This window comes from Melospiza georgiana, chromosome 2 (assembly GCF_028018845.1).
Source record: "Melospiza georgiana isolate bMelGeo1 chromosome 2, bMelGeo1.pri, whole genome shotgun sequence".
In the NCBI taxonomy this organism is placed as follows: Eukaryota; Metazoa; Chordata; class Aves; order Passeriformes; family Passerellidae; genus Melospiza; species Melospiza georgiana.
In genome coordinates, this window is record NC_080431.1 from 28,063,223 (window position 1) to 28,135,311 (window position 72,089).

Below are 72,089 nucleotides of genomic sequence, written 5' to 3' on the forward strand. Positions count from 1 at the left end.
TCTTCATTTCCTCTGGTTTACTTAAAGCAAGGATACGAAGAGTTAGAGGTCACAGTTTACTCACCACTTCTACAAAACACCGCTCGTAACCTTTTGCTTCTAAACAAACAGAAGCAGCAGCATCACGAAATTGAGGTAGACCTATTTTACACGTCTCTGTTGCTGGAAGCATTTATCAGGCTCCGTGTTTACATTGCCTCACGACCGGCTACACACCACACATTTGTTTAAAAGTTTAATAATTAAGTACTTTCCTCCCCTTGCTGGTGAAGTTCTCCTTTGATGCCCCTTGGTGTGCATAGATACCTAAGCTCCCACTTGAGTGCTAAGTTTCCGTCCCGGGAATCAGATCCTTTTCCACCAAATTGCGTCGCCGGATCTGCAATTCCTTCCTCATTGCAAATTAAATTTAATTAAGCAGTTTACTTAAAACGTATTCGATGTTTTGTGTGAAAAGCAAACTGATTTCCTTGTTTTCTTGAGTGGTAGATTTCATTAGAGAACTACCGAACACAATTAACTCAAAATCTATGGGGCTTCGAGCGCGCTTCCAATTTCTTTCCTCTGTGTTGCGAGCGGGAGGAGCGGGCTCTGCCAGGCTGAAACACCCGTTTAGTTCAAAAGGGGTCGAAAGAGAACGCTGGGTTCCAAAATTTATCCGGGAAATAAATTACAGTGCCAGTTATTTTCCTTATAAGAGCTTCTTGGCGTTCGTCTAAAAGTCGGACGAGTACCATCACGAAGCCGAATTTTAAGCGAATACACATATTTCTTCAGTAATAAAATTATGCAAAATTGGCTCTTTACTAGGGTTTTTGGTAGGATGTTCTTTGCATGCCTCGACTAATAGGTAGGGAAATGGCAGAAAAGAGCGCGGCAATTTACTGGGGTTTAACTTTTAATCCTTTCTGCAGATACTATTTTGGCAAGCAATCCCTACTGGAAGAAATTCGGTAACCCCCTCGATTTCACAGGAGCGACTATGCCATTTACACCACCCCTGTTTAGCCTCGGTACAGCTCTTGTCGCAGACCCCTCGCGTGGGCCGCCTCCCCAGCCCGGTACCACCTCCCGGGGCAGCGGTACCGCCGCCCCGCTTGGCTTTTGCCGGTGGCTTTTGCCGGTGGAACGGCGTGGGCGCCGGAGCGGGCAGGAGGCGGGCGGGGGAGCGGCGGCGGGGACAGCCGCGGGGCAGCGCTCCCCCGGCGGAGGGCAGCGCCGGCCGCTAGTGGGCGCTGTGGCCCCGTGCAAGCGCCGCGGCAGCCGCGGCGTGTCGGGCTCCGAGCGCGGCGTCGGGAGCGCCCGCGACCCCCCGGCGCCCTCCGCGCTTCCCGGGGGACCTGCGAGGCCGCGGGGAAAGCATCTCCAGCGCTGCCCGCAGGTAGCTCCCTCTGGCCAGAAAGTAATGATAGAATGAAATAAAAGGGCAAGGTGCCGTGTCATTGGGATACGTGGCGTCTGGGAACGAACTGTGTCCGAACCCCTTCCCCACGAAAATCTAGAGGGGAAGAAAGAGTCTCTGAGCAATCGCCAGAGAAAGGCGAGGGAATCCGCGGCCGGCCCCGGAGCCCCGCACTGCCCGCCGTTCTGCATCCCTCTGGAGGGTTCCGCATGTCCGACTCTTCTTTAATTCAGACGGCCCGTGACTAATTGCCGCGCAACCAGATAAACTTCGAAAACTCACAGAAGCCGTGGGAAGGGCCGGTGGGAAGCTAGCGCGGAAGCACCCCCAGGCCTCCATCCCAGCAAGGAACCCGCAGAAAGTTGTGCGCGGAGCTCCGCGCCGGTGGAAACACGGCCCGGCCCTTTCCCGCGCCGCGCCGCGGAGGTGGCCGCTGCCGCGCAGCGCCTGCAGCCGCGCTCCCCCGGGGGGCTGCGCTCGCAGCGGTGGGCAGGGTGAGAGGGAGCCCCGCGCCTCCCGGCCCTGCCGCTGATCCCGCTCTTTGAACGGCAGCGTACTTGGGAAACAGTTTTAGCGAAGGCTGGGGTTTAGTGCTTATTTCTTTTATTTTCTCCTGATTTCGCTCCATCTGGGCCTGCCGCGCCCCCCGCACAGCCCCGCTGTGAGTCAGAGCGAGCGGACTCTCCCCGCACGGCGGGCAGCGGCCGCCCGCAGCGCGGCGGGGCCGGGGGGTGTTACCTGCCGGCCCGCTCGGCCGGGCCCGGCGCGGCCCCGCCCGCCGCTCGGCGGTAAGTGACAGGCGCGGCGCCCAACCAGCGCGGCGGCCCGCCGGCGGCCCTATGAGCGGCGGCGGCGGGGCAGCGGGGCCGCGCTTATATGGCTACGGCAGCGCGCTGCCGCTGGCCGCGCTCCTGCGCCGGGGACTCGCAGCGTCGGCATCGGAGGTTGGAAGCGCTGCGCTGGGAACGACAGTGGCTGGCGCCGCTTCTCTTCCCTCGCTCCATTCCTTCTCCTCCGCGGTGGGTTGCGCTCGGCGCAAGTCCCGCGCCCGTCGTTCCTCTTGCTCAGTCAGCCGCCGCGGCGCGCACTGCAGGTCGCGCAACGGGAGAGGGACGATTTGACGCTGCGACCCCCCACCCCCCCGTTTTGGTTTATTTTATTTTTTATTTTTGTAATCATTATTGTCCGTCCCTGTTTCTTTCCTTGCTCCGCTCCGTGGTCTCTGCCGGCGACAAGGACAGCAGTGCCCCTCGGGGAAGCCGGAGCCCTGCGGATGCGCCTCCCCGGGACTGGGGGAGCTGACTCGGAGTGGATTTATTGACTCGCGGTTGCTTCCGAGCTGCCCGAAACAGCCCGAGCTGGTGCCCGTGCGGATTGCAAACTGCGGGGAGCAGTGAGAGACATACAGGAGGAGCCGCCCGCCGAAGCTGTGTCCTTTTCCCCCCGACCCTTTTATTTCTACCGCCACCCTTTATTTTACCTCTTTTTAATTTATTTTTTGTTTTACTCCTTTTCACGCGGGCCTTAGACACTGTGAACGCGTATGGCGCCCTGGATCCAAATGGGAGTTGGCAGTTTGAGTGGCATCTTCCAAGGCAGCCGGGAGACCCCCACTAAGAGGAAGGACTAAGGCGTTTGCTTTTTTTTTATTTTTTTTCTATTGCTGTTACTTCGGAGGTAGCTTGGATCTGACCTCACAGGAGATATTCCTACATGCGAGTGGCATACATGACTCAGTAGATCTGCTTGCAGTTCTCGCCAAGTGCATCGTCGACCCTCACTGATTTTTTTAAAATTTTTTAAATAATTCTTTTTTTCCTATCAATCATCCCGGCTGTTGGGATACCGGGCACCCACCCTGCTGTTGCTGCTCAGGTGCGTGGGAAGGCGCACGGCGGAGTTGGCGAGGCTCCGGGGAGGGACTCTGTGCCGCCTGCGACCATGGCAGCGCGGAGGCGAGATGCCTCCGCCTGGAAGTACTGCTGGGGAGCCGTGATGGTTTTATGCAGAACTGCACTGGCGCGGTCCATCGTTTTAGACCCCATATATTGGAATTCCTCTAACCCCAAGTAAGTTTCCATCCCGCTCCCGCCCGCCGTCTCCCCGGGGACCGGCGCTGTCCTCCGTGCGCGGGGGAGGGACGGGACGGTGCCGCAGGTCGGCCGCCGGCAGACACGGGGACGGGCGGAGTGCGCTGGCGGTGAGCGGCGGCGGCGGGGGCTCCGGCCTGGCCGGCAGCGGGAGCCGGCTCTTCCCGGGGCCGGTGGCTCGTGTGACGGCGGAGCGGCCCCGTCGCCCCCTGCCCCTGGCGGGAGGGAGGAGGGAGGACCGGGGAGTGGTGCGGCGGTAGCAGGATAAAATCTGCGGGCAAAGTCCGGGCTCGCCCGGGCTGGAACAGCGGAGGAGCCGGGCTGCGCTGAGTTGCCAGGAAAGGGTGATACTCTCCAACTTCTCCGTCTGCAGATGCAAACTCATCCCATTGACTCCAGCGAAGTTACATCTGCTTTTAACAGGGCTAAATTTGGTTGTGGAGTTGATGGTATCAAGGCACATGTCAGTGAGTAATGAACTAAGCATTACCCATCACACAACCATATAGTGTCATTCTTCATTAACAAACCCAAGCGAAAATGCACATGCGTTCCCAGGACCTCACTTTTAAAAGAGATGCGTTATCTTAAAAAAAAACCTTCTTTACTTAAACTCACAAAATTATTGCTGTTAGAAAGAGGAACTTTTTGAAAAGTGGGCTGTTCTAAAGAAAAGTCTCAGGCAGTGATGTAAAGCTACTTCTCTTTTGTCTCCTTGGATTTTTGACGTAGAAAATGGAAGTTGGCTTTGTTCACTTGTGAGAGCCTCTGAACTTTTGTGATTCGAATCACTAGTTTAGAGAACAAAAATCACGATAGGAAGAAGTAGGACTCTAATGAGTTAAGGGAATTTTAAAGCAGAAATGGGTTAAAATATTTTTTTTATATGCATGCTCTATCTTCAGTTATTTATGTTTAAAATTAAATCATATGCAATGTGTTAATTGAATTTAGCGTTTCCCATTAACTCCAGTAAGTACGTGTCTTGTTTTCCCGGGGGAGTTTGTAGAGGAAATGTTAGGTGGTGATGAGACAAGTATGAATGGAGTGTTTCCTGGATCAGGGATTAATCCTGCACAGGTGGCAGGATCTCTAGGACTTTGGTGAAGTTTCAAAGTTTGAATTAGGAGTAGCATCTCAAGTTTACCAAGTTACCTTGCCTTATAGTCATCATCTGCTGTGGCTTTCACTAAATGAAAAAATCACTATAGACTTCTGCCTGTATTATTTTTTTAATACTTGCTCTGTTTCTCTTTACCGAGAAGTTTCCTAATCTTTCTTAGAGGAAAAAAAAAAAAAATAAACTGGCAGGAGCGCGCTGGACTGCTCAATTCACAGTCTTTATTTGTAATATTGATTGACAAATACTTATTTTGTATATGCATCAGGTGGGAAGCCTGTTAAAATTTACCTCCAGTCACTGGCTCAGCGCTTGCATGATGTTGCACAGCTGAAGCCTTTCTTTGGCTTAAGAAAGGCACGGCGTCACTGGGGAGGATGAAGCGGCCGGGCCGGTTATAAAGCGGGCTTTATAAGGCTGTTTAGGCTCTCGAAAGGCAAAGGCTGAGAGCCGGGGTTGCATTGCAGGAGTGGGCCTGCTGTGCTGGTGGAAAACAGCCTTGGCTCGGCCTAGGAGGAAGGGGAATGCTTTTGCATGGCAGGCCTCGCTGGGTTTGTGCCTACAGAGGTCACTCTTCCAAAGCAGAAGAGCCGGCTGCTCGGGGCTCTCCGCTGCCAGCCCCAACCTGCTTTCGCTTCTTTTTTAACTTACCTTGATGGCTTTTATTAGCCATCAGTGAAACGAAAGCATCCGAGCAGCTGAATTCAGCCCATCTCACGGAGCCTGGGGATATGCTTCTTTTGTCAAACACGATTTGTGTTTCCATTTAGTTAATTCTAAACTGTTTGATTACAAAAAAGGTTTGAATGTTGTTAATGGTAGATCTAATGATAATATCTAATTACTTTTTCAACTTAAATGCACGCTTAAAAATAGGTTGTGTTGCTGATGTAATTGAATTTTCTTGAGTGATTCATTGAGGCTTAATCACCACAGTGAAGAAGTACACTATTAAAATTAGTCTTTTCAATTGCTGGGGCTAGTGATTTATAGGCCTCTTGGAGGCCTGGAGTTAGAGGAGGCTTGCAAATGCATTCCTGACACTGCTGCTGGTGAGGCAGCTCTACCTCTCCCAGCAGAATTTCTTACTAATTCTTCTCACACTTGTTTGCCTGAAGGATCCCGAATAATTTCTCCTTAGAGAAGGTTGTCCTCACTCTGGATTCAAGCTGATTGTTAGCTTGGGAAGTGAAGCTGTTGAATAGATCTTGGCATGGTATAATAATAAAGCTCCTTTCTAGATTTGAAATAATAACTGTCTTTGATGCTGGTTAATTTATTCAGGGAAGCTGTGCATTTAACTCTATTGAATGTCTCAAGGCAAAAATCTGCTGAACAGGTAGGCAGTTAAAATGGGAGAAGTTGCTAGGTTAATATAAAGTATGAAATAATGAATTTTAGGTTAAGGTGAGCATGTAAACTGAAAGGGAGCGTTTTGCACTGAAGTCTAGGGGTTATAATTTCTAGCAGGTGGCTGGAATGGAGAGCATGCAGTAGCTGTTGGAACACAGATCTCCCCTCCCTGGTCCCCCCTTATCTTTTTAGAAATCTGCTTTATTGCCTTGACCAAATAATGAGATTGAAGTGACCTCCATAAAATAATTATACCTGTGATTATATTGCTTCGTTGTTTTGGATGGTCTTGGCATACTTTAAAGACTTATCTGAAGAACTTTTAGATCATCTGATCCTGAAAACACAGAGGAAAAATAACTATAGGTTTAACTCCTGTTGACACCTTTTAGTGGGAGAATTTCTGCCTGTGATGTTTCTGCCAAGACAAGAAATGTATGCAGATAGCATGGATTACCTCAGTTTCGCCTCACAAGGGCTCTGCACTGCCTTTCACATGCAGGACCAGAATAATGTTATGGGGTGCCTTTCAGTGAAGCAGTAGAGAAATCTCATTCAAAAAAGCATCACTTATGTCTAATCGTCACTCTTTCCCTGTGTGCTATGGGCCAGCGATCAAGGCGGGTCTCCTTAGTGACATGTGGAAGGTTATCCTCATAAGTGGTGCCTTTGACACTGATTAAGTTCGATTATATAGCTGTTTTTCTCTCCCTCTGATAACCAGTTATATATGGGATATTTCACAGCTTGCCTCTGAATGAATGCTAACATGTCAGAAACTGATAAAATAAACTACAATTGATGACCCTGCTAAATGTTCTATTCAGTAGTGTATAGACTAGTCTGCTTCTCATTGTATCTGAAATTCTTATTTTTGTAGGTAAACAAATGCACATTCACTACCGATTGAATAGCCCCTTGAACTATGCTCTGCAGTTTGCATTTGGGTTAATCTTGTCGGTTTTAATACAGAGGGAAAAAAAGGAGAAAGCACCAGGGGTGGAATTGTTAGTGCTTTCACATCCACATTCCTCACATTTTGTCAGGATGATAAACTGTAGGTAATGGACAGCCCTTGTTTCACAGGACAGGCAAGCCAGCCAGAGCACAAAGAGCTTGCTAAAACGATATCACACAACATGTTTGGGAGGCTCTCAGTTAGACAGGAATTTATTTGGGAGTCCTGTGCTATGAGACTACACTTTCTAACCTATGCAATTACAGCTTCAAGCTGAAGAAACAGGAGTGGAAGGTTAAAATTGTTTAAACACATGCTCCTAAATTGTACCCAAAACAGAGCTGTTGACACTTGGCGTGCTAATAGATGGAGCAAGTGGTGGCTCCCAGTCAGTCCATTTGATAGTTCTGGCATTTGTAGCCAGGTCTCTGAAGCACAGGTGAATTAGCAAAATGATTTCAGAATAAACTGAAGGCCGATTTCTTGAGCTGGTTATTTTCCCCAGCCTTTCATAGGTAGAATATAATTGCTATATTATTTATAGTAATTATGTTAAAGCATGTTATCTGTAAGCTGTGCTACGTTATTTCACTTGGTTTAATGAAGTAATTGCCTTTAGAAAGGCTGTGACTAAAAGTCATGCTAAAATCACTTAAGTTCTCCCTCTTCCCACACATGAGAATGCCTTCCTCTGGGTTTTTTTTTCCTTCTCTTTTTTTTTTTTTTTTTTTTTTTTTTTTTTTTTTCCCCTTCCCTCTTACGTGTTTTATTGTAAGGAGATCACATTGCTTGAGGTGTGACACTCTGGATCCTCTCAAATTCGGCCAAGGTTGCTGGCCTGGGAAATGAGGAGCTGAGGTGGCTGCTCTGGCACGCTGGCATAGACAAGGCCTTTCAGCCTGCGCAGCAGCCACAGGCAGGCCTCCTTTGGGGACCTTTTTTCCTTTATGATCTGGTCTTCATGCATCGTGCAAACCTGCAGTACTTGAAATTGCTTGTTGCAAATGAGAAGAAAGTGTTCTTCTGAGAAAAAAAAATAGTGATTAAAATGTTATTTATGTGTGCCTAATGTCTGTCTGCCTTGGCTTCTGACATAAAGAAACCTGTTTTTCTGGTCATTTATCATACATCTACATGGATTTGCTTATGAGATCATTCTTTGTGAGGCGTTGTGGAAACTTACATAGGAATGTTAAACTGCTTGAAATATTTTGATTAAAATACCGAGTGACACAGTACGTGGACTTTTAACTAACACACTGTCTTGAAGAAGGGGAAGTTTTTGTGGGGGGGTTGGGAAGGGAGCAGCAAGGGAGAAGAGTTTGTGGAGGAGTTGCATGAAAAAGCAGAGGAAGGGAGGATGGCAAATGGACAGTGTTAGTAGGGCTTGGAAAAATCTCCTGTGGCTTCATTGTCTCCTTAAAGCCAGAGAGCACAAAGACAAATGCAGTTCAGCCTTTCTCCCATGATGGAAAATGTAAACCGTTGACACAGCTCCCATGTTTAACTTGTTTAATTCTCATTTTAAATTCAGTACTATACCAGCCGTGTGAACTCTGAAGATTTCTTTAGTAATCCATTTTGTAGTTCCGAATCAAAAACAAAGTGAAAAGGTCTGACACAATTTGCTTTTATTTTTAGGCAAATCAACCCTGGTCATAGTTAATAAGGGGATTACAACCCAGACTAGGTCTTTACAGATGTAATGTAAATCAAGGGCAGAGTATAAAGAAACTGATCCCTTTTGATTGAAGTATGGTAAAAAGGCATAGAGAAACTAGCAGCAGTAATCTGATTGTATGGCAATAAAACCACCATTTTCTGTCTTTCAGATAAAAATAATGTGGTAAATCCATGCAGTTCATAAGATGTAAAGGCAGATAAAGGGTGATGCCATGGCAACATATAGATTAGCTTGATGTTAGAAATGACACATCTCTGAAAGGGGTGTTATAAACTAAGGGCCTTGCTCCGGGCTGTAAGGTATTATGTGAAAACCGCACAAAACTTGGGGGCCGGGATTAGGAACTATGAAAGGCCTACTTGTGGCTTGGGGTGGTTGGAGCAGTGAAGAAAAGCTGCTCAGTTCTTGCTCATTGGTGGTGTATAATATGGTAAAGATAGATTTCATTTACTGCTTTTTGCCGAGATGGGGGCCGATTAAAGCTTGAGGTGGCTGCAGTTGTGAGGTGTGGAAGATTCTTATTTTTAACTCCTGCCCTAGCAGCAGCCTTTCTGAAGAATTGGCTGCACTTGGGATTTGTTGTCTTAATCTATTTGGGCTTCGGGCAGGAGCATACTGGCAAGGCACACAGAACAGAGGGGAGAGCTGGTATTGGGGTTATCTGGAAGGAAAACAGAGAGCTTTTTATTTCAGCTGTGTTTCTGTTTGTGGTCTCCATCTCACACTCCATGGGAGCAGCAAAGATAAACATACTGCATTGTCTGTGCCTAGGCCAGGTGATACTTTAGCATCTCTTGTGTTTCCTATCCTGCAAAAATATAAAAGAAAAAAAAAACCCTGAAAAACCAAAAACCGAACAACCACAAACAAACCAGCATCCATTCCTATTTACCAGTCAAGCTGTAGATAACCAAATGTTTCTGGCTCTGTCTCTAGGTGGTGTTTATTTCCGAAAGGCTGGCTGAAATCTAGAAATGAATGAGATAAGCATCTGCCTCCCCCCCCTTCCCCTCCTCCCCAGCCAACTTACAATCACTGGGATGAGTAGTTTGCTGTCAGCCCCTTGAGTTTAGCCGGCAGACAATATAGCTATTGTTTAATCATTTATTTTAAGTGATCTGCAGCTGTAAAGGTAGTGATATACCTCTCCTAGTGCAGCTATTTGGATGTGGTTTTTCTTGCTTTTTCTCTTAAAGAGCCTTTAAATAGTTAATACTTGCTTTTCTACCCAACTGACAACCCTCAACGCCCACAACTTAAAGTCAGCATTACATTGCAAATCAGGGGTACGATTCAAATGAGAAATATCTACTTTATTGCCGTTCATTTGTCTGCGAAGAGGGGAGAAGAAAGCACTCTGCATTTGTTAAGCGCAGTCTAGACACAAGGGGAAAAAACACCGAAGCCTACAATAACAGTTGTGTCTTTCTTTACTGGGAAGGAGCCTGGGATGAGCTCGGCAAAATGGAATTCATGCTGTTTGTTTGGCAGTGGCTTGGACACTTTTAAAGTGGATTTGGTTTGGGGTTTTTTTTTTCTTTGTTTGATTATTCCAGGGTTTTTTTATATGAAGATGTTAATTACATGCTTGACTTTATCATTCTTACCCTATCCAATAGTATGCTGGAAATCTTCACGATTCTGACTGAAAAGGGGACTCCAGACCCCAAACTGTCAAGCTGCTGATGTGATTTAACAAATGAAAAATTAACAAGTGCATATAGGGAGCTGAACGGATTGGCAGAATTCACAGGACCTGAAGTGCTCAGATGGGTTTCCTGTGTTGAAACTTAACCTTCACAAATCTATAGCAAAAGATCCAATTCATTTGCTGAAATTCTCCACAGCACAGGGGCAACCTCATCTAATTTACAGGCCGGTCACATTCAAGCACCTTGCATTCTGCATTTGACAATGATTGCTAATGGGCCATTCAACTAAAGTATTTGCTTGTTAACAGGGAACAGAGCATGATAAATGTCCAGCAAGCTTGCAGCCTCCTTCAGCTTTTCAAATGCAGACTGGTGCATATTTATGGCAGGCAAATGACAAAGGGGGAAGCTGAATTACTCTGGCCTTATGCTTTCTGTTCGAACAAGGGTTAAAGTAATTAAAGAAATAATGCAAAAACCGATGTCCTTTGTTTGCCCACCATTATCCAAAGTTTAGCTTTCGAACCTGCCTGTCATGTCACATTTCAGAAATGTCCCAGATAAGGCAGGACAGGTTTGGCAGGGCACAGAGAGAGATGGAGAATCATCTACGAAGAGCATCCTGGACAGTGGACCCCAGCTCTCCCTGCATCCAGAGTCTTTCCCCTCCAGGTCCCCCTCACCTTAAGGAGTTTTCACTGATAGAAGCTCGAAGGTGTATTTAAAACAGAGATTTTTTTCAGTTTTCACTCCTGTTCCCTAAACGGGGGGAAAAAAACCCCAACACTGAAGCGTGGACAGGCTTTGAGAAAACACGTACATTGAGCTCAGTATGTTTCTGGAAGCCAGGTATGAAAACAAAATGGCAGAACAAAAACCAGTTTTGCATTGCTCCTCCACCCCCAGATAGACTTAAGACCCAAAAAAGATAAAACATGCGCACAGAAATCTCCTAAACTTGAAGTGTCTTCAGTGTAATTTTGAATTATCTGCGTTGGGTTTTTTTTTTTTTTTTATCATTTTTGTCCCTGTAAATTCAGGTTTTATCTTAGCATATCTAGTGGTCGTTCAACTTCATGAAAATGCCTCCAGTGACTTCAGTGAGTACTGCAAGTCCTGCAAGCCTGAAAGGGTTTCACATTATAATTATTTTTCATTATAGGCAAAATTTAAACTTTCTTGTTATGAAAAAATTCTTTAATTTTACTCCAGGAAAGAGAATGTACAGATGATTTTTTTTTCTGTTAGCTGTGATGCAGAGAACTTTCCTTTGATGTGATTATATACATTGTCAAAGACAGCAAATAAGGGCAGGACCTCTATCTTTTTTGGCAATCCTGGTCAGCCAACACCCAGTGTTTATTGAGGTATCAGCATGATAATTATAATGCAGCTGATTTAAACTTTGATGTAATAGTCTATGCTTTCTTCTGGTTTTAAACATAAGTTCCAAGCCAAAAAAGATAAAGATTGGTAGAGGATTGTGTTGCTAGGTGAATCGTTCCTGATGTATGACATATACATAAGATGGGTTTCCTACCTGTAGTGTTCTTTTAAAAATGTCTCATGGGTGATGACTAAAATAGAATTTACAAAACTTTGTTTGGTAGGATCAGAGCTTTGTATGCTTTAAAGAAAAGTCAAGTTTTACATGTGTCAACGGAAAACAAGAAATTATTTGGCTTGTTTTACACAGCAGGATAGGTTAGATAGTGAAATTATGTTAGGCTGAAAAATTTGTGATGCTGCAAATTGCTTCTCACTGTTTTCTTAGCTTCTGTTTGAATAGGGCTTTCATTTATATACCCAAACCAGAGAACAGCAATGGGGAAGGTGAATGCTGCACTGTAAAGAGAAGTGTGTTTTAAAGCTAAAAAGAGTGACTTGAAATTTTATTTTCATTATTATTATTATTGTTAGTTAAAACCCACTCTCACTTGAATGCTGTTTTATTTTGGATTGGGAGTTCTGCCAGACTCCAGCCTGTCAGAGCTAAGAAGACTCAAATCGAGTCCAGGCCTATTTCTGCAGCAAACGGGAATCCTGGCTCCTTGCCTGCAGATTCATTCAGGAAGACCCATCTGGCTTTTGATGTTCTCCAAGTTTGAAGCAGTTTGTTTAAGGAACCTATGCAGTGAGCACTGGTGGAAGCACACATAACTGCGCTTCTTCTGACTCCTCGTCAGCGGTGCATCGTTTCACAGTTTCATTTTTGCTTGGTGCTTGCCATCTGCTTACCTACTGCCTGAGCAGCAGTTGGTTTCTATACCTGACTAGATGAAAGTGTAAATTTGGAGTTGGGAACATCTTGACTCCTTTTGAGGATTTGCAGTCCCATAGCATTCTCTGTCCACACTTCAGTTGCTTTCCTCATGTTTAATTAATTTCAGTTTAGTTCAAAAGCTGGCAGCTTAATCACTGCACAGCACTTTACCTTCAGGTTTTTGGGGGGTTTCTTTTTCCAGGGTGTTTTTCTGAGCTGAACAGATTAGCTGAACAGGGAAAGTCACACTGGCATACAGATTACTTCACTGCTTGAAAAAAAGAATTAAAAAGGTGTAATCATTCTTTGTATCAGACAGTTTTCAGGCACCTTTCAAAGAAAACCAAAAGCCACATATTAGATTTGTAGCGTATTGTAGTCTTCCATTCTGTGGATCAGTGTGTGACAGACACCAAGGCAAGCAGGACTGCACTGTGCTCCTACAGCCTGACTTGGGAAGCTGTCCTTATTCAGAAAAGCTCATGACGAGCATGTGCTGAATGCTTAATATTTTTGCTGAAGCAGGACGAATTAAGCATGAGCTGTCTTGAACCAAGGCCAGTGTAAGAGGTTTTTTGGGGTTGGACAAATACAGATCTCTCCAAAGCTTTGTTGCCTTTATTAAAATCAGAAAGTGATGTCAGAAGCTACATCCCTGTCTGCATTTGGAAAGAGATATATAGCTTGCCAGTAGTCAGTGTGTCCCTTGTGCCAGCTGGGAGGTCAAGCACGTCTATCGGCTGTGCCTCTGGAGTGTGGCTGCGCAGGTAGCCCTGCTTCAACTGAGTTTTCTGCACACTTTTTATCTCACTGTTTGGTGTAATGCCAAACTGATCACTGAGAGAGACCTGAGAGTCCAGGTTTCCCCCTGCACGAGAGGGGTGCACTGGCTGAGCCTCCCTGCAGTAGAGGCAGGGCAGTGGGCTAAAACTGAGTGGCTGGATCTCCTGTTAGCCCCAGCTTTCTGCTGAACCCCTCCAGTGGACTCTTCTATCTGGGGCAGGATTGTCAGTTGTGTCAAATGCACAATTTTGATGTTTACAGAATTTTTTAAAGTACTCTGTTGTCAGTTTGTTGTCAATTTTTTAAAGTACTCTGAGCCTTCATTTCAGAGGCTCAGATGTAGTGGGCCAAAATCTTATTTCTTTGTAGGTCAGATATTACTAGTGCCTTGAAGGTGGCTGTGGCCACCTGGTTTTATTCTGCTTCTGCACGTCAGTCAAACCTTGGAAAAATTGGTACTTGATGTAGGAACATAGGATCTTTGTGCTTGCAAGTGAATCTTTGGTTTAATGTAAGAAGCAAGTGCAGACTGATTATAGGTCTCCCATTTGGATTTATGCTCAAGGCCATTTTCTCCTTGGCATAAAAATGATTTGCCAAAAAAGGATTGTTTGTTACACAATTCTGCTACTGATTTGGCATAACTTTTCCTGAAAGTTGTGAGTTAACAATTTGTTCTACTTCCAGTGTTTACTTATTCAGGCAAATGGTATGCAATAATACATTTTTTAACAACTGCAAAGTAGATGAAATTCTGTCTTTGAATTGGAGATACAATCACCGATTATTAATGTCTCATCAACTAACAAGACAGTCCCCGCCCTCTTTTATAGACTTTGCTTGGAGCATGTCTTGAAACAAGACTGTACAGGTGTGAGCAAACTGTAGTTAAGAGAAGGAAGACTGCAAACTTTGGTTGGCATCCTTATATTGTGGCTGACATAAAAAGTTTGTTTTTCTAACAGGAATGGTAGAGAAGAGCACAGAATAGCACAGCAATAGAACAATCTGGTTTGCACTTTTCAAAAAGTAGTTCTTTGGCAAATGCCAGCTGCTCTCTGTTAGCTTTCTAAAAGCAAAGGCTTTAGTGACTTGTGTAAGAAACACACATGGTTTGGTTTGACTTTCTGTTCCATGCTAACTACTGCTCTGTGTCATTTCCATAAAGTGCCATCTCTTGGGTTTGGCACACCCTGCCCCTGTGAGCACAAGTCAAGTTGAGCAGTGGTTTTGTGTTGAGCTGAATTCATGGCACAGATTTTTTTTATTATTTCTTTTTTGTTGTTGTTGGTTTTGGGTTTTTTCCCCCCAAAATTCAAACCATATAAATCCCTGATTATCTTTGCCATTAGAGCAAAGAGCTACTTTAATATTCCCAGTAGCATATTTTGAACAACAATTCTTTAATTAAAACAACATTGGTCTCTTCCTGTGTTTCATGGCTAGCAAATGAGAGAAAACACCAGTGTTAATATCAAAGGGAGTCAGTTTTCATTACAGTAATGGTTCAATTGTGCAATGCTGTAGGCACTGAAATTTAATATTATTGTGACTTGTATTGTAATTGTAGGATGACAGAGGAAAATGGATTAAGTTTAAATGTAAGTGTACACAGCAGCACATGGACTTTTTCAATTGGAAGCCGAGGGTTGGTGCAGGATGGGCCCCCCTCTGGCTTTGTCATAATGAATTAGTATTTTGTAAATAACTGGCCACTAGACTATAGATTTATTACCTTTTGCAGATCTGTGTGGACACACACAGACATACATCGATTCTGTAGTGACTGTAATTGCAGTGCAGAGTTGCAGAACGGGTTTATGCCTTTAGGCTTGCAGGGTATTTGAATGTCTAGGCTTCTTGTCTTCACCTTTCATGGAAATATTCTTGCCTGCCAGTTTGTGAAGTTTTGTTCTGAAGGATACACCCATCCTTTTAGTTCAGGCATTGCTAACATATGCATGGCCTCAGAGTCGAAAGCCCTTTGTCATCCTGATGAATAAACCGAATTCAAGTTGCAGATGATCTTTGCTTTAGAAAATTATGCTAGAGACAACAAGTGTTAATGAGCAATATCCCCCTCTTTTCCAGTCACCCATAAACATTCAGATTGCAATGGAAGACAGCAATTTAAACCATCCATTACTGATCTCTTCCTGCAAGATTAAGGACAACGAAAGCTAAATGTTTCATTTGTTTGCAGTGTAGGCAAGTGGAAGATGTCCCTAAAGCAATGCCTGAGAGTGTATTAGTGACTAAACATGATGCCCTGTAGTTTTAGCCCATATCTTCACACTCTTCCTCAGATGTATGCTCACACTGAAACCTGTTCTAATGTTAAAGTGCAAAAGGGGGCAGTAAAGTGCTATCAAAAAAAATGTTTATTTTTATGGGTACTTTTGTGGCAAAAGTTGCATTTCTCAATAGGCTTATAATTGCCATATTAAAGTAATGATCACAAGAATATCTTCTGTTTGAAAGGCTTACAGACGTTGCCAAAGTGTATCATCAAGTCTTGTGGAAGTAGTGTTTGTCCTGTGTATTTCCATATACTTCTGTCCTTAAACAGAGCCCTGAAACATGCTACCTATTTGGAAAGAATCAAAGGCAGGAAACTTTCTTCAGATATATTTAGGACCTAGCTATATGAAGCACTTCTGAAAGAATTCCAGCTTTGCTAATCATCTCTGATTCTCATGTTGTGCATTACTTAGTGCCACGTTTCTGGAGAAAGCAAAATGAAAAGAATGCTGAGGCTAGGGGTTTCTGCTTGAAGTACTGAAGTGTGTAGTGGTGGCATGGGTCAAGAGTTGGGCTCTCATCCAGACCCGCATGCATCATTTGTCAAGAGGTAACTAGAAAGAGCAACTAATTACAATGCACCTACTGAGTGTTTTTTCTTTCAGAAATTTCTCAGAGTAAGCCATTTATACAGACTGGCTGCTGCTTTCCACTGCAGCCACTTGCAGTTTTTTAACTCTACACAGAAAGCACATTTCTAATGAAATGAAATGAAACAAGAAGGAGCATGTGCCTGTGTGTTTCCGTGCTTTTGTATGAGAGCAAGTGAGCAATGATTCCATTTGCTGAAGCTGACTAAGTCCAGCACTGTTGTGAGGTTCATATTTCTGTAAATGCTGATGAAATGTTAATATAATACACTTTAAAATAGAACATTGGTCATACTCAACCTTTTTTTTTTTTTTGCTCCTTACTTAAAAGACTGTCATGAAGCACATTAGTGGTTCTTTTGTGGTAACAGGAATTGATTTAGTAAATGGATCAGAATTCTCTGGTGCTTTAAGTACTTTAAGCAGAGCAGTAATGGCTTTCTGCATTAATACAAAAAGTTAATTGCTATTAATAGTCCCTTATGTGGAGGTCATATATGAAAACTGAATATAAAATCTATATATTTTTTTAAATCCATAGATTTAGTAAAGGATTGGATTGCGTGTCTTTGCAACATTTCAGGCCTTGCCCTTGTGGCAAATGTTCTGAGCCAGGTTTCACATTCTTGTGCAAAAAACCCATTGCACAGGAAAAGACAAATAAGTGTTTGCTCTCGTAAGTTTTTTAAGGCAAGGAAAACATGACTGACTTTTACATGGGGAACCACAAGTATTTATTTTTGCACTCTGGATTTAGTAGGGATGGAGGGGTAAAACACTAGCTGGTTTGAATGTTTTACTTATGTATGTGGATTTTTTTGCTTTTTTTCCTGTGTGTGAGAGCCAAAGCAGCAAGGGAAAGGGCAACTTTCCAGCAAAGCTGAGCCACCTCTGGCGCGCGGAGATGGCATCCCTTTGGAGCAGATACGCTGCCTAACAGCAAAACCCTTCTGGCAGCTGCTCACCAGGTGGCTGAAGGCAGGATGGAGGGCTGGGGAAAGGGGGCTCTTGGTGCCCCGTGTTTGTGGTCACTCCAAGATGCCATGATCCCAGCCTGAGATGACATGATTCCCTGGAGAGGGACTGCACAGTGACCTGCCTCTGCTGCAGCCCAGGGCTGGGGTAGCCGTGAAGGGGAGTCTGCGGCCTTTGCTTTGGCTTGCTTACTTTGTATGAAGAACGAGATCACATCTGTAACCTCACACATCACAGCTTCTAAGGAAGCAGATTTTCTCCTTGAGTGTCTCCAATAAGATGTGCTGGGTTGCAGGTGACCTTCCACATACGTGAAGGGTGAAAGGGGTACGTTTTTGCAAAATATCACCTCGTGGCTGCAGGGTTTGTGCTCTCTCAAGTGCAAGGCACCTTTAGACTTGGGATGATTCTAAGCTGAGTGGAATGAAAAAGTGTCTGTATTTCTGCAAGAGCGCTAGTCATAAGAGTTATTTGTTGAAGGAAGCTTGTGACAGATCCAGGAGACCAGCTAGGGCATTTTCTGATGTGTTTGAAGATGAATGGTGTCTGTGGGTATCTCTGTACAGTAGAAGCTCTGTGCCTTTAGAACTGTGATGTGATGGTACAATTTGACTGTCAAATCCAGCAGGTCCATGCAAAAGAATATTTCCTTTGGAGAGAAGCATATGCACTCTAAGCCCATCCTTGGTTTACACGTATTAGAAATCCCTTGTATTTTAAATGCTTTCCTCTAGTGTTTTGCTATAGGTAGTGCAATGAATGGATAAATGAAAATTTAAATTTAAATGAAAATTTAAATTAAAATTTCATACATGTTCCTTATTCCTTGTCCACTAAAAATTTTGATAAAATATAATAATGCTACAGAATCATTCTTGTGTTAGCTATTAAGATTTCACTTGCAAACATACTGCATCGTTTTGACCTACTGAAGTAAATGGAAGTCCTGAAACTGATGTAAGAATAGGTCCAGAAAAAGGCACCAAGACCAGTGCCCATTTGCATGGCTATTTGTGGCACATGAAATGGTGGCACCACTGACATGTTGTGTCCAGCGTTGTGATTAAAACAATATAAAACCTTTACCATTCCCTTTTTCAGCGCACTGCAAGCATTTGGCCCAGGTAGTCTGAAAGGAGATGGGCTCTTTTAGAGGTGAGGAAGAGTGAGGAGAATAAGGTACCCCAAATCCACGAATGGAGATCAGCTATGGTTTCAGGGAACTGTTTCAAAGCAGTTATGAGTTTGCTGTGGGTTTATTTCAGGGGAGCCTGAACATAGGTTTTTCCCTTACAGTAGAAGTGAGAAATACAGGACTTGCTGCTTTACCAACTCATGTTATAATATTTCTTAATTTGGCTTTGTATAATGTGGTACTTGCCATTAAAGATCTTAAGGGATGAGCGTGAATATATTTGTTTATTTATTTGTTTGAATTCCTTTTAGTTGCTAGCCTGCAAGTCCCATTAACGCCAGCAGCTATTCCTTACATAAATTGTTTCATTAACTGTGTGGAAAAATGTTACATATAAATAAAGGTTAGCAGATTAAACTTCTTCAATTTTATTTAAATTCAAAAACATCCCTGTTTAGCATGTTGTGTAAAACTTTCCTGTAGTATTAAAATGATTTAATAAGACTGCACTGGTAAAGAAAAGTAGCTTCCAAAACTCACTTAAAAGAATTCTAATAATACGAAATGCTATGCATTTTTTGCTCTCAAAGTTTCATTTACTAGTCTGTGTATAAAGCCAGTCTGTCATCTTGCTGTGTCACACTAGGGTATTTTTTCTTGCAAAGATTTTGCAGAAGCGTAGTGCCTTTTTTCCTCATAAAATTATGTACCCATTTTAAGGCAGACTCCACATTAATCTTTTTTTGATGAAGCTTGTTTTTCTGTCTGTCCACAGCAGTTACTGATCATGTTCTCATTGAATTCATGTTCACTTAATCTATTTAAAGTCGAGAGAGATGAGTCCTATAAAATCACTGCTTCTGCACAAAAAGCATTTACAGCCAGGTGTATACCTTATATGCACGTGCATATTTTTGTACATGGTATTGAATATGACAAAAACTAACATGAAAGTTTTGTGTAGAGCTTTTGCAGAGAGCTCTGATCTTTGTTTTCGGATTTTATGCAATGCAGTGTTTATGGGAAACAGGAAATTGTTTTTCTGCTACTTCACTGAAATCACTAGCCTTTTCCTGAAAATTCTCTTTGCTTGCATCAAGCTGGTAAGACTTTTGCCTTGCTTAAATATCTCTCCGGTGGACTAAGTGATATTTGAAATATGAATGTTGTTGTTTTCTCAAAAGTCAGATGATTAATACATATACTAATTAAAAAACATTCTTTAGACAGTAAGGACTTGATGTGGAATGTAATTCTGTATTCTGTTTCAGTTTGCAGTTTTATAAGTAACGGACTAACATACTGTGTTATTAGTATTCATGATATTTCCTTAATAAACTTTTCAATGAATAACTTTAGAGTCAGGCTCATAGTTAAAACTTCATAAAGTTAAGTGGGTAGGATTCCCCAACAGTAGGTTTCAGGCTGCATTTTAAGAAGCGTCTTGATTGTTCACATTTTTAGGATTATTTTTGTGACATTAATTTAAAGCTAACTGCCTACACCAATTAGTTCGGGTAAGTTATTAAAGCACAGAAATTTGGCACTGCCTCTCCAGTTAAATATACAAGCCTTGCATCAAGTACTAACATGCTTTCTAAAATCATATTTATTTTATAATTACTAGAATATAGTTAAAGCTAAGTGTGCATGTATATATTTATAGTATATGTGCATATATGTATGTGTCTAGTTTCACAAGTTGGAAAAACCCGACAAAATATAGGATTACATCACTCAATACTAATTAACAAAATCTCTTAAGAATTTATTTCTCTAAGAATTTTTTCTGCAGGTAATTTTACAATTTCAGAATTTTCTGAAATTTTCTTATACTAAGAAATGATAGAATATTCTCAATGAATGAGTGTGGGCAGGTTAAGTTCTACTTTTTTTTGAGAGAGAGTTTCCTATTATGAGGTTAGGCAAGTTTGAGTGGTTATCATTAAGCAAAATTCCTTTGTAATTAATATGGTTGAATGTGCTAAGTTTCTCTAAACAATAAGTCAATTCTTAAGAAATTCTTGGGAAACTAATATACTTTTTAAAAAATATATATAAAATTTCACAATCAAATTTAACTTAGTGAGGACTTTGACAAGTAAGGCTGCATTATTACCAGAAACTGCTGCTGAGACTCAAGTGTGGTAGATAAAATCATTGAAGTGTTGGTGTGAGCAGGGAATGAACCACTCTGTTCCCAATTTCTTTTTGTGTCGCTGTGGCTTTATGGTCAAGTGCAATAATTACTTTAAAAAAGGTTTGGGATCTCTGCAAGGTGGTGTTATTTGATGAGCTGCATGACTAGTTGGACATGTGGGAGGGATTCACATCCATGGGCTTTTGCACAGATGTCAAATGTCGCCCACAATGCACCAGTTTAGGGCTGACAGTAAAAATGCCATCTGTATTGAAAAGTGCCAGACAGAAAGTGCATGAATTTCATCATACAGCTTATATGGTACTTAATATACTTTTCTGTGCTTTCTCACAGCAGGCACCAGGATTATTTATTGTGAGCAGGATTTTTCAAATGCTCCAAGAGTCTCTCTGTATCTGACTGCTGACAGAAATGAGTTGGGAAGCTTCCTAAGCTTTTCTCTTAAGTTTTTGTTGGGGTCCAGGGGCCTGTGTTGGTATTTAAGTTCTGCAGTAAATCATACTTAGAGCTGAAATGCAGAAAGTTAGAAGCTTTTTATAGAAAGCAGTGGTTCCAGTGCTGGCACTGTCCTGACTACTTGGAGAGCATGTCACTGTCCCAAAGCCATCATTGAAATAACAGCCTCTACAGGATCAGTCCCAGAATTATGGAAACACCTTGCTTCATCTTTATTATAGCTCTGTTTTGACGTGGGAAAAAAATGAAGGCACATTTTGATCAGACTTTTAAAGCCATTTTGTTAATTTTTATAGACACCATCCTGCAAACATTTCATCAGCCTTGATGCTACTTTGGAATACTTAAAGACAACATCAACACTTGCTGATGTTGAAGAAATGAAGACTCAGGATCAATCCTGATACTTTTTAACCTCCACCAAGGCTGAATGTACATTGTCCTTTCTTTTTTCTTTTTTTTTTTTTTTTTCCCATAGAAGGTCTTCAAAAATAGGATCATAAAACAGTAGTCTTAATCCTTCTGACATTTCATAAATAGCTTCAGAAAATGCTTAGTACCCAGCAAATGATTTATTTAAAGTCTTTATAAAAAGTACAGTAGCAAAAGTACTACACAAATGCAGGGATAATAATCATGCCTACGACTAATCAGCCACTGTAAGTTTTGTGGTTGAACTGAAATGCATGAGGTGAAACTTCTTTATTAACTCCATCCATATTTGGGCTTTGTTGTTGTAAGAAAATAAGGAAAGTAAATTGGAAAAATATCTCTCCCAGCAAAGGTCATGATCAAAACTGCAAAGTGTGGAAAAATTTCAATACAATCAAATTCTCAGATTAATCCTTGCATTTTAAGCCTTTTTTCTTCCCTAATCCCATCAGTGTTAGATCCTGCAAGTTCAGACACTCAAGTAGAAGGAGATTTACTGAGTTTAGTTCTAAAACTGTACAGACTTCAGAGTCATAGCAAGAATATTCCCTGCCATAAAGTCTAACAAGTGCATTCATTTAAAGCTCTTGTAAAATGTAGTTTTAACTGTCTGTTGGGGACAGTTCTGTCCTCTACCTTTTATGGGACAATTCCTGGCTGAAACTAAGGCTCACAAGTGCACCCTCTTTCCTGTAGATGTTTCTGAGGATTGCCTGGCATACCATCTCTCAACCCATCCTGTTTGTGCCCAGAGTTTGAATGGAGAACATACACTGTGGCTGCTACATGTATACACACAAAGTCTAAAATTAGCATCAGTGTCTTTCGGTTCTTAGGGCAGATTTTAGGTTATATTATTGATAATGATGGACAGGTACATTTATCTAACCTTAAGAATTTCATATTTTTTATGTATGGGAATCTAACTTGATTAACTTACAAGCAAAGATTCAGTCCTTTGAAATCTCAGGTTTCCTATTACACAGTCCTGTTATGTGAAGAAGAATAGCTGGCAAGAAGAAGTATTTGCAGCAGTGGGATCATACAGTGACCAGCCTTTGTCCTGGCCCACAGATGGGGGTATGTGAGTGATTGTCATCTTCCTGATGCAGCAGTGCTGCACAGGAGCAAAGCTAAAATGGGGCTGTGGTCAGACAAGGTGGTAAAATGAGTCACGGGTGACGCAGGTCGGCTTGGAAACTCTGTCCCTTTGCTTTTGCCTGGTCAGAGTTGATCCCTGAGGAGAGCCAAAATCTGAGTACATGCCGCTCCCTTGGGAATTTGCTGGCTGGGATCCTCCTGAGTCGTAGGATCATAGAATTGTTCAGGTTGGAATAGGCTTGTAAGACCATCAAGTTGAGCTGTTAACCCAGCACTGCTGGGTTCACCACTAAACCACATCCCTAGGTGCCACATCTACACACACTTGTGGTTGTCCTTCAGCAGGCTGGTAACTCTGAGGAGGATGCATTCCCACCTTCCCATTTGTTTGACCATTTCAGCTTTCCGGAGGCGGTAGTCACTGCATTCCTTTGGCATGTCTGAAAACTGGAGGAGGAGGCGCAGCTTTGCCCTGTCTCCACTTCAATCTCGGTTTGAACAGCCGTGGCCAAGCCCAGTTTCTGCAGTCTGGAAATTACACTGCACAGCACAAAAGAGCGCAGTGATTTATACATCAACAGTCGCTTTTCTTGCCATAACATTTCATTGTTCTAGTTCCCCAAATCTGTAATTACGCGTCTTTGTCCTGCTACGTGCTGCTTCATAACAAATATAATTCTTACACTGGCTTTGTGAGTGAAAATAATCCTGCTTCAATTAGCACAGATCATAAACTTGAATTGTGTGGAGCAAGCAGTTGTAAATGATGGATTCGAAATTTGGGGCGTTGCATCATGCTTTAATTTAGTGGGTTCTCCCCCACCAGTACTTCATGCTGGTGGCTCCTTTTGCCAAGCCAGAGGTTGGAGGTCACCGACGCCTACAGCTTTGTTCTGCGTGGGCCTTGATACTCTAATTTAAAGTTTCCAGAAAGGCTGCCTGTGAATAAGCTAGATTTACTACGTGTGCTGTTTAAATATTAGCACTTGGAGAAGGGTGTTCATTAGACAGGAATTGTTTCACTTGGTTTTTCAGGCCGATTCTCCATTAAGGAAGATCTTTGGAAAATGCTGGCAGGCAGGAAAAAGAGGAAAGAAAGTCTTTTAGGTCTGTGCATTCGAGTCCATTGGTTGTGTTTCTGGCTGTTGTTCTAAAACATGCACTTCTTGGCCTTAATTGAAACAAATATGTCTTAATGGAGAGAGAAACAAACAAACCTGCTGTGGTTTTTGTCCTTGTGAGAACACAACTCCTTACTTTGTGCATGAATCAATACCATAAGTAATTATTTGTATTTTTCTTCCATGAAGAAGTGATCATGTTTGCCTGTTAATTAATATGAGTAGGAAAGACAAAATACTGTGTCTAACTGCAAATATTAAAGCTCCCTGCCGGTTTGTGTAAGAAGTCTTCCCATAATAAGAAAAAAAGCGCACCTGTCTTTACCTACTAGCACAAAAAAAAAAAAAAAGAAATCAAAAATGAGCTAAAATAATGACAGTAATGGTGGAATTTGTGAAGAGAAATCATTGTAGTGGAATGGTCGCACTGTCCTGGATATAAGTGTTTTTCCTAGAAGCATGTGTGATCTGGTAGATCTCTGTCCTTTGCAGAGATCTGTAAACATGGTCCTGGTTGAGTGTCTGATGTTCCTTTGTGTTACACTAGTAATACAACAATGTTTATCAGCATGTTGATATATTGTTAGTCTTACATTTTTTCCTGTCCCACATGGCTGTTCAAGGGGGTTGAAAGATTATTTTTGTCATTCTCCCATATTCAAAATTAGCAAAATATGTGCAAGAATAGTAGAAATATTAGCAAAACAGAATCATAGCTCATCAGGTATTGTGTTAGCCGCTCTGCATGGCTAAATGCAGTGCAAAAAACAGTAGTGCTTGCCAGAGAGAGAGATGTAAAATCTGCCAGTGTGCCCAAAACTGGGATAAGGACTAAAAGATTCAATCCATCTGTAATTTCCAAGATCTAAATAAACATCTTGTTGATATTGAATCAAGCCCAAACTATTAAGATTTGGTTTGCTCAGTCTGTCATTTTGGTTTTGGAAACTGTTTATTCCTGTCTATTCATGCAGTTGCTACTTTTCTGCTTGCAATTTTATTAAATATCTCAAATTTTATCTCTTCTTCTCTTCCCCCATTCCCCCTTTTTCTTTCCTTCCTTTTAGATTCCTTCCTGGACAAGGATTGGTACTATATCCACAAATCGGAGACAAACTGGATATTATATGCCCAAAGGTGGACTCTAAAACTATTGGCCAATATGAATATTATAAGGTCTACATGGTTGATAAAGACCAAGCTGATAGCTGTGCTATTAAAAAGGACAATACACCTCTACTTAACTGTGCCAAGCCAGATCAAGATGTTAAGTTTACCATCAAGTTTCAAGAGTTCAGTCCTAATCTCTGGGGCCTGGAATTTCAGAAGAACAAAGATTATTACGTCATATGTAAGTTCAAACTTTCAGTTGTTCATGCTTTTAAATATAATTGTTCCTTATTTTGCATGCTGTCTTGTGTATTATAAGCAAACTACTAAGAGGAATATGAATGGGTTTATGTATTTTTTATCTGAAAATGATTCCTTGCCAGCATATTTTCAATATTGTTTCTGATTTCCAAAAGGTCTCTGTCTCTTTTTTCCTTGGTTTGTATAAACCACAATTGATTGTACTTCTATGCCTGTAAAAGGCTTTATTTCCTTCTCCTTCTTCTTTTTTTTTTTGTTTGTGCACAGTATTGTGTCCTGTATTTGCATTAGAAGTTGTGTGCAGCTAAACTGTGCTGGTAATGTGCCGTGCTGTTGGCCTTGTCCTTGGCTTCTCTTATGCCAGGAGCAGGAGTACAGTGACCCCGCTGTTCTCAGATGAGGCATCCTGTGTGAGTGGCTAGCCATTGCTCCAGGTGCTCTGGGCACTCTCACAGGAAGCATCTTTTGGCCACTTTGGTGCCAGTTTTGTCAGTACAAGGCTTACTGGTAAGGGCCTGTAGTTGAACATGCCTTTCCTCAAAACGTACCTACTATGTCCATACAGTAGCTAGGGGAGTTCTTGGGTAAAACCTAGACTAGTTAGCATGGTCTTGAATTTTATCCTTTTTCGTGCTCCTGGCTTGCTAAACAAATATGCATGGCACAGGCCTCTGTGCAGCAGTACAAACTTTGTGTGAGTTTCTGATCAGGGATTTATGGCTGAAAGCAAGTCTGGAGGTAGCCACTGTGTTCAGTGATTCAAATTACTTACGATGTGTGAAGTTAATGATGTGAATCAGGAGTTAGCATAAGCTGAGACCTCAGCAGTATAACAACAATTTACATTAGTTTAGGTTTTGTCATTGTAATATTAAGCCCTGTGGATCTCATTTAGCCCCATGGGCACTTTTTAAGTCTTGAGCAAGTATCCGCAGTTATTAGGTGACGGAAAAAATTCTGCAAATACCTGGCTTTTCTGCAGTTACAAACAAGTTAGATACTTGTGTGTCTTATTTCACAGAATCATAGAATAATTTGGGTTGGAAGGGACCTTTGAAGCTCATCTAGTCCAAACCCCATTCAGTGTGCTGGGACATCTTCAGCTAGATCAGGTTGCTAAAAGCTCTGTTCCCAGGTATGGAGCATCTACCACACCTCTAGGCATCATGTTCCTGTGTTTCACACACTCACTGTACAACATTTATTCACCATACCTGGTTTAAATCTACCCTCTGTTAGTTTAAGACCATTAACCCATGTCCTGTCCCAACAGGTCATGCTAAAAGATTAGTCCCTGAACGTGTTTCTGCCACCTCCTTGAAAACTGGAGGATTGATAATTATTTCGTGTAATGTCGGCCTGTGTAATTATTTCTCAATTTCTGATTTAAAAATATTGGCACTTTTAAAAAGCGCTCTGATCAAGTACTTTTGAAATGGAAATGGAAATTAATTCAATATAAATTAATGCTCACTTCCCAGTAATATCCATAATAGTACATGGTAATGTATAAAACAAGGTTGTATGTCACAGCAGCTAAAGTAAGAATTCACTGCATTATTAATATTAATTACTAGTTTTAGAAATTATTAAGTAAGAGTTACAGGAGATACAAATCACCATTTTTTTGTTTTAAAGACTGCTAAATATGGGCACTTTCTCTGTTTAGCTGGGGAGTATATAAAAATGTGATCCCACTTAAACAATATTAACTTTGACAAACTTCCCACTGAAATACAGTGAGATATTTACTAGGGTGAAAGCAAGAAAATTACTTGTTGAGAGATAGTTAGTAGCATAGAGAGATAGTAACTCCTGTGAAAATGTGTAGCATAGAAATGACCATGCTCAAATATTTGGCTTAAATGAGGAAATGTGCTCATTATTTAGTGCTGCTTTTAAAAACATCCACAGAAGACCAACTGTAGTGGAACAAATGGCACTGTTATAATTATTACCTGAAAATTATGGGCACAAATGGAGCTTTCTGATGCACTGTCAGTTCTGTCATATCTATGTCATGGATTTACCCAGAGAATTATTAAGTACATCTCATTTTCATTAGTTTGGTATAATTATTTCATTATAGCAATAAGACATAATAGACATTGCATTTCCTGGAAGATTACAGCATAACTTGGTTGAAAGAACTTACTCAGCCTTCAGTCTAATGCCTCAAAAATCACACTGCCCTAGCAGTAATACTGGAGTGCCTCAGGGTATTATTTTTCCTACTCATTGTGGCATAAACAAATGGCTAACTTATCACTCTAGCATACTGACTGAGCTTCAGCAAGGGTACCCATACATTTTAATAGGCTGGACAAAAAAGCACCCCACCCTTGAAAACCCAGCCATCCTAAAGCTAAAACCCTCACCTTCCTGTCATTCAAGGAGAAAACAATAAACTCAGTGATGCTGGTCTCAGAAGCACTAAGAGGCATAGAAAAGTAGGCCAGTGCTCAGCTAGGACACCATTTTAGAGAGTACTGGAGCTAGATAGGGTTTTATTAGTTTGTATTCAAAAGCTCATGACACAGCCTTGTCTGTGCAAGTTCTGGTAGTCGGGACAGTTGCTGTCATTTTTATAAGTAATAAAATGCATCTTAGTCATGCATGCAAATCAGGCTTTGAATTGTTTGCATGCATTCCTATTCACAGACCTGTAATTCTTTCTTTTCCTTCCTTCCTTCCTTCCTTCCGTCCTTCCGTCCTTCCTTCCGTCCTTCCTTCCGTCCTTCCTTCCGTCCTTCCTTCCGTCCCTCTGTTTTGCCTTGTTTGTTTTGTTGGGTTTTTTTTGAGGGGCGCAAAAGCTGTGAAATGAAGGCAGTGATGCATTTCATTTGCCAGCTTTTGATTTTAAAGTATTTTAGGATCTTGCATTCCCTCAACTAAGTGGCATCAAACAAACCCAACACAAGAGCGCACTGAGCTCAGCATCTTTGCAGCGCCTGCTGTGGCTGCGCCTACAGCCTGATCTCACGCTGTTTATGCTGGCAGGCTCTTGTCAGCCCTTTAAATGTTTTGTGCATCGCCACGCACCTTTATCATCTTGCCATTTTTTGAAAACAGGGTTTGTTTTTCTAAGGTAATAGTATGTGGTTGGTGGAGCTGTATTAAACAGTAAAATCTCTATTCATATTAGGAGGTTAGTCATTTTGGGATGGGGAATTGCAACACAGGATGAAGCAGCCTTTAGAGACATATGATTGCACAGGAGTTCTTCAAGCCATAATTTTTATATCCTCCAGATGTATTCATGAAAAGTATAGCAGAAGGAGATCTTTTCTGTTGAGTGCTTCCCTAAGCCTAGGCATATAAAATCTTCTCATTTCACAATTCCCAGTTTTTTAAAAAGTAAAAGTGTGGGTTTCTCATATCTGTTTTCACATTTAGTGGTACTTTAAAAAAAAGGTAACTCATTTCTTGGCAAGATATTCCTCAATATGACTATCAGTATCCAAAGAGTTAATTCTATGAACAGCAGTAATTGGAAAGACGATACTAAATGGGATTGTGAACGTGAATAAATGATGTAACAGAGTGTCCTTGCTTTTCTCTTCTTTGCTATCATCAATTTTTCGTTCCTGGGAAATGAATAGATTCATTTTCCTACAGTTACCTGATTTCTTTTCAGCAGAACTGGAGAAGGTCAAATGTACTTGAGATCTCAGAAGTATTAATGTTTGATTATCCTAAAATATGTGACCATTTAGCTAACATAAGTCTCTAAGGAAGTCCTTAATCACATGCATCAAGGAAGAAGATACATCATGCTCTACAACATAAATATCTACGTAAAGGGCAAATTTCAGCAGAAGGGTGTGAAGATTTGCAACTCTGATGTTTGCATTAAAAGTCTTTTTATGTCTTTGCATGGTTAGGAAATAATTTTCTGCTGTTATGAATTGCCCAGACAAAGCAGTGAGTATATTCTTTCTACTGAGGAGGTACTCAGTACTTGATCTGCAAGTACTTGGGTCATGGTGTCACTGGTTCAGTACCCCTCTCAGATGCAGATTCTTCTTGTTTGTGAGAGAGATGCATTAGCAGAGTTCAAGTGCATTTCATATACCAAAGATGTTTACTCTTGGTGTACAGGAGTCATCCTGAGCCCTTCCCAGTAAACTTGGCCTTTAGTCAGAGAGCCTGGAGCAGCTGGTGCTACGCTGGGTTTGTGCTGGGGGAGCTCTGGGGGAAGCAAGGAAGGAAGGCTGTGGGGAGCTGTGCCGCAGGGGAGGGAGCAGTGCCGCCTGCCCCCAGGCCACCGTCAGGCTCCTCAGGTGCTTTGGCCAAGCAAGCACATATTTCATCTCTTCTTTTGCATAAGTGAAGTTTATGGGCTGACATCATCAACATTAAAAAATAAGTCACCTGCAATGAAGGCTTCACCTGTTCCAAATTTGTAGTAGAGTGACTTGGGACTTGGGAAGGGGCTACAGAGTGGCTCTCTGAAAGATTCCTCTATAAGGCTTGCTCTGCCTGGGCCTCATTAGCTGGCTTGCTGAGCTAATGATGCTCATTGGCTTTGACGTTGGCAAAATTGAATATGCAGCTTTCCTTAAATGTTTTTTTGTCAACTTTTTTTCAAATGACCCACTTGCATAATTGGCTTCTGGCTTAAATTAAAAAACTTATATTTATATATATTTGATCCCTGGCTGATTTAAAGGTTTATACTGGCTAGTAGCACTATATTTTGGATAACTGCTTTAATAGTACTGTGGCTTTTAAAATCAAAACGGTCATTCTGAAACTTTAGCATTAGCTGTGTTTGAAAAAAAATCACAAGGCTTTTTATGTTTTCACTTTGTCATTCTGTTGCAATTAAAGGGCAATAACTGTCTGAGGAAGAACATATTAAAGGACAATATAGATTGTGCCCTGAAATATGGCCCAGCTGGGAAGAATAAATCTCTTTGCATGGCCAAACAGATTTACATTAAAATGTTATTTTAGTATTCTGACCAGTTTAAGTGCTGGCTAATCTGTCTGGCCGGACATTCTGAAAAATTCTGAAATTCTGAGGCAGATTTCAGCCTGCAGTCCCCTGCAAGCTCCAAATCACCTAGTAAAAGCTGCCCAAAAGGGTACAGTAAACAGGTTTTCCTTTGTTAATGCCAAACTAACCAAAACAGGAACAAATACTGTTTCAGAAATTCAGTCCCTTTATTTTTTGCAGCAAAGACATTTTTCCTGGTTTCTGTTAAAGAGTCTGTGGTTTGGGGCTTTTTTTTTTTTTTTTGTGGTGGCGGTGATGGTGTTAATGAAAGCCAGTGCAATAATAGTCACTCTGATTCCGTTTGCACAAAGATCACTTTTTTCTTTCCTTTCCTTCTCCTTCCTCAGAAAATTAGATAAATAATTTCTCCTTGTGTAAAATGATATCCAGAGGTCAGTCTTTGACTTTGCTGAAGAGTCTTTTAAGGGATGTATCAGCAATACCACTTAGCCCTTGTTGAATGAAATATAAATACAGCTTATACAAATAATATTATTAGAGAGAAAAATCACTGTCTGTGCAGCTTCAGATTTCTAACAGAGTCTAAGGCCTGCAGGATTAATGGAGTCGTGGTCCTTTGGGGTTTTGACCCAGACCACACAGGTCTTGTAAGAGAATAAGGCCATTTTATATTGATGGACTTTGTTCATATTCGGTGCCATTACCTAGGCAATACCAGTCGTTTATCTCCTTTAAAGTAGACAGAGATAGTTCAGCAGGAAATCTGTTATTATGTCTCTGTTCCTAAGGGAGGGAAAGGAAAGATAGGAATTCTCAGTTTTTTAATTGATGGCATGTTGTGAAAAAAATACAGTTATCTTCCCCCACACCCCCGCAAGTATTCTGAATACATATGGAATCAGATGAAAATGAAGAATAATTGTTCAGACTGGAAGAAAAAATTATTCAGGAAATACTCATGGATGTAACAGATTTTAAAATTTCATAAGAAGCTGTTTAATAGTTTTAGTTGCTATTTGCGTATCTCGCTTTCATAGTTCCTCAGAAGCAGTTTATAAATACGGGAAATACAATACATTCACAAAGAAGGATACAGCATTCTCCCTTAGAAATCTTTATGTATGTTGCATTTGTAGTGCAAAAAAAAAAAAAGCTTAAACCCTGATCTTCTCCAAAATGTGTATGTTCTTAGATTTGCATAAACATCCTTAACAGGACTACATGCAGAAAAAGAATGTGCTGAGTGTGTATTTTATCCTTTATATTCAGGATATGAGTAACTGTTTAAATCAGGGGGATGTTGTGTATTGGAAAGATGTGCCATGCTATGAAGAAAGTCTCTGTCTAAACTGAAACTTGGGAGTGCACTACCACACTACACACATTTAATTTCTGTTTTGTTTATAAGTTGGGTGATGATCATGTAGCTCATCAAGTGGAATGATTATTCTTTACTTTATACAGTTGCTTGTATCATATGTGTTACATATTGCAGTATTTGAAGTCCTAAAATTAAAGATGAGGAGCTGCATAAGGATTTATAAAGACTTTAATGAAACTCATTTTAAAGACTTGAAATTGTTTGTCTCATTAAAGTCTTTATGTAGCTGCAATGGAGGGAAATGTACTTTTGTCTGAAAACTGCATTAGCTAAAACAAAAGACTGGAATGGTTGAAAACCAGGGTTAAATGTCAAATTGGATTTTCTTTCCTGACTTCAGTCCATCCTGGAAACCTTGGATGAAGAATATTTCAGGATTTATTTCTGATAAATCAGACTATAAAACTAAGCCCTAATGGGCAGTCTTCCAGTTTCTTTTTTCAGTCCCAAGGAAATAAAGCAAATTTTTCTGGAAGTAAAAGCAGGAGTAGGCTTAAGGTAGTCTTAGCTGTTCTTGGAGAAGAGTCCGTATTAAGCTGATAAGGCTGGTTTTTAAAAGCATGTTTAGATCTTTGTTAGCATGATTTATCTGTTTTCTATTTGGTAGATGAAGACAGCAAAAATCACTAAACTGCAGCAGCAGAGTAGTCCTTATGTGCTCACTGGGCTGCTGTGAGAGAGAAACAGAGCTCTGAATCCAGATCCTGGCAGGAAAACTTAAAATTATCTGTTTTTCAAGTATTTCATGTTAGCACATAAATGCATTAGACCACAACAACCCAGCTGATTGCAGAATCCCAGAATGGATTGGTTTGGATGGCACCTCTGGAGCTCATCTAACCCCCTGCTCAAACCTTTGCTGGAGCAGGCCCACCTGCAGGCAGTTGCCCAGAGCTGTGTCCAGCTGAGTTTTGAGGATCCCCAAGGATGCAGCCCCTCCTCCTGCGCAGGTGCTCCCGTTCCTTCATCATCTCCGTGAGCGTTTACTGCACTTGCTCCTGTGAGGGCACATCTGTCTGGTGTTGAGGAGCCTGTGACTGCACACATCTCTGCAGGTCAGAGTGGGCTGGAAGGCTCCCCTCCCCAGACCAGCTGCCCCTTACAGATCCAGCCCAAGAGCTGCTGGCTTCCTTTGCCACGAGGTTGCTGCCTCATGGTTAACTTGGTGTACTCCAGGACCCTTGAGGCTTTTTTGCAGAGTTGCTTTCCGTGTGTTTGGCCCCAGCCTTTGCTGAAAGTTGATTCCACATGCCATCCAGAGGCTGCCACAGCAGGTTCACTAGCAGAGTCAAGACATTAGCAAAATAATTTTCATTGCAACAAGAGAAAAACCCCAAACAACTAAATAATGTTATACTGCTAAAACCCCGTGAACATAAGTATAACTACTAAAGTAACTTCTAAAAACTCTGTAAACATAAGTATTAAAAGTATCAGTTCGCCAGTCTAGTTGTGACTTTCCAAAATTCCAAACACTGGCAGAACTAGCATATCCCACTGGAGCTCCTTAAAATGAGTCAAGATGTGCCTATGTGATAATTTCTAAAGAAGCTAAACCTCTTAATTTCTTAATAGCAAGTATTTGAACACGAGATCCTGCAGAACCGTGGAAACTCAGATTGCTTAATTTCTGCAGTGTTCCCTCATTAAGGTTTACTTTGTGGGTATTTTACAGCTCTAAACACAAACATAAGCATACTCCAGTCAAAACAGTGCTTAACTTCTGATCATCTTTGCCAAGTGTACAGTCATCCAATAGTATCATAATTGATCTCAGCACTAAGGTGCCAAACTCTGTGTTGCTGAAGGATAGTTAGATGATGTAAATAGCTTTTTGTGTTCTGCAATAAAGCACACTTTTGTTGTGCTACATGTAAAAGCAGGAGATGAAGGTATTCTTTTATTGAAGCAAACATGTGGAAAATTGCTCTGGATTGTTATAGTACACAGCATCTCCCCTGAAAGGAATGAGGTTCATCTACAGGGCAAAGTCTGACTGTGGTACTTTATTGGGGTTACTCCTAGACTCTGTGTGGTCAAAGCAAATAACATCATGTCCATCTAAACTGTTATAACCGTGAGACTGGCACATTTTCTCATCTGTAGTGTTATATTCTAAACTGTCACTAGGCATTAACTCAGTCACTGGTGAAGTCCTACCACCTAGAGATGAACTCTGCCTCAAAATGATGTTTTCCACTTCAGTGCTACTCGTATAGCAATTACTGGGTCATTAATATCATTGCATGCAATTAGTGACAGTAGACTGAGCAAGAGGTTTGTTATTTATTTAATATGAACTTTCACTATAACCCTTTCTTATCCAAGTGCCACAGACAAAAACCAGAGATTTTCAAGGCAGGTGAACATCCTTGTAGAGTAAGGTTGAATTTGTATGATACAGTAAGCAGGTCCTCATTTAATGCTAAAGCTTCTGCTTTTGTTTCCAGCAAGCCCTCTTGTCATTAGCAACAATCAGTGTAACTTGAATGCTAACTAATTCTATTAGTTCTGTTCAGCTGAACTGTTAAGCAAAGCTTGCTGTGGTACTGGGAGACACTTCTCCCCATCCATGAGAAGCTTTTCTCAGTAGCATGCTGGGAGAGAGGATAAATTTGCGTAAAATACCTGTTTGTGAATGGTGAAGTCAACTAACTAGTAATCTGTTTTAGATGCATACTTTTGGGTATACACTAAATACATCATAATTAGTGGGCTTACATCTGCCACAGTTACTTCAGCACTCACAAATATATAATTTGTTTATGTAAACTAGAAGCAACCATGTGTGCAGTGGATCATTATCTGACAACATTTCTCAGAGTATGTGAAATATAGAACTGAAATTCTTTTAGAAATGCTTAACTGTAACGAAAGACTCGTCGTTCATAGTGGTGCAGTATTGAGATGCTATTCTGGTTTGTTTTTATGTAATCTCTAAATCATTCCCAGGGAGTTTTGGAAAGGTGCAGTGCACTTGACAGCAGTAAAGCAAGTAGGATTTTGTTGTGGGTGGGTGGAACCTGTGACCTTCAGTAATGGATAATAATTCAGCAAATAGTTTACTGTTCAGTACACTTCAGCTGTGGTATTCCTTAACTCAGTGAGAAAGTGGTGGTGTTTTTAAAATGATAGGCAGCAGTAACCAGTCAGAATTCACAGCTTTTATTTATATTTTCTGGCTCTCTCACTGTCTCTTTTTCCCTTTATGGAAGGACTTTGTTGACATAAGCAGCTTTTTTTTTTTTTTTTACCGCGTATATTTTTCTTACTTGGTGCCATGCCTCCCTGGAATTAATAAAATAATTCTGATTGTAGGAAACTTTACAACTCTCTCCCAGTTTTGTGCTGTTGGATGGCATGAGATGTGGGAAGGAGAGTCTGTGGATTTCCAGAGATGTCCCTGGAATCATACAGCTGGTATATACCAAAGTATATTACAATACAAAATGGATTGGCTCTGTCCCGATTGTGTCGTCTGCATTGCACCCTCAAAAAAACATTGAAACGGGAATAGAATCTGTCCCTCTCTTAACATATGAATACAAGTGGAGACTTTTATGGGGAAATTATACAAATACCCTTGTATCATGAGTCCCATCTAAAGTACCTCAGGTCGTGCTATTCACAGTAGGACAAGACACATTTCAGAGCAGTGGTTAGAAAAGTGAATTAAAAGTTTTGCTGCAGAGCCTTTGCTTCTTCCTGGCAAAAAGTGGCCTGTTCTTTATTTTGCTTTATTTTGTTCTGGTTTTAGCTTGAATAGAGAGGGCATTGCTGCCTACTTGCTGTAGAGAATATAATTTGTGGATCCTGTTTATATATAAATCCTGAGACATGCAGTTTAGGACTTAATTTAAAAAGCAAGAATGTAAAGTGAAAAGAATAGAGAATTCTTGTCCTTTGCCTCTTATTGAAGTTTTGCCTCACATATGTATAGAGGGGAAAAAAGACTGGCATCAGGAGTATTTATAAACACTCCATGAGCCCTACTTTAAGGGAAAAAAAATCTATCTCAATTTGAAACAATGTGTGGAATAAGGCAGAATGAGAGGTTTTTAGGCTGAGAAACTCCTCAAAATTCTGCCACCTTGCCTTTGCAAATTAAAAAAACAGACTTTAGAAAAAAACAAAATTATTGGTAAGCTGCTTTTATACATTTTTCATTACAGTCTTGGAGTCCTAAATTAAATTGGGCAAATTCAGCAGGTTTTTTATTTGTTGGGGTTTTTGGGTTATCATTTCTTTGTCTCTAGAAGATAGGTAGAAAGTTTTGATTTTATTGTCTGCTGATAAAAAACAGTCAACACATAACAGCATTCCATTCAACTGTTCATAATGCATTTACGTTTTCGTACTCATGGTTTTAGTACTTACAGGTTTGGGACTGCTGACGGTTAAACTTCAGAAGACAGTTTAATTTTTTTTTAAAAAGTGAAGGTTTCAGTGTCAATCTTTTCATCACTACAAGAGAAGGGAAAGCATTAGTTGCTAGTATTTGAAACTAGCATATTTCTCTTCTCTCTAAATATTTTTCAGCTCACCCAGAGTAATGTATGCCAAGTTTACCTGTTCTTTGGTGAGAGGCCTGAACAATTTTGTTGTTTCAGATGTCCATGCAGATCTGGCATTGTTACTGGGGGGCAGAATTAAATTTCATTCAATTAAAACACTTTCTATTCTCTCAGCTATCTTGTTCTTTTGTCTGTGGGTTGTTTCGAAACAACTTCCCTGTTGTGATCAGTGATTTGTGGTTTTGCAGTGTGTGATTTCTGGTGTTCTGAAACCTCTCCCATAAATTATCTAAATTTATGGAAAAGAAGAATTATTTATTCAGAGCTTTACTAAAGAACATCATTAAAAGGACCAAAAGCAGATGAAAGCAGTCAGAGCATGCCTGGCCAAAATAGTGTTCTATTACTTGATAAAATAAAAAACTCTCAAAAACTTTTCATGTATTTAGTAATCCTGAGAGAGCATGTGAGATGGAGTGCAACTTTGCTTTAAGAATAACTTCTTACTGCTGTTGGATCTAAAGCTTGTGTGGATTTTTGCTGTTTTTTTCATTCTTTTTCTAAGCACAGCAGGGGAAAAGTGGAAATGGGCAGTTTGATTTGATTTAATTTTATTCTGATTTTGAGAAATTTATTTTCTGATGCAGTATTCAAGCAGTATTTGATGAACAAAAACTGTGAAAATCACTACTATTGGATACTACTGATCTGCCCCTAAAAAACTTGTAATTCTCAATTTGCTATTAAAAGATCCACATCAGCAGCAATTAATTCTTCATGACCTTATCAGAGATGTGTCTTTATTATATTGCCAAATGACTTTTTTTTGTCCAGCACACTAAGGAGGGACAAAATCAATTTTGCCCTTGCCCATCAGTTGACATCACTCATTTATTCCTATAGTCTGTGGTTTAAGGTCCATTTAGTTTTCACAGGAAAATTAAATACAATGATCGTTTCTCTCATCAGCTATGTAGTCCATTTCATGTTCAAGCTCTAGAAATAGATGTGTTTTAAAGTTGTGTTGGTTCAAAGCATATGTAATTTAATTTGCAAATAGGTAATGTTTTTCATAATCCTAAAACATGAAACTGTGGGTAATAAGTGTAGCAGAATTAAAAGGCTGAGATTTTTGTCTGCTGCCGTTTTAAGTCATTGTGATGGCATTTTTTTCATTTTGTAACTAATGTGTGTTTTTTAGGAGTGAAGGAAGTTGAATTTTTGTGACTGTGCCTTCATTTCTAATCTCTTTGTGAATGAAAAGCTATATACAGGCACAAATCCAGCAGCTTAATTCTCTGTCTGATTAGAGCAATGTTACCAACCTGGTAGGTTGAAAACAGCCATGATCCATGCAGTGGCATGGCCTCCTGGGAGGCAGAGTAATAACAATCAAATGAAGACATATTAAAATGTAATATTACTTCCTCTCCATGGGGACTGTATAAGAATCATAGCCAGGAACTGTTCTTGTCAGCTGACTCTGCTGTGCTCACTGACTCCCTGCCTCTGCATTTATGACTAATGCACTTTGTACAATAAACAGCACTTGTGGAGTTTTAAAAGCAAATAAATGTAAAACATTATACATTGATTTACATGAGTTCCAGCCTTTTTTGTTTATTTGTTTGTTTTGTTGGGGGGGTTGTTTGTTTTTATACAGTTCATGTATTTCAAAGAGGGGGAGGCAGATCAAAATGAGATTTTTTGGTCTGAATAATTTAATTTCTCCCATGTGTATGGAGGAGATGTTAAAGTAGTGTGTTATGAACCTGCAAATGTATACTAGCTTCTCTAAAGTAAGTATGTATCAGCAAGACTCTTAAACCATAATTTCATAACAGATAAGTGTTTTCTGAATGTTGAAAAGCTAAACTTGCATTCCATATAAAATGGCAGCTGGCGTTGTATTCAAGGAATGCAGACAGACAGTGTCTGATAAACTACTGTAAAAATGGCCTATAAGTTATTAAAATTTTGTTAGAAAGACTTCAAATTAGTAGAGATTTTAGTACAATTATATATGGGGTTTTTTAGGTATAGACAAACTGTTGGATAATTTAATGTGGTTTTGGCTGTAATTATTAGTTTTGCAGTTGACACCAGTGGAGCAGGACAGGTAAAATCAGAGGTACTTAACCATCAAAAGATTTAAAAATATTTTGCTACCTGTTTAGCAGCATTTTACTTACTTCTACTTTCCTATGTACTGCTATATTAATAGAAAGTGAAGTGTGGGATCCTGAGAACATACTAATGAGAAACTTCATATTAATCATTATGCTTATTAATGTTAATATTTAAGTATTTAGTCTTCTTAGCAGAGGGCTTTGTATGGTAACTCATCTGAGCAGTTGACTTTAAAATAAATCCATATTTAGACCAAAATGTAAAAAAACCTTGTTCTTATATATATATATATATATATATATATATGCATATAAGAATAAATTGGATAGAAAGTTTAAAATCTGATTATATAAACACACTGGAGGATAACATTTCCATTTTGGGTACCAGAAACTTGTGTTACATTTGTGTTTAAACCCAAAACTCCTATCGGGGGCACTTTTTTTTTTTTTAATACCCTTTCAGTGTGAGCAGAGCTGCAAGTTCTGGGTCACTTTCCCACAGAGGTGTGGATGCAGTGGAGGAGCTAAAATGACAGTGGGTGTAATTTTCATTTGGAAATCAATATAGAAGGGCTGCAGCAAGTGTTTGAGGAATATTTTGTACTCACTCCCTTGTTTGACTTCTGCACACTGCACTGTCAAGGGGCATTAGCAGTATGAAACTGTGTTTTCTCTGCTGTCCCAGATTACTTCTTTTTCTCAGTGAAGCTTTTCAAAGCTTAAAACGATGTGTTTAAAGCTACCCACTTTCTTCCTGGTACACTAGGGATATGCAAGGTTGTATTTCGGTAGTCTTAATGAATTTCAAAAAATAATTTCCTCCAGTGGCCTTGGGTAATTGTCAGTTTAATTACAAGAAAGGCTGAGAAGGAAACTTGCTTTGTCACTGAAATGCTTCTCTTTGAAAATTCCCTGTTCCTCAGGACGTAGCAGTCTGTACTCTGAGCTACATCATAGGCTTTCCTAAAATCCCTTGAAGAACTGTGGAAAAAGTGAATACTTCTGCAAATTCATTCATCTGACATCAAAGCTCTGAAAGCATTCTTTTAGCAAGCAGGCGAGGCGGATTGCACTGGCATAGGCACACAACCAGACTCATTGTACATCTGGGTCTTCCCATTTGGAGACTGTATTTGAAGTAATTTTTGCATTCTTTTTTTTCAACTTACTTTCTTATTCTGTGCTGAGGTCAGACTGCATCCTCTGCATCCTGTTGAGGTCTCCTGCTCCATGGGTTAAGTGGATAGGCCTTTAAAGAATAAAAAGGCATTGGTTTAGAAGAAGCAGCATTCTAGTCAATTAAAATGAAGTAGAAGGTGTTTAAGGAGATGTGATTCCCTTTGGCTCGATTAAAAAAAGAATCAAATAACAAAACCACAAGACAGAGTCAGTGTTTATTATTTGTACATTCTGTTGGTGCTCAGCTTTGGTATTTCTATTTACTGCATTTTTTCTCTGTGTCCTTGTGCTGGTACATTGGCAAATAGATCATAAAAAACACTTTCAGCAAAGACACGTTTGATTTATGTCCAGGATGGGTACTTGGTATTGATTTTTTTTTTCCCCTCTGGAAAAAAAAAAAACCAAAAGAAAACAAAACTATATGTCTCCATTATTTTCCAAGCCTGGCAATGCAGTGACACATTTCAGATCAGCTTTTATCTTAAATTACTCAACGTGCTCTTTTGTATTTTGAAAAGTCTTTTTGCCATACAGCTATTGTCATGTTTTTACGGGGGGAGGGAACAAGAGGAGGAACTGGGAGGGACCACGTATTAGGAGAGGGGAGTTTTAGGAAAAGAAAGCACAGTTTGGGAAGTTTGTATGGTGGCTGTAATTCGAGTTGGTCACAAAAGAGGCAGAAGTGGAACAAAAACAAGACTCAGATCAAAGGCTAGGAAGCAGGGTTCAGCAGTATGGGGTTTATATCTTTACGGCTAGAGAGAAGATTAGAGCAAGAAAAATACTGCCATGGGGGTAGGAAGACATTGTGAAGGAAAAAGGAAATATACATAGACTGCATTTGAAAGAAAATCCCCAAGGAAGGTGAAAGAGAAGGAGCGAGAATTAAAAACAAAGACCTGAAGAGTGTAAAGCCCACAGGCTGAAAGGAGAGGGGCAGAGGGAGGCATGTGCTGCTTAAGCACTTCACCACCGCGCCAAGCCAAGCAGCGAGCTCCCTGACATCCCATTTTCCATTTGTTTTCTCCGGTTGGCGGCCCAGTGCGCCCCCTCATAAGTTTATTTTGGGCCTCAGATGAACAACTCCAAGAAGTGGCAGGGCAGGCGAGCCCCCGGTGCATTCCCTGCACGGGGAATCCCGAGCCCGCCGTCTGCAGCCGTGCCCCGCTCGCGGTGGCCGGCGGCCCGGTGCGGTGCAGTGGCTGCAGCAGCAGCTGCTGAGGAGCTGCCGAGCCCTTTGCCGGCAGCTGTTTGCAAGCAGCAGCTGGCTGGGGCGGCAGCGGCGCGCCCATGCACCGTGATTCAGCCCTGTGGGTTCTCCAAGAGAGCGGAGCATGGCACGGCAGTGCCGGCCTGCGCCCGCATCGCGTGGCTCCGGCCGGCACCTAGATAAGGCAGGACAATGCGGACACGGGGGAAAGCAGCCCGCTGTTTGTGTGAGCTGAAAGGTTTCCCTGGGAGTGTAGAGCGTGCCCCCCTTTGCCACCCGCCCCCATGGAGGCTCCTCAGTGCTGGGAAAAGTGAGATTGTGCTTTAAAATATTAAATGGTTTTCCAATCAGTTCAGAATCTTAGCTTTCACCTAGGTCTTTTGTATGCGTTCACTTATTCCAGCAGGAGATTTGTAATAGAGGAAGCAGGTGTAACGTGGTGATTATAAAGATATTGTTGGGAGGGGGGAAAAAAGAGTGATTTTTTTTTCAGTGCTTTTCTCCTCTGAGCCTGCCAGAGCTTCCTTTTCAGCTGACTCCATCACCTTTTTAGCAAGATGGTGTGTTTTTGTCCAAGTCAGTCAGTCAGTCAATTGTGCATAGGAAAATAAAAGGCTGCTGGGTAAATTTGAAACCTTGATAACACATTCCTCCATTTGTATATATTGTACAGCTTACCAGTGTATTCATTCCTTTGGCTTTCAACATTTCACAACTTTCCATAGGTCAGCCCAAGCAACAAAAACAGGTCCTGGTAGATTGAAAGATCCCTGCTTTCAGACACTCATATTCACATCACTTTGCCTGTTGATTTCCTGATTTTTATTTATTTTTATTTTTATTTATTTTTCTTTTATTTTTAATCAGCAACATCAAATGGGTCTTTGGAGGGCCTGGATAACCAGGAGGGAGGGGTGTGCCAGACAAAAACCATGAAGATCCTCATGAAAGTTGGACAAGGTAAAGACCATCTGCTGTTTCATGAAATCACTTTGATCGGTCTCAATGTCCTTTTTAGTTTTCAGGCTTCTTTTAGCAGTGTAGAGCAGAGAGGCAGTCGAGCCTAGTGTGGTCATTCCTCCCTTATAGTCTGAAAGCACAGCCTATTTTCTCTTCCTCAGCTACTGACAGATTTCTACAGAAGGAGGGTTGGTGTAATAAGATCTCTTCATTGGAGAGATCCCTAGAAGGAAAGGTCACCTGGGAGTAGTGTGTTTCAGTCATTTTTATTTTTATTTTAAAAACAAAAGCCACAACTCTGCTGCTCAGAATTATTTAAAATACATGAAAAGAGGGAAGCTAATATTTCTATAGTTTGCTTGTTATGAATTCTGATTACAGAGAGGTTTTTGTTCATTGTCTCTTTTCACATATAGATAACCTATTGTGCAGGAAGAAAGAATTATTCTTCTAAGTAGAAGTTGGTTTAGTAGTCAATCAACTTCCTCAGTTAAACTGAAATGTCATCTGCTAAGCTTTTCTTGCCAATTACAGGAGACCCTATAGTTTCTGCAGATGGCCTCACAATTTAAACCTGAAATAACTAATATAACCATTTTGCTTTAAAAGGAAAATTACGTTCTTATATCTCCCAGTCCTTTGCATAAAGGTTCTTCTGTTAAACCATTTGTGTCTCACGAGGTACCTAGAGGCAGCTTGTGAGGCTCCATACCATCAAGTGCCAAAGCTGCATGAGTCCTCTTTTCTCTCCCCAGATCCCAACTCAGCAGGGCAGCCCCGGTACACGGATCCCACCAGGCGCCCCGAGCAGGAAGCTGGCACCAACGGGAAGAGTTCCACCACCAGCCCCTTTGTGAAGGACCACTCAGGTAGGTGTGGTGGGGCTTTGCCCTGGAGCGTCTTCTCCTTTGTCCCCAAAAACGTGTTTAATTTTACCATTAACATGCCAGAAAAGCAAATGTATTCACCATGAGATGAGGCAAAAGCCAGTTGTGATTGCCCCGGTGGATAGTGTGTGGGAGCTGCAAGTTATGGCAACAGCTGCTCTCTCCTCTCTTCCACTCTGCTGTAGAAGTTAATTACGTCTTGTCACAGTGTCTCTCGTTTACAGGAAAATTTCTGGATAGGGCATTTGCTAAGCAGCTTTACAGTGGTCAGTGCTGCCTCACAGTTAGTACTCTGGGAGATGAACGAGTCCCTTTCTCTTCCCGCATAATACATTATCAAGTGCTTCTTGACAGCCATTTATAAAGTTTATTTCAGGGCATCTATAATTAATGTCCTGATGTTTTAGCTGACCATATGAAGTCTAGACATGTATGGCTGGTCTTCCACTAAATGAAAAGTTTTGGGGCTTTATTTTTTTTTTAATAATTATCTAAACAAAATAAATGGATACAAATATCAAAACTAATATCTTCAAGATGCATTTCACTCGTAGGGTGAACAAGAGAAAACCTAACTCTTAAGACTCAAGCTGTCCAGAAGAAAATTCAGTAATTAATAATGTTACAAAGCAAACCTTTGCTGACAGGTGATTCTGGGTTTCCCAAAAAAGGCCACAAGTTTTCCTTGCCAGCTGTGTCTTTAGTTACTGGGCTAGTGAATCTTTGGTACAGTGAGTGGCTTCAGCTGATCCTGCAGAGGCTTTGGTGGGAAGAGTTAACAATTATGTGAATATAGCATCTGTATCATTTTTTCATTGTGAGTGAACATCAAGAGAGAGAAATATGTTAAAACTTAGAAGTGAAAAAGTGTCAATGAGCATTCATGTAATTTTTGTGACACATAATGTGATGGTGTGATAAGCAGCAAATATTCAACAGGCTGTTCAGCACATGAGCTTTGCCTGACTACCAAATGCGTGGTGTTGTTTTCTTTTAAGTAAATGTAAGTTAATACTAACAGACATGCCCTAACCATGCTGCCTGTCTCCCATGCTGCCTCAAGCTCCTTAGTTTCATTTCCAAGCAAGAGGAGTCCCTGTAAAGAGGCACTAAGGATGGTTTAACTTAAATCAATATGCAAAAGATAAAATAGCAGAGGGAACAGCGTGGCTCTGAACAGTACCAGTTGTTCTGAGAATTGTCATTTCCCTGTGTTATTTTCCCTTCCGGTCCTATCCCACCCCTCTCTTGTGCCTGGGGCTGGCCTGCATCTGTTAAAAGATGCTGTGCGCATCAAAGGCTGCCTTGTCAGTGACAGTTCTCGCCACTGATGGATGATGATGTATGAAACAGGGTGGTTTGGGAGCAACACAAAAGTGAGACCAACAGGCACAAAGTCTTGCTTTATATCGATTGCTGACTTCGGCTGTTTGCATTTAGCTATCTAACAGGGTAATTGGTTTGTCAAAGTTTAGCTGTCAGTTAATTCTTCCAGTCTTGCTTACTCTACACATTTTTAAGCAACGTAAATGGGTCACAGGATGGCAATAACTTTTGTCTATTGTATTTCCGTTCTTTCCAGGATCTAGCACAGATGGCAGTAAGGCTGGGCATTCCAGTATACTGGGTTCAGAGGTGGCCTTATTTGCAGGGATTGCATCAGGGTGCATCATTTTCATCGTCATCATCATCACTTTGGTGGTTCTTTTGTTGAAGTACCGGAGAAGACACAGGAAGCATTCCCCGCAACACACGACAACTCTATCACTTAGTACATTAGCCACCCCAAAACGCAGTGGCAACAACAATGGTTCTGAGCCCAGTGACATTATCATTCCTCTAAGGACTGCAGACAGTGTCTTTTGCCCCCACTATGAAAAAGTCAGCGGCGACTATGGACATCCGGTGTACATAGTTCAAGAGATGCCTCCTCAGAGTCCAGCAAACATTTATTACAAGGTCTGAGGAACACACAACCAGCTCTGTGGTACAGTTGAGTCGTAGAGGAAACTCACTGGTCAAATGCTTTCTGTTGGGGTTTGTGATGACGCCTTGTGCGCTAGCATTGACTTAAGCACAGGGGGGAGAAGGCAACAGCTCTTTCTCCAGGAACCGACGCGAGCTGGACAGCTTACCTAGTCTGTAGAATCCCTATCTCGGTGAATAAGTATTCACTAAAAGCTGGAAGACTTTTCTGTAGAAGATGCCCATTCTGATTGCTGTACTCTTGTTACATTCATCATCCTCAAAGCCATGTGCTGTGGGCATTCAGGCATGTACAAAAGCCAAGGGAAGATGGAGCAATCCGTGGATGTTAATAGCTCTAGGCATCCTGGAAAGGTGCTCTAGGATATATCAAGCTTGAAATGCAATCTTCTGACTTTTGTGTGTCTCTCTCAGTGCGTACTGGATTTGTCACACAGACCTTGGTGTCTAAGTAAGACTTGTTAAAGTTCTCTTGCTTTTAGTCCGTCACTGTTCCATTTGTTTCTGTTATCCGGGGCTCTGCCATCCTTCACATAAGATTTCCTTTCACTCCACCTCCTGAATCACTAATGGAACATTAATGTTTGGAGATCCGCACTCCATCCATCTGCTACAGCAGCCTCACTTGAATGGGTAATGCATTTATAAAAATTGTGTTTGATAGTAAGGAGCCTTCCAGCCAAAAAGTTAGGCTGTCAACAAAGTCAAGAGCAGGACTGGGTGGTGGAGGGAAGGGCTGATTGAGGTTGCAATTGAATATTGCTGCCTCAGAAATAGAAGCTGGGAAGAAAAAAAAATGCATTTAGGTAGCACAGCACTTTGGTATGCTAAGTTTTAAGAGGCAAGTAGGAAACACAATAACATGTGCAGTGGATTAAGGCTGCATTTGAAGGAATTCACGGTTATCAAATACCACTGTGCAGAAAAAAATAGTACCTTCAATACAGTAGAACAAAGGGGTATTGTTAGTAAGTCAACAAGCCTGGAGAAGACAAGACAATAGCAGGCCACTGAGGATGTATTAGGGCAGGGCTGTTGTGGTACTGGCAATAAAATAAACAGCTTTGAAGCTGTAGCAAAAACGTAGTCTGCCTTGGATGACTTTTAAGCAGACTCAGCTGCTATATGATCACATTATACTAAACACAGGGAAAGCATTTAAGAAAACAACTGAGCCAAGTGCCTACGATGATTATAATCCAGTGGGTCAAATGAGCTATAATTCTATCACTGATAAAGTTGTGGGGAAAACAAACAACAAAACAACAAACCACAAAACCTTGCTCATCTCTGAAAGTAAGGCAGAATTTCTTTGTGACTGACCCTTTTGGCACTTTGGCTTATTGTAGTGCTGTCCCTGCACAGTGAGTGTAGGTACTGACTGACACAGCAGTTCATTGGTGCTCATTTGCAAAGTTAAAGCACATATGGCAAACCTGGCAGTCCGTAAGGGTAAAATAAATTATGACACTGAGATGGAGAAGGAAAATATGTCTTATTTATAATAGGTGTATAGAACACGAGGGATATAAAGTGAGAGTTTTTCTTTTGTTCATTCTTTCTTACTTTTGGTTTGGATTTTTTTACTAATATATATTTTGAGATTGCACAGAATCTACACCAGAAGATGTGAAATTCATTTGCGGCAATTGCATAGTCTTAACTTGTCATCATTTTCCATATATGTGTGTGTGTGTGTCTATGTATATACACACATATATAAGTATATATGCATACGTATGTATATATATATGTATGCATATGCGCACATTTTTTAAAAAAATAAACTACTTCTGGAAAAAAAAAACAGCTATCCTAAACCACCAGTGGGAGCATAGTTAAAAAAAAAATTCCAAAGCATCTTGTAAGAGGAAAGTAGAAAATATAAGGTCCAAAATATCAGGAATTCAGTGTTACTGCATCACATATTTAACAGCAACAAGATGTGCCGGCATTTATTTTCTGTGTTGTGTTTTCCCTTGCCTTACAGGCTGATGTGTTCTGTAGATTTTGTTGAGGTTCGTAGAGGGGGGTTTCAGGTTAAAGTTTTCTCTTTAGCATGGCTATTCCCCTTAAGCTCCCACCCTAGGGAGGAAATAAAAAAAAACAACCTCTACTTTTATATGTGCTATGCAAATAGACATTTCTAACATAGTCATGTTACTATGGTAACACTTCGCTTTCTGATTGGGAAAGAAAATGTAGCAACAGCATTTTAGGGTTCTCAGACCTCTGGTGAGCACCTGCAAGGAAAAAAAAAGAAAAAAAAAAGAAAGAAAAATATCTGTCATAGAAATGATCACTCTCTTTGTTTTCTGAACCTGAAGATAATGTTGGGATGTTGGCCCAAAAGAGAGAAACAAAAAACAAAAAAAATTCCAACCCATGGTTCTGTGGAAGGTTACCATGGTGACTAACTACAGTACATATGTAATTCTTTTCAACAACCCTTCTTTTCTATGAATCCATCCATACAAGGTTCTCTTGTAAGTCATTAAGATTTTATTTTGGGGGAGGGGAAGGGAAAAGATGGGCTTACTGATCCTTATTTTTATTAAATCATATCTATGCTTCATCAGTTGGCTACATTCTAGTTATATACTAAACTGTGAAAAAAAATCAGACTAATTGCTCAAGAGCAACCTGCAACCAATTGAAAAAAAAAATGTACTGTGCGTCTGTTTTGTGTCTGGTGCAGAATTATGACAATCTACCAACTGTTCCTTTCTTTGACGTTGGTCCAGCTTTGAAAAGTTACTGTAAATGCCTTGCTTGTATGATCATCCCTAGTCACCCAAATTGGAATTTGCACCATCATGTCTAAGTGAAGATGCTGTAAATAGGTTCAGAGTTACTGTATATGGATTTGGGGTGTTACAGTAGCCTTATTCACATTTTTAAATAATTAAAAAACCCACATGAAAACAAGATAAAAAAGGCTTTTCTTAACCAGATTGTGTATATAGAGCAATGTTGGTTTTTTATAAAGTCTGAGCAAGATGTTTTGTATAAAATTTGAATTTTGCAATGTATTTAGCTACAGCTTGTTTAAAGGCAGTGTCATTCCCCTTTGCACTGTATTGAGGAAAAAATTATATAAAAGGTTGCCAAATTGCCGCATATTTGTGCTGAAATTGTGTACCATGAATATTTATTTAAGAATTTCTTTGTCCAGTTTGTAAGTAACACAGTATTATGCTTGAGTTATAAATAATTTCTTCTTTCTTTATCTTTTTTTTTAATTTTATTTTTTGGTTTTGTTTGTTTGTTTGTTTCATTCTGTATTAAAACTAGCCGGTCATAAGTTTGAAATCTGCTTTAGTTCCACATTGCAATTAGTTCCCAGAAAATGAAAATTATGAAAATCACATTCCACGTCTGTTTCAAACTGAATTTGTTCTTAAAAAAATAAAATATTTTTTTTCCTATGGAAACCTTGCCTTCTAAGTATTTTCTTCTTTAGTTTTGCAAATTTTTTTCTTTTTTAAAGGATGAAAATAAATAAGAAAGTCACCAAGCTTGCCTGCCTGCCTCCCCCCATCTCTCTCTTCCTTCTCTCCCCCCTCTCTCCAACCTGATTGCTAGTGGTTTATAGGAAATCTCCTTAGAGTACACTGACTTCTGTTAGCCTACTTCTTTCAAATTCTCTCTTCCATATATCAGCAGTTTCTAGGAATCACCTGGGCATCTTATGCCCTTGGAAGGCAGTGAACTGCAGTCAGATGCAGTAGCCAGGTTTCTTGGATGATCTTGGAGTTGAGAATACAACCACATAAATAATGCCCAGACATTATGTGGTGGATGTACTCTGTGGGCAGAATCAGAGGAAAAAAAACAAACACCTGAAGCTTTGTCCTGAGGAGGGGCAATGGAGAGCCTGGGGTGACAGGGCTGAGCAAGAAGGGACAGGAGATGAAAGACACTGGGAGGATGACACAGGATTGGAAGTGCTGCAAAGTCAAGACGTCTCTTCAAGGTTCTTTACTGCAGCCTGGGGGAGATGGGTGCAGGTAGCATGAGCCTTAATACAACTCCTGTGATTCTGCTGCCCTAATTTTCGCTAGGGTAACAAATTCACTTATAAAATAATACCTTCATTTTCTGACAAAGCCCAGTCACCCTGAAAGTGAAGCACCTTTCCATTTGTTAGCAGCACATAAATGGTGTGATGGGCCATGGAGTAACAGGTGGGAAGGTCTACAGAGGGCAAATATGCATTTGTCACTTTAACAACAGATGCCAGTTAGCCATAGAAATTTCACAGTTAGCTATTTGTAGTATGGGTCATGCCATTCCCATTTGTCAAACTATTTATTTTTTTCTGAATAATCAGAGGAAATGTCAGTATGGCTAGCACACTTGGCATGTCACAATGACGCAAGTACTCTGAAATGGGACGTACAGAAACCCCTGGACTGGGAGATGGTTGAACTAGTATGACTTTTTGCAGTTGGAGCTCCTTTTGGAGATCCAGGTCACAGAATCTGTGCTGGAAGTTGACCCTAAAGGCAAAGTCACAGTGACACTTTGGTTCACCTCCTGGCTCTGGTACAGATGACCTTGGAGACTTGGTCCAGCAGAAGTCATAAGAGTGAAACATGCGAGCATCCTCTGGCATCTCAGTAAATCTTGGGCCTAATCCTCTATTTAGGTCTGTAAGCCACTTCAAAGGAGGTAGCCTTGTGTTTGTTCTCTGAGCACACAGCTACTCGGCTGGATTGTGGTTTCCGTCCCTGCTCCGTGGTTGCACACGGCAGTTCCCCTTGCTGGTCTCGGTGGGTTGTCGTGAGGGCTCCCACGCCGTCATCTGTGAGGTGCTCAGGTCTGCTCTGTGCTGAGAGCCTGTCTGGCACAGCCATCTGTTAGGGCTGTGGCTCTAGCTTAGTTAGGGCCAAGGCTATTGTTTGTATTTTAATCCTTGTTAAATACTGGAAGCTGTTGATAAACAAATACTTCAATAGTGTCAAGTTTACACGGCATTTTCATTACTGTGCCTCTTTTTTCTGACTATTTATTATATATATTTATAACTAGCATGTATACTGACACCCATGGACACCTATTTTTGCCACTGTCTTAGCAACAAGGGAAAATTGCTGTTGCTAAAAAACTGTGCCTCCACTGGGAGGGAAAAATCCTTGCCAGTGTAATAACTATCTGTATATTTATGCCTGGGGCCAAGGATGCTTGGTCAACAGGAGTGCCTTGCACGCATACCTTCCCAAACAGAGCAGAACTTCCACTGAGTTGCTGAACTCATTTTAGTAAAAGATGCCTTAGACACTCAGCATAAAGTCATTGTCTTACAACCCATCTGTTATAACTTGCAGAGGAAAAAAAATACTTTCATTTTTTCCTGCTGCTGACACCTCACTATTAATTATCAAACAAGCACAAAATCAGAATTTACTGCCTTTATTACAAAACTGGTTCTCTGACAAGAGCTGGTCCAAGTCAATAGGCTCCACTAAGTGGAAAATAAAATTATAATTCACAGTAGTTATCCATCTAGAGTGGAATTAGGATCTGTTATATAAAATAGTGCCTCACAAAGTAAGCATAACAATGTTACTGCCTTGGTTTAAAACCTTGTACCTCTTGTTCAGCCTGTCTCTTTAGCTTTGCTGTGATGCATTGATCAAATGCTCACTCAGTCAGCAGCACACTCGTTTTGATTCTATGGGCACCATAAATTTTCTTTTTGCAGAAAAGCTTAAAATTTTGTAGTGGTTAGCAAAATAAAGGACAATGAAAATGCAGTCTTTCTAACTGCCGCTCTCCATCTTCACAGCCACAATACAAATTTTGGTGGGGAAAATGCCCAAGGTTTGAAAACACCAAACAAACTCCTTATACAATTGGTATGTCATTACACGAAGCATCAGACCAGAAATAAAGTAATATTTGTTTTGGAAAAAAAATGTATGTTGGAGCGTATAGCACAGTGTATTAATGGTTGTGCTATTCATAATCCAAATGGTGCTGGATTCAGCTGACTGAGCTATCGTCTACGAAACAAAATAATAACACTCGTCTTTCACATGAGTCATGCAAATACTTTGATGTGTAATTAAGGCATAATGCAATCCATAAGAAACCCTCTTGAGAAGGAGGGGCAGGAGCCTGCCCATACACAGTGAGGATGAGGAGGTGGAGCAGCTGGTGGCTGCTTCTGAAGGAAGGACTGTGGAACAGTGGGATGAGGCAAGAGAGGGAAAGTGTGTGAGAGGGCAGTGACTTTCTGAGCAGTGACTTTCTTCAGGGAGATCTGCAATGACAAAATCCAGGGAGAAATCAGAGCAAGGCGGCAGCTGTGGAGGTAGAGAAACAGGGTCTTCAGAGCTCTGGGGAAGGCTTTGGTGGAAAACACGTGCAGAAGAAAAGTGCTGACAGATGAAAAGCAAGTGTAGTGTTTGATAAGTATTGGTTGTTGTTTCAGGTAAGAGGAGATCAGGCCAGGTTGTTCTGCTAGTACTGACAGGAGACTGAGCCTAAGTAAGGAGGAGAACCCAGGCCAGAAGTCAGTGCTTTCTGCAGCCTCGGATCCTGTGAAAAAGAAATCAAGGATCTCCAAGAACTGTAGGACAAGTCAAACTCCAAAAGGGAGAGAACCTTGTGCACGGCTGTCATAGCTGGAATACAACTTGTGTTATCATAAGTGCATTGAAAAACCCTCATGTGCTTAGACTGCTGAAGAAGTGCAATTATTAAATTAATAATATGGGGAATTCATGGAGGGTGTGAGGAGAGTTGTTTCTAGATCAGACCTTCAGTGGATATAAATTAGCATAGTTCAGTTTGATATCTGCTCCTACTTATCACAGTTCAGAGTTGCACACGCATAAGCAATACTCATACAGATTTTACTATAGCCCTCAGCTATGAGGAAATGCTTTATAAGAGTGTTGTTCTGAATATTATGAAGATTGTATTCAAAAACATACCAACAGTGACTTGCTTTTATAAAATACTGCTATCAATGCCATAAAAATTGTATTTTGTATTTTACTGAACATTGTCAGCAATTTGCTGTATCTGTTCATTAAAAGTAGGTTGGATTACTAGCAAATGTGTAATAAAAATTGTTCATGTTTTAATGAGTCTTTTTGGCCTCTCTTTAATATTTAAACTCATTCCTTCCTACTCCTGCACTCAATTCTATTTCTTATGCTTAACAGGCAGGTCAGCTGTGCAGTGTTATAACATTATCTGTTCATGCCCACATGCTATGTTTCTAGTCTTTCCAAATATCTTAATTTGTTCAACATACCTAATTCTGACTGTCTTTAAACTCAGCTGTTGGACATGTATGACCACATGAATAATTTAGTAATCATTCAGAATCAATAGCACTTCAGCTTTCATTGCCATGAGAAATACGGGAGGATGAGAGGCCAGGAGGCCAGAAGAGCCCTTTGTTTGTCACCCTAAAAGACCCTGAGATTTGGGGAAATCCAAATGATGATGAAAGAGTTAAAAATCATGCATGTGCTGCCTTTGCTTCACACTTTCCCTTCATTATGTGTTATGTTTTCTTTTTATACATAACCAACAAAGCATATCTGAATTTTCCAGGCCTCAAAACAGGGTCCAAGCTGTAGAGATTCATGTGGCTGGGTCTGTAGGTCTTTTCTCAAATTCCCACTGTTGGGTAAATGCTGGCTGCTTTCCTTCAGCCTGTTTATTGTACACCCAGATGCCTTGCCCTGATCACCTGCTCATCACACCAGCCCTCGCTGGGGCTTCATATGTTCCCAAATAAGGTTTAATTTCTGGACAAAGCTTTTGTTACTCACCCTGAAACTTTCTTTTCAAATATTGCCCTAGGCTTTCCTCCCTTTATATGTCTCTGGATTTCAGCTGGTGATGGCATTTCCTGAAAAAAATAAGGTTCTGATGGAACACAGGAACCGTCCCTGTACCAAGAGTGTGTTTTCTTATAAGCCCCTTATTTTTCAATCAGCTTTAGTTTGAATTTTTATATGGCTTTATCTCTTCCTTTTGTATTTATGCAGTTGCATCTGAAGGAAAATAGCATGCAGTAAAATTCCTAAATACAATTTAAATATAGCTTGTTTCAATCCACTTGGTTTTACATTTCCATTTATCAATACATTAAGCTAAAAATATCTGATTGCTTTGTCTTGCTTCTTGTAATTTAAGAAAAGTTATTGAATATGTTATGATTTCTTCTCAGAAAAGTGTAAGCAGTTCACTTTGGAAAGCATCGTTTGAGCAGAATTAAGAAGCAGTTATCAATGTGCAGCACAAAACTGAGTGAGCATATTTAAAAAAGACAGAATGACTTTTGGCAATGAACAATACTTGGTTTTGGTTTGTTTCCTTAAGCCAGCTCAAAACTGGAGAGGAGAAAGTGCTGTTGGTTTTACAGCCAGTGCCCCAGTCTGGTGGCAGCCAGACTTTATGTAGCTTTGTCCTTTTGGTCTCTTATGACGAGCTTAGTGATAAAACTGAATTCTGGATGCTTTGGCCACCGAAAGGTGTAACCTATGTGATTACACACAATACAAGGGATTTATACTAGGACATTGTTCCTGCAGAAGAGACATAAATCCCTTTTGCCAGCTCCCCTCCACTCCGTTCTAGTGCTGCATTTCAAACCAGCAGACGTTTTTACTTTGGATTTTTTACTCAGCCTAAATATTTCAAAGATAGCATCAGAACTATATTTATCAAGTTATACAACTGTGTAGCTGGCTGCTTGCAATGTTTCCACAGCATCCTCTTCACACAAGACACCATTAATAGACTGGTGCCTACAAGCATCCAGATGAGGCTTGGGAGACTCAATTTTGCACCAGCTTTTTGAGAGGCGTCTTAGCACTGCACTTTAGCTGTGTCACGCTACTGATGGATTGAAAAACCAACACACTTTGCTGCAGAAAGGCCCCATCAGTGCTGACCGAAGTTAGACGGGCCGGTTTTATTTTCTCTTTCGGCCGCAGTCAGGGAGGGATTGCTGTCGAGGCTCTCGCAGGGAGGCGGAGAGGAGGTGGCGAGTTCCCTCTGCCCAGCACTTCGATAAATCCCGCTCGACGGGCAGAGCTGCTCCGTGGTGCCCAACGCAGGAGTTCCACCCAGCTCTGGCCGGGCTCCGAGCGGGGACTGGAGCTGCCGGCCATGAGGCTCGGCCATTCATCTCTCCGCGCACGGCCGGGGGAGAAGGCGCTTGGAATCCGCAAGATTCCCTGGCAGTGGGCAGAGCCTGTGAGGGAGGCACGTGTGGGCCGATCCCGGGCTCTCGGCGTGCCTCAGCTCAGCTGCTGCGCCGCTCTGCCAGACGCGCTTCGCGAGGAACAATGAGGAGGATCCGCCTTAATTAAACCCTTGGAAGCTTCCCGGGCGGTGAGAGTCGCGGATGCAGGGACAAGCAGCTGTGACTGTCGCAGCAGCATCTTCTGCAGAGCCGGAGGTCGGCACCTCTCTGGAGAGGCCTTTTGCGGGCCGCAGACGGAGATCTGGGAAGGTTTGCACTTCCCACTTGCTCTTTGATGGCTGCACTTAACATTGCTGCCGGCCCCTGGGACAGCGGCTGACCCAAACGTGATTTCTGAAGCATAAAGCGAAGTTTCTCGTTGGTGCAGCCGACTGATTTCGGTGCCCTGAAGAATTTGGCCCCTGATTGCCAACCAGCTGACAGACATGAATCAGGTGGCAATTAAATCCCTATAAAATATAAGACCGGTTCAGTAACATTCCCAAGTCCCTTAGAAATATGGGCTCTTGGGAATATCCTATCCATCGCCAGCTATTCTAAGATAAACATAATTGTTAAGTGTACTGAGTTGTTTTTTTTTTTTTTTTTTTTTTCTTTAGGGGTGGTGAAAAATCAGAGCTCTAAGCACTTTCAATGGGTGTTGAAATTATGATTTTTTTGAAATCTCCTGGAATTCCAGGCCTATGTGGCTTTCTGTGGAGGTGAGCTTTACAGTTCAGTCACACATCATATGAAAGAGTGTTTTCTTTGATCAATTTTTAGCTTTCCACTTTTGAATCTCTCTATTCCTTTCTTCTGAGACAGGAAAATCAACTCCTAAATTCTATCACTTGTTAGCATATTGCTACCTTAAAGAAAAGTTAAAATTCATTCATCTCATTCTCTTTCTTGTGGTATCCATGCTTCCCTGTCTATTTCCATTTAGTGAATTTTCCATGCTCCAAACACTTTTTTTTCCTGTACTTTGAACTTCCCTTAGTTCTGCTTTATCCCTTAAAAGAAAGAGAGAGGAGTCCCTAGTTTACTAGTCAAAATTTCATGGCTCTTTCCTATGGTATAACCTTAGTAAAGCTGAGGAGGAGCTGCATTAGAAACAGTTTGGATGCCATCCTGGCCAGTTATTGTGTCCCCAGCATTTTAGGAAACTACTCCTGTAAAACATCTAGGATGGTGATAAAGCACTTTAAGCTTGCATTAATAGTAGCAGGATTTGAAACTGCTCAGCACCTCTTAGCTGTCCTATCCAGAAAGAGAGGATTATATTTTTGGCTGCAGTTGCAAAGCTTAAGAGGTTTGTACCTCTGTTTCTCTATAGCAAAATCAGGATATTTCCTTTATAATATATTAACAGGAAATATTTCTCTGAATACTCTGTTGTTGTATCTTCCAACCAGATGCATAAAACTCCTTTCTCAAATAGCCCTCCTAATCCATTCTTTTCCTCACAAACCACATGAATCACCCATGTACTAACAAATTGCCTCATTTCTCAATCCATCTTTTTTAGACAGACCACACCCTGAGCTAAGTCTGGATCCTTTCCCACGTCCTAAAAGTCCCTGCTAGCAACCAGACTGTGACCATCTCCATGACCTCTGAAAACATGCAGTTTAGGTCATTCACCAGGGATGTAGGAGTCCTGGGTTGAAATACACTGCTAGAATGACTCAGAACAGAGCTATGATTTCAGGTTAGTACCCTGTCAGTTATTTTCTGTTGCAGTTTTATCACTTTTGGTAGATGAAACAGCTGTTCCTCTGAAAAGCCTCTAAAAGTCATGAACCAGCAGCCTAGGGAGTTAGGCAGCAGCTCTGCTCATCAGAGGCATTATCCTGCTGTTGTTCAGCGAGAGAGGTGGATCAAGGTTATCCCCAAACCTGACATTTAGGGAGCTCCCCTTTAATATGGAGGGCATGGTTCACATCTCAGAGAAGACTGCAAGCCCACTTGCACGGCCTAAATCTTGTTTGATTTGACCCTCACATTGTCCCAGTTTGCCACATCCTAAAGTCAGAGATTGGGTCTTACTGCACTCTTTGAGCTTTTGTCTCGGGCTGAGATGCCAAACACTTCCCTAAAGGTGGATGGTAGACTCCTTCAGGAGGTTTCTTTTCTCAGAAATCAAGGGGCCAATGTCAGGGAGAGGTGTCAGCAGCACCAATCAGACAGATTCAGATGAGAAAATGCAGAACAAAGAGCCTGACTGCTTCTGAAGATCCAAAAAAAGAAGAATCTGTCAATTTTTGCTCTAAATGGGAAGCTGAACTTTAAGTCGTGGCTTAAGCAAAGGGCAGCATATGGCAGCACTACAGCTGTTTGAAATCCACATGCACTTCACACTGGCACTTTGACAAACGCTATTGTGTTACAAACACTGGATGACACAGTGAGTCTGGGGCTGCATTCAGCTCTGCCCTACGCAGCCATAATTCCCACTGACTTCCTACACCATCCTTCCCACTGACTTTGTCTATACCAGAAAAATGTATGGAAGTGCGTAGGACCGAAACAAATACCCAGTGCTTGTAAGGAATCCTTCTGGCAGGCTGAGCAACATTTGATATGGTTAGACCCCTGTAGCAGGAAGCGTGAATGCTATAATATGGAACTGGAGGAAAAATTAGGGAATCCATGAGGTCTAGAAGACGCCTGGTGATTTTAAAGACAAAACTTGAATTTCTGCACTGGAGCAACAGACATGCTGGCTGGTCATTATAAGGGGAACAGGGCTTCTCCTGCTGAGATCCATTTACTGTCTTTCATACTCTGCTTTTTGTCTCTCTGCCAGTTTCTGCAGGGAAAGAAAGAATTCAGAGGGTTGTTGTTTTTTTTTTCTGGAGCGAAAGCCTACAGGAGGCCTAAAAAGAGCTCTACACAAATATATCAGAGAGGGGATCATGTTGCAGGGAAGCTGTGGCTGCCAATGATGAGATGTTCAGTTTCTTAGCCACTTTAGGTCAGAAACCAGGTGTTATGTTGTTGATCCCATGGCTGCTTGCCATCCCCTGCCTCCTCCTGTAACAAACAGTCTCAGCCGAACAGCTTTCACAGCTCCAGATGTTTAAAAATACACTTTTAGGGTACTTGAACAAGAAAGTGCTCTTTGCAAAGTGCTGCTTTCTATGCTCAGTGGCAGAGCCGGTGCTGACTCCTCTACACTGATTTTTAGATGGCATTTTAAAAGCTTCAACAAGTCTGGACACATATTTTCTTTGCTTAAAACCTGCTTAACTCTTTCAGCACTGTGGTTTTAGATCCCCCTGATGTTCATATAACTACACAGGGCTTAAAATCCAAACAGTGGAAAATAAATGGGAAATCAATGGTCTTTTTTTTTCAGAAAGAGTAAAGGCAGAAAGGAACAATATTGTAAACATATCTATGAAATCAACCTACTTGTGCATTTTTTAACACTTAGGGACAGAAAAGGCTGGCTTATGCCAAATGGTCAGGCAGCAGGAACAAATTTTGCAAAGGGTACAATACCTGCAGAAAATACCATCCCACTGGAGCATTTGGGGCACTTTATAACAGTCACAGCTCCAAATTTATTAAGCCAAAGGTCGTTACAAACTGTGGGGAAAACAGAGCAAGGGTTAAAAATCATTTAAGATTTAGGTAAAAATCTATCCTCATGTTAAGACAAGTACTTTATGCTAAAAGAGGCAGAGCTGGTGCTGGCATCAAAGACAAGGATGTCAGCAGGAAGTGCCAAGGAAACAGCTGAGGCCTTGCACTTCAAAAAGCTTAACTCTGGGTGAGGGATGTTCCCACCAACAGTCAAGATTCACAGATGACATTTTCAGATGTCTTCGGTTTTTTGCATCCAGGCAGTCACATGATGGATCCTATGCCATATGTCTTTTCCATGGACTTCAGTTTCTTAGGTGTCTACAACTGCTTTCAGTTCTCCACTATAAGGTGGAAAAGAAAGCCTGGCTGGTTTGCCTTGTTATTTTAGAATTAGTTCCGTGAGATTTGGACGGATTCCTATTTCTCTTCCATTAGCAGAGACAATTTTTAGCTGCTAAATGCAGTGTTAACCAGTTTCTCTGACAAGGACATGGCTGACCCCTCAGATCTTTGACAAATGATTGATTTAATCTAGAAGTGTCTATTTATAAACTAATGCAAAAAACCAAAAAAAGTTAAGGATGAATAAACTAATTAATAAGCAGTGTATTCCTGCTGGCAACATGAATAAAATTACTGCTAGGTCAACAGAGAATTCAACATTGCTCCATATGCTTCTTTTAGTGGTGTTCAAATAGCACAGGTGTAAACTTTGAGTGACCTTATTTATTTCATGTTTAAGTGGGTCATTAAAGGAAACTGTCACATATTAAACAAATAGCTTTTTTTGATTCCTTCCTTCTACTATGAGGAGCAATAGTAAGCTTCTTATCTTGTTGATACATCTAGAGTTCTTATCAAACTTTTCCTGCTTTTGGAAAAACTCTGTATCCTCAGAAATGAGGCTGAATTTCCCTTAAAATCAGAGGCACAATCTTAAACATTTATAATCTGAATGAGGGAAAGAAACACTCTGACTTTATGTCTTTAATACCCTTAATTCATTTATTTGTTGAGGTGGGGTGGGAAACCTCAGTCTGAAGGGATGGGGAAAGGACAAGCAGCCTCAGGCAGAGCTGAGTTACATCTCTGTGCCCCAGATGCAGAAAGACTTGTGGGCATTGCAATGCTCAAACTTAAATTTTAGGTGTCTGTCTTCTGTTGTGGAGTCCAAGACCCAAATGGTGCATGAATTCTCCACTGGATGCCTGGGGAGAAGAGTTAGATGAATCATAGCTTACCCAGCTAAATTCATCTATTATGTACAAGCTCTGGAGCCAGTAGTGTTAAATTAAAAATTACATGGAGAACACTTGGCCTGTGGTTTACTTGAAAAAAAAAAAAAAAACAAAACCGAAACGAGTGAAAGTGTGTATTTCTTTAAATTTTCTGCTGACAGACCAGAGATAATTAGCCTACAGCTGCAGACTGGGACGAACAGCTCTTTTTTCTGCCTAGAAGCAGCAGGTGAAAATCCTGAGAGAGAAGCTGGGTGCCACTGACTTAATTTAGTTGCTTAGATTGAAGGCAGCGCACAACAAGAGAAAGAAACAGGGAGGTGGCAAATCTTCAAGCCCAGGATTTCTAAAGAGTGGCAGTTAATAAACAGAAGCGGGAGTAGGACTGGAAAGAAGAAAGGATTAAAAATATGTACTTGTGACACCCCTGTAGTATCACAGATGCCTTTGAGATGTGTCAGCTAGACACAAGCCCAGACTCACACTGCACTCTGATGAGAGATGTGATATGGCAATGGAGAATTGTAAACAATAGAAGATGGAGGAGTGTAACAAAAAAAACATCATGAACCCATATACTGCTAAAAAAACCCCTTTCCCAGTTGTCTGATGTGCTCCCACACATGGTTCTGCACCTTACCAAGGCCTGCTGTTTTGCAGGTACTCCTTGTGACCCCCAGATACTCACTTCTGTTGACAGCCATAACACAATCATGCATTGCTTGCAACGTTTCTTGTATTGTGAGTACCTTTATTTTAGAAATGTATTAACATGAAGATTATTTCATTTTTGTGAAGGGGAAATTGCTTATCTGTTTTAATAGGCAACAGTTTAGTAATAATAAAAGGCAATAATAAAAATGACAACAAATTAACATAACTATCTGCCTACATAAATTCTTATGATACCTGTTCTATTGGGCATTTGTTTGAAGAGGCTTTTTTTTATCTGCATGAGATTATAAAATGTATAGAGATAAAATTGCTCCATTTTTTTTCCAGGAAGTATTATCAAAGTAGACTGATCACTGTGTGCTGGCATTTTAATAACATCAATGGGAGGTCTTTGTGGAGTAAGCCTAAGTAAGTGTGGCAAAGTAAAGTACATTATTAAAATGTATTAAAATGAAAGGGTAAAAGTTGTCTTCTACCACTTTCAACACTTTCATTTGAAGGTAAGAAAGAGCAGTGTCAAAGAATATTGTGCTGCTTTGAGAATCAGGAGATAAGGAATACTGGCCACTGACAACCACCAGTCTCTCTTTCTTCCCATGTGCTGTGTACACACATGGTCAGGTCTAAGGAAGTGAGGGAATTCCTTGTTTTGGGTTCTTAGTGGGTACAGTCACACATGACTACAGCTGCGCTGTAAAGCCAGGTATGACTCCACAAAAGAACCATAGCTCTAGCTATACTTAATAGATTAGGCAAGGTGTTGCACAAATACTTGGAGTAATTGTCCAGACACAATAAAGTCACATTTGAACAGCCTTTACCCAAGAATAATATTCTGGCTATGAGAGGGCTCTCTAGGTAAGCCACATAAACAGGTGGAAAAAAAAGCCACAAGTACCCCTTAGTGGCCTAAGTTTTCTCTCTGTACCCATGCTCTGCTCCACCTGAGCAAACAACCAGAGCAGCAGGTAACCAGGAGTAGATGCAGAGACAGAAGGTCAAATCAGGAAACAAGTTTGTTCTCTGTCTGTTTAGTTTATTGTTTCCCCATTTTTAAATTTCTCATTATGTCAGGTTATAGAGGATTTGTTTCTTGAGATGCCATAATGAAGTATGCTGGTCATCCGATGCAATGTATGTTGTGGGATTTCTTTAAAGCCTACTCTAACAGCCATTGTATTTGATATATCATCACATCAGCAAATTTATATGCTTTTGATTAAACTTTTTTTGGTTTAGAATGGCACCTCTTACTAACACATAAGAACAGAGCCAAGTAGAATAGCAAACAGAAGGAGGAAGAATGCTGGAGGAAAAAACCTGCAGTTCTTGGATAGCTGCTTACAGATTTTGTATAAAAACCTGTGAAGATCTCTTGTCACTGAGCAAAAAAAAATTGTTTTAGAGCTTTACAGAAAGTGTTAACAACTGCATACTAGGCATTATTTTCCTCTCGTTAAGCAAAATAAATAATTAAAGTATCAAGGCTTTTCAAAGATTCTACCAGGACGCAAGTGCCAGCTCTTTGTTTATTTATTTACGTTTATAAATTAGTGATATATTGGATGCAAAGTCATTTGAAGGGTTGCATATTTATCCAGTGTGAATAAATCTCAAGGCCTGTGTTAAATTTATGGCAGCACAGTGAAACTCAGCCATGCCCACGCACCTGCATTAAGTGGGTATTTTTGTTCCTTGGATCATGTGGATCATCTCCACTGTAAACTATGCATTAATAAAGAGCAGAGCAGGCATTTACCATATTCCCTTTTGGAACTAAGAAGTAAAAGGTAACTTGCAAACTTGGCTGCCTTTGAGGAGGCTTCTAGAAAAAAAGTTCAGAAGGTAAATGAGAGGAATATAATGACTAACAAAATAAGGCAAAATACTGTGCCAATTTAAGTGTAAATGTATCTTGGAAACACCACCCCAAAGTGCTACTGAGTAGCTATGTCTATGCAAGGTATCTTTTGCTGGCCATTTGAAAAAATAAACACAATCACCAAACCTACAAAACCTCTTTTGTAGAGACATCAAATATAAACTATAACTTTCTGTTAATCTTACACCTGTCAACCAGTTTGATTTTTTCCAGCCATTCTGGCCTCAGAAAAGGAAACAGAATCCAGAAAACCGGTCCCCCACCTGACACCTATCTCATCATCAGTTTTCACAGCACAGTGTGCTGGCAAGAAACACTTTCATCAGGAGATCAGGAGTTTGAAGAGCTGCCTGTGCAGAGGGCAGGTATTCCTCAAGAAGGACAGGAAGCAAGACTGGGGTGGTTTTAGCAAGTGAGGTCAATAATGTACAGGTCCAGCAAGAAAAATGCAGAAGGGAATGCTGGTAGGCAGGGAGCAATGCTCTGCAGAAATCCACAGCATCTTCACTCAGTTCCCTATTCCCTGCATGGGCAGCTTGAAATCAACATGGCTGTTCATGTTGATTTGGTAGAGTGTGGTAAAAAATATATTAAAAACCAGTCTCAACTAATCAGAAATATCCTGAAGATTTTTAACCTCTAAGATCCAGGGTGCTGGAAAAGTGGAAAGCAGTACTGTTCTGTTGGCTATATTTGGCTATATATTTCTTACTCATTTTGTAGTAGTATATACACCTGGTTGGTATAGAAGAGATCAACTTTTTTTGTTGTTATTCTGTCAATTTTTAATGCATTTTCCGTGCCTTTTTTTCCCACCAAAAGTGTCATAGTAGTCTATGTTAGTGCCACCTTGTTTCAAGGAAACATATTTACATTGCCACAAGAATAATCACATGATTCAAAATCCCTTCTGTGCTTTGTGGCTGTAGGCTTACACTGCATGTTGCAGGAGGATTGTGGTTGTTGGGGTTTTTTTGTACAACTTCTCTCAATTTTCTTAAGGCAAAAGAAAACTGCTGTGGATAGATGTGGCACTATCTTCCTTATGTCTCTTCATTTTTAGGTGTGCTCACAATATAAAATACTGTGTAATTTCAGAAGGATATAAATGAAAGAATTAATTGAAAAATAAGTACCTTTATCTATGTCTCATTTTAAACTTCCTGCATAGCCAAAAATTAGATACTGGAATATGTTTTTTTCCTCTTTAGATTTTTATTTGAACATTTGTGTTAAAAAATCAAATTCTAACAAATCAAGTACGCAGCTTTGTGCATATACCTTTTCCCTGAGGCAGAATTATTGGACAGATTGTTGTAGTGCTGATTTTGAGGGGGGGGGGGGCGGGGAAGGCACCAAAAAAATAAGAAAACACAGCTTTTTTTTCAGTTTATTTTTTGCAGATGGGTCAAGGTAAATACCATCTCTTCTTACGTGTTTGCTCAGTCTCATCTGATTTAGTTCAATGAGCTTTCATGCCAATTTACTCATGGGCCAACTTTGCTTGCAGAGTGCTAATTGAGAGAAGGCACCATTGCTCAGGGCTATCTGCTTTCTGGCTAGGACAGCTGATTTTACTGACAACATTACAGCCAATGTTTCCAATCCAGATGATGAAAATGGGAAGATTTGAACTGGGTCGTCATTTTGATACAATTAAAATGAAAATGTTTGTAGTATTGCCAGGGTTAAGTAATCTGCTAGTGGACACTGAAGTTTTAGCATGGAGCATGTCTGTGTCAGATTCAATTCAGGTAATCACAGGTAAGTTTAAACACCACAACTTCAATGTTTGTATCTCTTTGTAGTAGAGCTCATTTAGGCACTCATTTAGGCTTCATTGACACCAGGCTCTTGTGCAAGAATTTAGGCAGAAGAGGCTCCTGGAGTACTTTCAGAACTGTGAAGGCCTTGGTCAGCTTTTAAAAGAGCAGTTTACAAAAGCTCCTCGGAGTGAAAGCCTGGAGGTATCCTAACCCCACACAGTGAGGGTGCCAGTCAGTCATTGGGGTGGGTCACAAAGGTTACTGGAGATAAAGGAATTTTGCAAACCCTCCATAGATACTTCATGATTCAACACACCGAGAGGGCAATGTGCTCACCCCACTGAGCAATTTAATGTCCTGGAGTAATGAAACGATAAGTCTGTTTCACACAATGGGCCTGTCAAAAAAACCACAATAATAATGATAATGTGATTCCTGTAGAAGAACTCCAGAAAGTTTTACTTGGAAGACTTAAAATTGTTTGGTTTGTTTTTTGTTTGTTTTTTTTTTTTGATGCAAAATCGTAATTAACTCAAATAAGCTCCCATGGCACAGGGTGAAATAAAGATAATCATTAACATTGAGAAATACTGATTCAGCCATTTTCATCCATTACACATGGCTGACATAGTTAATTCCTGTTGTCCCTGTGAAACATTGTAGATTGCTAGAGAGGAAAACATATCTTGATCCAGAAAGTGTGTACTTAATTTTACTCTAACATATGTTTCATTTATTTATTGGTTTAGCCTCAAATTAGATGGAAATTAGAACCCTCAAAGTAGACCTTATCTTTCCCTTGCAGATGTACTGAGCTTCTCCTAAAAGTAATATGTACACATGGATGTGCCACAGTATGTGCTTTTATGTCCACACTCCTGTAATCTTCAGATGCTTGTATTTAACTAATACTTATTAAATTAATACTTGGGGGGAAAGGTGGTTAATATGTAACAACTGCTCTTTCTCAGAACAATAGCCATTTATAAAAAGCATGCAGAATATTTGAAACTAGTAAACCCAAGCAGTCTATTATATATTCTTTGTATTATGCATTCACACTCTGCAAGGAGGTCTGTAAACCTAGACTTTGACAGGTTGCAACATTTTTTTTCTCTAGTTACACTTCATTTTTACAAGATTTGCTCAGGTAGAACAAGAGGAAGGATGACTCTGCTTCTATCTAATGAGCACAGATACAGTTAAGCCCTCAAAATACTGGTTTAAATTTAAACAGTAACATGGAGCCTCTGTAAGTGTGAATAAAGGCATTTTATTATCACTACTGATAGCATATAAGCTTTAGATAACTAATTCTCTCCATTTTTTTCTTGCATCATGCACCAAGTTTTACTTTGTTTAACCACAAATTTAGGGTAAGCTTGTCACTACCACAGCAAATACATAATAATAGCCATTTCATTTTCAGCAGTAACTGGGCTGTATTATATTCAGTAATATACACTACAGAATGACTTGGAATGGAGCCATTTCTAGAATACAGCTTTCAAACTTTTTTCAGAAATCATGCATAATGGGGGAATGAAATATGGTTGCAATACAGGAATAATGTTTGGACAGTTATATTGTAATTGTATGCTGTATTTCCTGAAGTGAAATCCATACTTGAGTACTTGCAAATGTGAACCTCAGTTCCAAAACTTGCTGATTTTTTACCAAGAATCCATGTCTGCTTTCTATTGTACTTGGTTCTAGTCTTATGTCAGAAAATTTGATGTCACTGTAAAACAAAAGGAAGGTAGTTCACAAGCATATACATTACCTTGTTAAGCTGAATTGCATTTCCTACTGAAAAATGAAATTTTGGAGAAAATGCTCAATGTTTCTGAGTTTCATAAAGGATTTTGCAAGCGATGTTACATCTGTTCTGACACTTAAGGATAAAGTGTCTTTGTCACCTGACTTAGCAAAAGAATTGGTCAATTACTTGATTATTTTTCTCTCTCTATAAAACCCTTAACCTTTTACTATGAAATACTCATTTCTAAGTGCAGTGCCAGCTTGTGGAAGGCTTGATAACAGCTCATAGGCCCAGATAAATATGATAATTCATTTAACCTTTCTTTCAAATCCACTTATTTGTTACAGGCATCAATCACATCTAAAAGCTTGAAGATGAGTGTACAAGCTGCACTTCGATGTGTAGTTTGTGTGGTCAGGAGCATAAAGAGATGAAGCACAGATGTAGTGCAAGCTGAAGCTGGCAGCACAGACAAGGTGTGAAATAGCAGCCTTGCAGCTCAAATACCAGGTCAATGAAACATTTTTAAGCTAGTTTAAGGTATCTGCTGCTAGATCTTTGCTGTTTGCATTAAATATTTGTTGTTTTGATAGTTATTAAGGTTTAGTTCATACAACTCAACATTTTTAGTTTTCTTCAGTTACAGACCTGGGGGGTTTTGTGCTCTGTATCACAGAGATTCCATGTCATACTATAGTCTTCTAATCCTATTAGAGCTGCATCTGTTATAATATTAATTGGTGGAAAATGGTATTTAATAGTTATCCTATTATACAGTCTTTTCCTTTATCACTGGTTTGTTTCATATCTCTAGAGCTCAGATTTTCTTCTGGCTTTAGTTCAGTATGTTTGAAAAATCGGAGCCCCAACAAAGGCATGAATGGAAGCACGATATCCTCACTCCCTCTTCTTGGCTAACACAAAGAAAGTGTAGTATATCTCTCCTTTGTTTCTAGGTAAGGATTTAGAATGGCTTTTAAAATATCTCACATTACTTTTCGCACATTGTTTATCTAATACGACCAATCATAGCAGGCTCTCTTCCAATCCTCTTGTTTAACTTATCAGCTTGCTAGTTCTGTGGAATCTTTCTCATACATTTTTTTCCCTTCACACAGCACTCACCACAGGTGAAATTCATTCCTGTTTCTGTAACCAATTCAAGGATCACTCGATAAGTTATTGCTTAAATTTATAGCAATACTCTGAAGACATAAATTAATTTTTAAGGACCTGGTATGGTCCTCTGAACAGGTGTGAGTTTTAACTAATAAGATAGAGTTCTTTTTCACTGGAAAACTTGCAGCTTTGCTCGTACTTTCAAGCCATTTAAACTTTCAGTCTCCTTGACTATAAATGCAGTTTGCAGTGAAGCCCGTGGTAATGTGATGCTTAAGCCTCATTTGTATGGAAGGCAAACAATGGCTGTTACAGAGTTTCTGAATGGTGTGGGGGACCAAATTATCCAGTAGCTTCAGTATGAACAATACAATGAAAATATTTAAAATTTTCAGAAAAAATAACTGACACCTGCATTCTCGGTATTATCTACAGCTGAATTAACTGGGAGAAGCAGCTACGAAGAAAGTGATTATCATAATGATAAGAAAAAGAATGAACTAATTTCAGTGCTTGACTCATTTCTGTAGATTAATAAATGATATTAGATCTGGTTTAAGAAAGATCAAGAAAATGGGTTTATTTTTACTGTAGAGAGAAAGGAAAAAAAGACAAACTTACATAGTCTAACAGGGGTTTTTTTGCTACTTTCAACCAACAAATTTTCTATTGGAAAACTAAACATTCTCATAACATATTCTCTGTTCTATATCTCAGTCAAAAATTCAAGAAGATTAATTAATGCACAATATGATAAGCTTGATTTAATTCTATATACAGGACCATGGTTACTGATACATTAAATATAAAATATTATGTGAAGTCCTCTACATAATATAAAGTTGGGATCTGTGCTGGAGACCTTAAGCTGGATATAGACCTTTCCTTATGGACCTGCAATGCAAAAGCTAGCACATTTAAAATATCATATTGTGTTTTATTTTTGGAAGTTCACTAAGAGGGTTTATAAATAAAGGGGGAAAAAACCCCTCAGTGCAGCTTTCACACCTCATGTTTTGAGCAAATCTCTATTTTGCAAATACAAATTGAGTGTATCTTCTGCATGTGAAAAGAACTTTCTCTAGAATAGTCACTGCATGGCTGTGGCTTTGTGGACCAGGCGTTCCTCAATGATGTGTCTTTTACTTATTCCTCTTGAGTACCTTTCTTTCACTTTTGGTGGCATGAATCTGCCATGAAGGTGTGTCCCATGTCCTGGGGTGTTGACTGGCATTGTTTGTCACACAGTGGAATGTCTGCCTGCTTTACCCAGACTTGTCCTTTGCTGAGGTTGTGCAGTTCTGCCCACCTACAGGAGGATAATACCTGAGGGGTAAATTTGGCACTGAGCATGCCTGCTAACAGAGGTAGGTAGTCTTTATGAAATGCTTCCCAGCAACAATGTGCCTGTGAAACAAAGGCAGCTATTAACTAAACATGACTTTGTAATAATAATAATACCCCTCCAATACAATATAAATAAAATTCAGAAATGAGCAGCACCTACTGCTGACTGAGACAAAAAGGTAGAGATGAACTTTAATTAAAGGGAAAAAATCACAATGTTTTTGCTTCAGTATTTTTTCTGCTTTGAAAGGTCACTCTCTTTCTCAATGTTCGTTTCTATAATTTCATTTTTCCTCTAGTGAAAAATATTTTAGCCTGCATTTAATTCTTTTGTCTGTCCTTTTCTTACTTATTTTCGCATGTTGTATTAAAACTTGTGATTCACTATGATATCCAATAGTTGATATATTAGACCCTGTTACTGCAGTCACTGTTCTTGCCATGCTTCCTTCCTCTCTTAATATCTGTCTTCACAATTACTCAATCATTATCTTTGTTATTATCCTGTTTCTCTTGTGCCTTATCTCTGTTTCACTCATCCTTTCCATCCCTGCAGCTGGTCTCCCTCTCCTGTCACCTCTTTGGAGTCTAAAACTAGGCGTGTGTCATCAAAGAAATATTTCATATGCATTGATTTTTCCCTAAGTGCATCTGGTTGTCTCTTTAGTTTTACTACTTGATATTTCAGTACCACAAATGATAATATTTTTAAATGTTCTGTTTTGGTTTACCATTTCATTCCTTCACAGGGAAAAAAAAAGTTTTATTGCACACCTGAAAAACTGACACCACTTGAAAAATCCCCAGTAGATTACACAAATGTTCACTGATGATTTACTGTATCCACATTAAAAGCTGACTTCAAGAAGAGGTTGTACACCATGTCTATGGAAACTGGCAATTTCTTATTCTGTGACTATCTCCTCCAAAGTTAGAGCAATTTGCTCTGTTGAGGAAAAGAAATTAACTCGGACTACTTGCACTGCAGTGGTAATGATGTCTGAGCTAACTATGTTAAGATAGTCGAGATAGCTCTGTGCTTCAGGGAACTCACTTCTGAGCAGCCATATCCCAGGAATAGTGAGATAATTAGGAAGCAGTTTCAGATAACTGATGGCAGTGCTTCACATTGTAGAGGTATTGCTATATATGCTAGAAAAATGAGATTTTTGAATTAGTGGTTTTGCATGCCTCAACTCCATCCTCTAAAAATCAAGCCCTTTAAAGCTGGGATGTTTACGTGAAGTGAGAGCAATCAAAGTCACACAACTCTGTTAAACAGAGTGCTACTATGAATGTTCTAAAGGGCATGTTTGGAATTACATTACCCTCTGATTAGCAGTGGCTTTTCTGACTTCCTTCGTTGTGAGGATGACAAAAAATTTCTGTCTTGGATATGTGCAAAAAATACCTTGGGCGGCCAAATCTTAATAGTACTTCCATTTTCAATTTCTAGTTGCGAGATTCTTTTCTATAGTGTTTCAGAGGGTGGGAAGGTTTTATTTTTTCTTTCTTTTCATCTCAGAAAGCCTAATGGCGTGTCCAAGAAATCCCCAGAGAAATACATCTAGACCTTCAGGACCTCTTCCTTTTCTCTCTTTCAGTCCCCTATTGAATATCTGGAACAATGATCAGTGAATGCTTAAAGTAAATGATTAGTGTATCAGTCTCTACCATATTAATCAATGATGTTTCTTTAAATGCAGTTTCACAGCTATTAAACAATGAGTTCTTATGAAACAGGATTTTCATAAACAGCATATGGAGCTGACTGCAAACCAGATTTGCTTCTTACTTTTCTCAAAAAAAATCAAGCTGATTCTGCCAATATTAGGCAGAGTCGGTCATCTCCATGAGATCTTTCTGGAACAAACAATAAGATATTTTTATGATTTTTTTCCCTCCCTCACAGCAGTATTTTTCTCCTTAAACATTACATTTATGGTTGTATTTTAGCCTTAATTTAAAATAAACAAAAATAAGTTTTAAAAAAGCTATGGGGAAGATCTATCTAGACTGTTTTGCAAGGTTTTGCATGTTTTGCAAGGTTTTCATGTGTATACCTCACGTATTTGAGGGTTTTCTTGTGTATCCTGCCATTAAATGAACAGCAGAGAATAAATAAAGTATAATGTATTTTTTCCACCTAAAATCAGCACAGAGTTGAGCAAAGGCTACACTGTGTGTGTGTGAAGTGCTTCCTTATTCCTGTTTCAGGGTGCTATACCTAAAGTAAGACCAGGCAAATGCAGAACGAAGAAACCTGGAAGAACAGAAATCCAGTTACCTCAAGTGGGAGCAGCGACTTGTCCTCTTCTGCCCTGCCCAGTCATGAAAACGTCTTGAAGAAGGGCAGAGTTCTTATGGATATAAAGGAATAAGCAAGAGAAATGAAAAGCATAAAAATTTACCTCTTCCTCCACATAGTTTATATTCTTTTCATCTCCTTTTCCTTTTAAGGGGAGGTACTATACAGTCCCTCAGATTGTAATGTGAAACATTTGTGCACATATTAAATCTTGCGATTGCTACTTGCCCAGCTCTATGGAGTAACGATGTGAATGATGGCTATCTGCATATTCTATACTCTAAAATTATAATAAAACCCCTGAATATTGCATTTTGCTGTCATTCCCACCACTGTCTGAGTAAATATATATTGAAATGAGGTAGAGTTCAAAAACATTACACTGGACTATGATTAAACCAAGATGTAAGGACATCTGTCAGAAACAACCTCACGGCTAATATTTTCACAGTAAAATTTCTCTTTATTTATATATAGAGTGAGAAAATGATTCTCATATATGATTTCCCCTTGTCTCAACTACAGGCTTTTCCTGAGGAAAGGCAGTTGGCTCAGATTTTGACCCTTTGTCCCCTTTCGTTGTTTTCCTTGGCTACTTGTGTAGCAAAAATTATTATTTTTTAAATTAGAGCCAATTATGTTACTGGCTGCACATGTCTGACAGACCATCAAAATTTAATTGCCACAAAAATTGCTTTCAAAAAATCAAAGTTACCTACGTAGTCTCCAAGATAAAGACTTACTCTGATTCTGCAAGCCTATTTGATAACAACAGGTCGCAAAATAGGGAAAATCCAAAGAAACTAGAGGTGATAATTGCTTAGTATTGGTGCAGCAGCACCAGCATTCTTGTAAATCCTCCCTCAAAGATTAATGCAAGAATGTCAGCTGTAAATATTTTACAGTTTAATAGAAATCTGATTTATTTATGATTTGTTCTTCACAGAACCAATACATACAAAACTAAGCTATATATAAACCTATGAAACTAAAAGGATGCAAAACAAGATTAGTATCTCTTTGTGCCAGAGAAGTATTCAATATTAAGTATTTTGTTATGCCACTTTATTGACAAGTGCTTTATACATTTGACAGTCTTGTTGTGTGAATAATGTTTTAGATAACTCAATGTAAATGTTTCCTCCTCCAATCAACATTGTCAGAATTAGAACAGTGTCATGGGGACTGGCTAAAAAAAAAATAAAATTATTGATAAACATGGAATTATTTAGTCGTAAGAATATTTTTCAGCTGATAAAATAATTGAGCCTGGAAAGTAAATAAAACAATCAAATAATATAAATATTCTCCCCCTACCTCACATATGTGAAGAATTAAAAGTCCACGCTTAAAAATACATTTACATATACCTACAGAAGTATCTTTTTAACATGATGTTGGCAAGAGTCAACTTGTCATTTTACAGATAAATTGCTTTTGTTATTATTTCACTCTTGCAAAACAAAGATTAGTGCTTGATTGAAGTGGAATTCTGACACCTGTGAAGCCCATTTTGTTTTTTAGCTGAAGTAGGTCATGGCTTCAACCTTAAACTTTGCGGGTGGGGATTATGCTCTTTATAGCTACAACCTGCCTCGACTCAACCAGTCTTTGATGTGTTGGATGGACATTAATAGAAAGAAGGAGAAATGCCATTCAAAACAAGAGGATACAATGTGACTGCCTTACATGATCCTGTTTAGGTCTGGATCCAACACCCTCTGAGCTTAATGGCAAAGTTGCTCCTGATGCTAGTGGAGCAGGAAACATAAGGGGAATAGACATAACAATTACTTTTGCTTGCTTTTCACACAGAATAGGACTCATGACAGGGAAGGGAACCTCTGTGAAAATAGAGAAACTTGTACACATGAAAAATCATCTGTAAAGTAAACCATAGCCCCTGAAAAATAGTTAAACCCTCATGGGACATTTTGTGATTAATTTTATTTAAGGTAAAGAAAATGAAGCTTATGAATTACTGGTTGCAGACTGTATGAATCAGTAGCAAGAAGCAATAGATCAGACTCTGACCTGCATTGGGAAGGAGCAGAGGTGGGTTGTACTACATAATTTAGGTGTTCTCTCTGTCTCTGGCTTTCCAGAATGAGAGTCTGTGGGACCTCCTGCACATGTGCCTGTATGTGTGTCTGCATCCAGGGGTGTGAGGAATCAAAATGGATGAGTAATTCCCATCCAACTGGAAGGAAAATCTGAACTACGGGGAGATAATTGAAATAAATGGCAGAATGGATTGAGCTTGTACAATAGAAATCCCAATCTTACATGCCATGTAGGGAAATTAAGACTGTTTGTGACTGTCTCAGATCATTTCAAGAAAGCTAAATAAATGCTTTTTTGAACTGGAAGTTCATACTAAAAAAGATCTAGGCAAATATTTGTATCTATATTTTAGCTAGAGCTGTTTTCTTTGAAGAAAACTGAGACACATGAGCAGGGAAGGTCCTGACATAAATGGTAATAAGTCCCTCCGGTCTGGGTGGTTAGCGGCCTCTCTTTATGAGGTGTACCACGGAGAGTGACAGTCCTGTGGTCAGGGGTTGGTTGTCACCTGAAATTAGTGATCACACTTCCAGTCACACCTGCCCCACAGGCCAGAACAGCCCTTATCAACTGCTGGGAACACCAGCATTTCCTTCAGTGATGTTCTTAGTTAATGGGATGCAGGAGTCACTCACTGTCCTTTCTGCAGCAGAGGGGGATGCTCAAAAATCACTGTTAAACAGTCCTTCCTCTATCTAAGCCTAAAAGAAACCTTGATTTTCTAACATAATTTCAGTTTAATGCATTTTTTTACCTGATTTAAATGGGTCCAGACTCTATAGAAATGAAAATGAAGCATTGAAGTGAAGGAAGAGGTTGCTAAGGGAGTTTCTACTTTAACTCTGAAACTGACCTCACTGAAAAAAGTATTGTTTAATTACAGCTAATGGAATTGGAATTTTTTTTTTTTTTGGCAGGGAATTTGTGGGGGTTTTGGCAGGGGGGAATTGGGGG

The 72,089-nt window shown here is 40.3% G+C and overlaps 1 protein-coding gene across 1 annotated transcript; it reads left to right on the top strand.

Annotated features, from left to right (window-relative positions):
• Positions 1–2,320: 2,320 nt before the first annotated feature.
• EFNB2 (ephrin B2) lies at positions 2,321–49,008 on the top strand. The gene is made up of 5 exons (XM_058045838.1): positions 2,321–3,471; positions 24,645–24,928; positions 41,198–41,290; positions 42,046–42,159; positions 43,760–49,008. The coding sequence occupies exons 1-5, from the start codon at positions 3,344–3,346 to the stop codon at positions 44,140–44,142; spliced, it is 1,002 nt and encodes a 333-aa protein (XP_057901821.1). The 5' UTR covers positions 2,321–3,343; the 3' UTR covers positions 44,143–49,008.
• Positions 49,009–72,089: the final 23,081 nt, after the last annotated feature.

Bases quoted from the DNA above. Each gene is read 5' to 3' on its own strand.
- EFNB2 (XM_058045838.1), top strand. From the start codon at position 3,344: ATGGCAGCGCGGAGGCGAGATGCCTCCGCCTGGAAGTACTGCTGGGGA. The intron at 41,291-42,045 runs GTAAAGACCATC...TTCTCTCCCCAG, and splicing joins CCTCATGAAAGTTGGACAAG to ATCCCAACTCAGCAGGGCAG. The intron at 42,160-43,759 runs GTAGGTGTGGTG...CGTTCTTTCCAG, and splicing joins CTTTGTGAAGGACCACTCAG to GATCTAGCACAGATGGCAGT.